Source organism: Setaria viridis, chromosome 3 (assembly GCF_005286985.2).
Source record: "Setaria viridis chromosome 3, Setaria_viridis_v4.0, whole genome shotgun sequence".
Classification (NCBI taxonomy): Eukaryota; Viridiplantae; Streptophyta; class Magnoliopsida; order Poales; family Poaceae; genus Setaria; species Setaria viridis.
The window spans coordinates 12,461,171-12,523,905 of record NC_048265.2 but is presented as its reverse complement, the minus strand read 5'-3'; the positions used below and the strand labels follow the sequence as shown (position 1 = coordinate 12,523,905).

Sequence of the window (62,735 nt, the reverse complement as noted above, 5' to 3'; positions counted from 1 at the left end):
CGATGATGCATGTCGCGGGTGGCATAAATAGATCAGGGAATGGGAGACCGGATCCCCGCCTTGTTCCGGCCACACGTTCGTCTCCTCGCGCCCTTCGACTTCGCCATCTTTTGGGGCTGCTTGCTTTTACTCGCCTGGTGGGATATCCAAGCGAAGCGCCCGACCATGGATGTGGCTGAGGTGTCGGAGTCCTGCATGCGTGATAATGAATGGGCGTGGATTGATCGAGACCATCAAAGGGCAAACCCGTCGTCGAAGAAACCAATGCGGGCCTGATTTTCGATAATACCAAAGCCTAATGAAAGCCCAGTTAAAGGCCCGACAACATAAGCCCAGCCTGATGTGCACAAGCGCTAGTTTGAGGAGGAGGAAAGGAAGAAAAAAAATTGTGTGCGGAGACCTAGGTTTCTCCTGGGGTTTGGTGACTTCGGCGGCGATCCGATGAAGGTTCTGGTCCCTATCCCTACACCGCGTCTCCTGCTTGTCTTCCTGCTCTGGCTGAAGGGGCTGACCGGTTCAGCTACCTGACCTTAGCAAGACAGCAGTTCTCGGAGCTCGTGGGTGTGTGCATATTGGTTTTCTTCCTCAAGCTCAAGCTGTTTGCGATGGCGGTAGTAGCAAGGGCCAAGCAGGGTGCTTTTGTTGTGAATGAACTCCTTCAGTGAGGAGCGCTGCTAGTCCCAATGAGTTGCTTCAGTTGGAATTGTCGCGGACTCGGCAGTGCCGCGACAATTAAGGAAGTGCCGCGACAATTAAGGAACTTCGCGAGTTGGCGAAGGATGTTGCCCCATCGATAGTCTGTGTTCTTGAGACTTAGGTGCACAAGACACGGGTGGAAGGACTGAAGCAAACTCTTAGTTTTGACAATTCCTTTGCTGTTAGTAGTTCGGGCCACAGTGGCGGATTAGGTATTTTTTGGAATAATAATATAAGTGTGACTTTGCTGCCTTACTCTCAGTACCACATTAATGCATTAGTGCAGGAAGGGGATGGTGACCCGTGGCGCTTGACTTGTGTTTACGGGGAGGCACAAACAAATGAGAGGCACAAGACGGAGGATATGTTGAAACATATCAAGTCACCATCGCACCTCCCATGGTTGTGTATTGGTGATTTCAATGAAGTGTTACATCGAACGGAACACGTGGGCGTACACGAGAGAAGCCATGCTCAAATTGTCGGATTCCGTGAGATGGTGGATGTATGCGGCCTAAATGACTTAGGTTATGAAGGTTATAGTTGGATGTATGGAAAGAACATAGCTGGGGGCTCCTGTTGCTGGGTGCGCCTGGATCGCGCTCTGGCAGCCTCGGACTGGAGCGTGCGTTTCCCTTTGGTGAAGTGCAGGCATCTGTCAACGGCTGAAGAGTACCTTGGCCTCCTAAGTGGGTTTTGGTGGATTAATGACACAAGCTTAAATGTCTAATGAACTTTCAAGTGCATAAACAAGTTTAAAAGGAATGATGAACATGTAGCACTTATGATTGACCCCTCAAAAAGGAAATGAATAGATAGAGGGCATACCATGAAGGCTAAATTTATTTTGTTTGAATTTGAGTATAGGAATGCTGCACTATTAAGAGGGATGTGTAAACATTGTCTTTATGTTGAAAAAGGTGCTCAAGATGACCTAACCAACCTATGAAAGACACCTTTGCACCTGCACATCACATGGGGATACTTAGAATGGTGCTAACTTGAGAGCTTCGGAGTATTTCGGAGATTGTTCCGGAATATTTTTGGAAGTTGCGGAGTTTTCGGTGAATATTTTGGAGGTTCCAAAATTTCTAGAAAATGTTCGGAAGATACAGAAGGTTCCGGAGAAAGTTCCGGAAAACTCCGAAACTTAACCCCCAACAGCTAGTTTATGGGTGACGGGGTATAAATACCCCCTCACCCCCTCCCATAGTTACTCTCTTGGCCTAACTTTGTGCTGAGCTGTAGAAAAGCATTCAAGTCACCCTCTTTACTCCTCTTTAGCATCTTGGTGAGATTTGGTGGGGATTTAAGGAGGGATTCAAGGGAAGGGCAAGAGAGAGTGCTAGTGAGCTGATTTCCCATCTCTTCAGCACCTTATTCTTCGTCAAGTCAGTGATTTCATTTTTGTTACTCTTGGAGCTTCGAGCTCCTAGCTGGCTAGGCATTGCTAGTGGAGCATCCTAGGTTGTGGTTGCCTACGGGAAGTTTGTATTACCCCGACGATTGAGCAAGTGACTCTAGCTTGATCTTTGTGGTTGCTAGTGGGAGGAAAGTGGCCTAGGTGTAAAAGGCCCACCCTTTGTGGGTTCCTCAACGAAGGTGTAGGCTTCAAGTGTGGAGCTGAACTCCGGTAAACAAATTCTTATGTCTCTTATGCTTACTGTTCTTAATATTGTTCATATTCAAGTATAGAACATATTTCTAGGATTTGTGCTTGATCTACTTTTCTAGAAAGTTTCTAATTGTTTTATCTTGTGCCAAGGGCTTAGAATATCTTGTTGCTTAACCTATATTAGGCGATCTACATTTGAGCAAATCTTACATAAGGTCGTAGTTCAAAGTCATATTTCTCTGGAGAATCCATAGATTTCTCCGAAAATTCCGCAAGTTGCAGAATTTCCGGAACAATCTCCGAAAACTCTTGAAGTTTCTAATAAACTTATTCGAAGTTGTGAAAAAATTTCAGGTTCGACTATTCACGCCCCCTCTAGTTGACATCCTAGTTCCTTTCAGCTGCCGCCTCGGATCATGTGCCAATCTTGCTGAGCTGGAGGTCGGAGGAGCCGCAGCCTCGAGGAAAGAAATGATTCAGGTATGAAGCTATGTGGGAATCCCATGCTGAGTTCTCTAACTCTCTGCTTGAGTCATGTCAGCAGGAGAATGAGGCAACGGCCCTGCGATAATTATAGAGCAAACTGAAGAAAGTTTTTAGCCACCTTGTGAGGTGGGACAGGAATACATTTGGGCATGTACATGAGGAGTTGCACAGGCTAAAATAAGAGCTAGAGTGGCTACAGTCTGACCCGTAGAGGCATAGAGAAAATTTTGGAACTGAACCATAGAGAAGAAATAATGTGGAGGCAACGTTCTAGAATTATGTGGCTTTCTACAGGTGACAGAAAGTCTAGGTTTTTTATATCCGAGCTAGCAGAAGGAGGAGGAGAAATAAGATCGCATGGTTGATAAAATCGGATGGACAGGTGACAAAAAATTTCTAGGAGATGAGCAATCTAGCAACTAGCTTCTACAAGGAGTTGTATACTTCTGAGGGGACCAATAATATGGAGGCAGTGTTTAGTATAGTCCTAATGAAGGTTACTACAGCAATGAACAACAGCTTACTTGTAGCCATTTTAGAGAAGGAAGTTAAATAAGCTTTGTTTAAGATATTTTTGACAAAGTCCCCGGAGACTAATGTTTTTCCGGCATACTTCTTCCATCGGCATTGGGACTTATGTGGAACTGAAGTTACGTTAATAGTGTTGAGAATTTTGAGAGGGAGGAGGACGCTACATCAATCAATGATACTTTTATTGTTCTAATCCCCAAGGTGGCAGATCCAGAGGAGTTGGGCTAATTTAGGCCTATAACTCTTTTGTAACTTTCTGTATAAGATTGCCTTGAAAGTTGTTGCAAACAGGCTGAAGCAAATGTTGCTTGAGGTTATATCAGAAGAGCAGTCTGCATTTATACCTGGACGTCTTATTACAGACAACATAATCTCAGCATATGAATGTCTGCATTTTATGAAGTGGAAAAGGTCTTGTGAATCGAGATGTTGTGCTCTGAAGTTGGATATGAGGAAAGCTTATGACTGAGTTGAGTGGGACTATCTGCAAGCGATCATGCTCCGATTGGGCTTCCACCAATGTTGGGTTGAGACAGTGATGCGCCTGGTAATTACTGTCTCTTTTTCAGTTCTTTTTAATAGTGATAGACTTGACAATTTTAAATCGTCGAGGGGTATCCGACAAGAAGATCTTATCTCTCCCTATCTGTTTCTGTTGGGAGCAGAGGGCCTTTCGTGCCTACTAAAAGCTAGGAATCAGTCGTCCGTACTTAATGGGATTAAAGTGGTGCCGTCGGCTCCGGTGGTGTCTCACTTACTCTTCGCAGATGACAGTCTGCTATTTTTCAGAGCTAATAGGGAAAGTGCAGAGGAGATCATGGAGGTACTCAACATTTATTGTTAAGCTTCTAGATAGAGGATTAATATGGACAACTCCACAATTCATTTTGCGAAGGGCTGCAGACAGTCTCTTCGTGAGGTGATCAAGGGAGTACTTGATGTCCATAATGAATTTCTGAGTGAAAAATACCTGGGCATGCTGACAGACGTGGGTGTTTCCACTACTGGGGCTTTCAAATACATTAAAAATCATGTGTGGAAACAGGTTCAGGGCTGGCTGGAGTGGTGCTTGTTGTCGGGTGGCAAGGAAAAATTGATTAAATTAGTTGCGCAGGCTATACCTACTTATTCGATGTGCTGCTTTAAGCTCCCTAGAGGTTTATGCCATCACATTAATGGTTTATTGAGGAACTTCTGGTGGGGTAGCAAGGATGGAAAAAAGAGAACGTGTTGGGTCGCTTGGGATGAGATGATCAAACCAATGTGCATGGGCAGCCTGGGCTTCAGGGGTATTGAGCTGTTTAATGTTGCGTTACTGGCGAAACAAGCATGGTGCATCCTCATGGGCGAGAGCTCGTTAACTGCGCGAATTTTAAAAGCAGTTTACTTCCCAAATGTGGATTTCTTATATGGTAATCTGGTCTTCTCCCTCTCGGATACTGCGATCCATACTTGATGGCAGGGAAGTTCTGAAGTGGGGATTAATTAGGAGGATCGGAACCGGAGAATCAACACATATATGGAATATGAATTGGATTCCGAGAGCAAATTATCTTCGCCCCATTAGGATGGACTTGACAGATCCTTCGCAGATGGTTAGCAAGCTGGTAGATCATACGACGTCCGATGTTGACACGATTCTGAATATACCCTCTGCACTCGGAAACAAGGGGATTTCTGGGCATGGCACCATGAAAAGAGGGGTTTTCTCTCAGTTCGTTCAGCTTATAGGATGTTGGTTGTAAACAAAGAATGAGCTACAACGTATCTAGAGAATCTTGCTGGGAGATTAGATTTAAGGTCTGAGGAAAATGAATGGAAGTTGCTATGGCAGGTTAAGGTACCATCAAAGATACATGTGTTCTTGTGGAGGCTTGCTCATCACTCCTTGCCGTTAGGTAATGTACTGCACCATAGGAACATGGCTACTTGAAGCACCTCTTCGATCTGTGGTATGCCTGATTCTTGGAAGCACTCATTGATAGAGTGCAATATGGCAAAATGCGTGTGGGCTCTAGAACGCCAGGAAATTACACAGCTGATGAGTGAAACTCAGGAGACTGAGCCTAGCAGATGGTTAGCGGCTATTATCAGCTTGCTAAAGCATGAGGATCTAACGAGGATGGTGGTCGAGGATTGTCGGTGCGAAATCTGGCCAGCAAGTAAATATTTGTAGTTTTGCCGTGCGTTAGATTGGATAAGGACTAGCACATAATGACACAAGATGTATACTGGTTCGGGCAACGCGCCCTACGTCCAGTCGGGGTCAGTCAGTCAACTTTATTCTTGAGCCCAGGTGCTCAAATTTTGTAGTGGGGGTACAAATAAGAGGAGGATGAGAGGGAATGCCGGAATCCAGACCTTGTTCTCGTCTCAGTGGAAGAGAGTAGTAGGAGCTCAGACGTGTGCTAAGAATGTGAGAGTGTGAAAGCGTAAGAGTGCGTAAGAGGGTGTGTGTGAATGTATGTTAGCATAGAAGTGGAGGGTCTGTTCCCTTTTATAGTACAAGGGAGTGAGTGTACGGGGTCCTGTTCTCTTTGTCAGGCCACTCCGTCGAGTAGCTTTGTGGTGGCATTGTGCAAGGCGTGCGCAGGGCATGGCGCAGTATGGTTCTGTGTACAGCCGGCTGACCCTGGCGCTTCCTCGTTATCTGTCCCACCTGCTCCCTAGGCCCACACCGAGCGGGCATCCCCGGTCGGTTTTCCCAGTCGGCCCCGACTGAGTCGGTCAGGGGGAGCGGTATGGGCACTACGATGCATCCCTAGTCGGGAGGACCCGGTTGGGAGAATTTTGTCGGGGTCGGACTGTGGCCCTACTCCCAACTGGCTCCTTTCGGTCAGGTGCTGACTAGGCTTCCTGGTCGGAGGAATTGGCTGGTGGCCGGATCGGGGCCTCGGCCTGGTTACGCGTAGCTAGGCCGGCCTAGGTGTATGTTGTTGTTGTGCCCTTCATTGGGCCAAGTGTTGTGGGAAGGTAGTCCCGTTGGGGACCTTGGGTCTATCGACCTGTCAGGAGCCCCCGAGCCCCTTTGGGGCTTTGTTGAAGCCGTGAAGAGGCTTTCAATCGGAATGTTCCATTAGGGGAAACACATGGGGGTGTTGTTTGTTTTTGTCTTGTTGGTGAAGTGGGCAGGTCGAGTAGGTTTAGGCGTTCTAGCCCCCGAGTAGGTACAGGCCCCCAGCTCTCAATGGGACGACTGACAGAGGCCGCAGGGGTGCATCAGATAGATACTGATGCCCAGCTCCCAAGGAGATGACTGTCGTGGGCTGCAGGGGCGCGCTAAGTTGCAGAGGGTGTCCAGCTCCCAAGGAGGGGACTTGCTTGTTGTCCGCCTTCCGCCGAGTTCGCGCGAGCGGACCAGTGGGTCTAGCCCCGAGCCTGCGGCCGACTGAGGAGTTGGTCGGAAGCTGAGCACTTGGGTACCCCTTTGACTAGAAGTGAGTCAAGTGGACACTGGCGCCCTTCTCTCAAGGAGGGGATCCGTTGCCAGTCTGGCTTCCGCCAAGTGTGCGCGAGCGCACCCGATGGGTGTAGCCCCCGAGCCTACAGCCAACTGGAGAGTCAGTCGGAGGTTGAGCACTTTGGTACTCTTTTCTGAGGTCGTGGACTTTGGTGTGCTCATCAGTCAGGATGAGGTGGTCCTTAGTGTGAGTTGGGATGTCTGCTCGTGTGCATTTCGACCGCGACCTGTGTCGTCGGTCATGTTCCCGAGTCAGGAACTGACGGCCGAGCCCCCGAGCCCCATCAGGTTCAGTTGGCATCGGTCAAGTTTTCATGCATCACCCCGTTCGCGCTCTCCGCGACCGGAGGGGCTGAGCTAACACCGCTTGCCTCGATGGCTTGAGTGACGCGCTCGGTGAGCTCGCTAACGGGCATGTCTGAGTGGAATCTGGGTCCATCGTTCATAACGGGGTCGGCATAACCCTCATGTGGCATTCCACTGCTCCTTAACCCGCCTCCCGGCAGATGCCCGAGCCGTTGTAGCGACTAAGTCAGGTGGCCCACTGGCCTCCCCTCGATGGAGATTCTGTGGGCATGGCTCGAGGTCAGGATCGAACAAGAAGGTCGAGATGATCCCGTTCGCTTCTTAGCGGGTCGGGCAAAGGCCGCTGGGGCTTCATCTATGTTTTTCCCCTGCCTCTGTTTGATGTGAGGTGGCCTCGAGCCCTTCGCGGGCCGACCTTCAAACCCCGGTCAGTCACAGCTCATATCGAATGAACCGCTATTGCTTTGTGACGTGACGCAAAGCAATTGGAATGCAATGATTGCATGTATGAGATGAATGTATGATGCATGAATAAATGCATGCACGCATGAGATGGATGAATGAATGAGTACTTGCATGTAGAGCTAGTAAACCGGGGGGGGGTCGGTTATGTTACCTTGGTCGGACTTTCAGGCGTCACCCCATCCGTGGTTTCCACAATTGGAGGGGCTAAGCTAGCGTTGCTTATCTCGACGGTTCAAGTGACAGGCTCGAGGCACCCTTAGCGGGTACACCCAAGTGGAATCCGTATCCGTCATTCGTGACGGGGTCGGCATGTCCTGCATGTTAGTTTTCCACTATTTTTACCTATCTCCTGTCGGATGCCCGAACCGTCCGACCGACTCAGGTGGCCTGCTGGCCTCGGTTCGATGGAGGCTCTGACGGTGGGTCCCTTCACTCCGTCCAACCAACCTGAGTGCCTATTGGCCTTGGTTCGATGGAGGCTCTGATGGTGGGTCCCTCCGCTCCCCTGCCTTGAAAGGCGAAGGGGCGCTTGCGTGTGGTTGTGCCCTGTTTTGACGGTTTTGCTATAGAAGTATGTGGGTTCTGTGGCGGAACTGTTCAAATTAACATGGCTAAAGAACACTTAAGTCTCTTAACACACGATCATGTACTTTAAACAAGTCAACTTGGTCGTCCGTCCGATTCCTTCCGATAAAACCACTTGATGCAGGATCAAGAAAGCAAGACTCGCACGAAGGCGAGTGGTTACAGAGTTTACAACAATCCATCTCAATTAAACAAGTGCATCGAAAAATTATAACATCAAGTTCAAAATTCAAACAAGGTTTGCAGAGTTTTCAAATAAAAGCAACAAATAAGCGGAAGCTAGACGTCGTTGCATGATATCATGAAGAAGCCGATCATGATATCAATGATCCTTGTCCTCGCCGTCCGAGGAGGGATCCCACTCAACCGTCCAACCTGGAGGAAGTTGGGTAGGCCAAGTGCCACTTGCAGCGAGCTCAGGGGTAACAACAACACTTGAAAAGATGTGCCACAAGCAAAACTGAGCAACTATGCTGAACAAGACTTAACCGACCGGTGGTACTAATCCACCAACACCTATACATGCAAGCTTTGTGGCTCTGGGGTTCATTTTTGCCAAAGTGACTAGTGTAGGTCCTTGTTTTCAACATTTTAGCTACAAGTTCTATCGTTGTTTTACCATTCTAAGTTAGCAACTATACTAAACCAAGCATAATTTCCAAGCAATTAATACAAGTAACAATATTAGATCATCATCATCTTTCATTCTTACTCAGTGTATCACAACGATCAAGTAACCCCAAACTGTGAGACACAGACGAATCGATTCGAATTTCTTAACCATGCATGGCGATCTAATCCCACGACATCCGCACACCATGAGTGGTCGCTTCATTTGTCAACCGTCCCCATCAATTCCCAGACCCATGTCGGGCCCACTTCCCTCGGAACAAGGCTCCATAGACTCGGCCTCTGCCATTCTATGACCGCACTTGTCATCACATGCGGCCGTAAGGGAACTCCGTTCCAGAGACAGTGGAACGATCCGCTCACATTCCGGTTCAATCAAGTACTAGGCTTCCCCATCCCATACTAGGTATGAGATTAGTACTTTAAAACACTTGATTACGAACACTATCACATCTCGACCTTAGTTCAATTTCATGTAGACAGATGGGGCAATCCACCGACCACCAAAAACAGTTCACAGAGCCCTGCCCCGCCCGTCGTCCTTAAAGTTGCAGCAAAAGAAAAGGCATTCAACTCCTATAACTCGCGAGTGACAGACAATTACTCGACTTTTACCGAGTCCTATTAAGCATTGCAACTACTCGACTAACTATACTAGTGTTCATATCAAAGGTACTAAGTTCATGCATCTACGGTTTCAATCAACTCCTGAAATGTAAATGCACAATCAAGCAATCAATTGTATTGCAAATATTTAAAGATAGGAAATCATGCTCCGGGGTTTGTCTTCACACTAGGAGTTAGCGAACTGGTCCTCGGCTTGCTTCGGTACGGGCTCGGCTCCGGCATGGCGCAGATCCGCTACGGCTTCTTCTCCTGGCGCCGGGTGCAGCTCATACGTTCCGTAAGCAAGGTTCAACTCTACACAAAATGCAAATGCATCAACTTCAAACTTCCATGCTTTCTCGTACAGGATGCAAAACAGGAATTAGTACTGAAGTGTAAATTACATTACGACCACATTCACCTAAACAAGGTTCTAAACTTTCTTTATCTTCATGAGGTAAGGTGTGTTGTGGTATAAAACCCGGGGTTGATTTTTGGTGATTGTGTACATATATACAACTTAACTTTATTAAACTTTAGAGCGGAAAGTTATTCTATTTCTGAATATTTTTTTACCTCTTCCGAAAAAGACCATTACTCTTACTTAATGTTTTTTTCTTCCATTTAATTAGGTCCATCTTCCAAATTTTATTTCAGTCTTCAAACAGTGAGGTATGATATTGCTAATTTAGCAGTAGGTTAGACATAACATTATGAGGTTACTGTAAAAAATTGGGGTGCATTGGATTAGTACAAAAATAATTAAAATTATTTCATCATCCCAAGGTGACAAGTACTTAATCATTTTTAACTCGAGTTACTCAGAGAGTCTTGCTGAAAATTTAAAAGAGTGTTACAAATAAGCAACATAGACCTTGGTGAATTTTTCAGAATTTTTAACGAAGGGCATCTGTATTCCATACATTCCTCTTATTTATCTTTCTCTAAAAAGGTAGGTGGGTTCCATGAACCTTCAGACAGGGTTTCACATTTTTCTTGTGAACTATGCGTCACCACTCATTTACTCAATGTGGTTTCACATTTTTCTCACCTCTGGATGAATGATTATGCAAAAAGACAAAAGACCCCTAGATTTCAATTATAAAACTAAAATAGTGACTTAAACATCTGTGCTAGGGTCCAAATTATTTTTATAAGCTTCCGTTCTCTAAAAAAAACACTTGAGAGTTGGATTCATCATTTTAGCATTTTTCTTTAATTTGTTATGATTTAAAAGGCCTAGGCATGAAATAAATTCTAAATACAACATTTCCACCGTGACATGTGCAAAAATTTATTTTTAACAGAAACTAGACAGTACACTGAGTTCACCAAAATTAATTTGTCATTTTTCTGAATTTTCTACGAGTTTTGGTGATTTTTCAAAGTTAAACACATTTTCTGCCGATTTAAACATTAAACCGAAAGAGTTTTGCATCCGGGCCCTACTAAACTTTTTTAAAAAAATCACAACCATGCCCTCGCAAACTTACAACCAAGTCCTCGCGCTGCCTTTCTCGGTTAAACTTACAGTCGGGCACTCAGGTTTTCTAGTATTCACGCAAAGGTCCTACAAACTTGCACAGAGACCCCTAATTCACATTTTTCAACTGCATTTGGGTCCCCGGGCACACGTGCGGCGGCGGCCGACCGAAATTCCAGCGAAGCGCCAGCGGGCATAGTGCGGAAAGAGGCCGGGAAGGCGCGGGGGCTCAGCTGCGACCGATTTGAGGTGGTTGCGGGCGGCGGGGAGGTCCGGCGGGGGCGGAACACAGCGAGCAACAGTGATGGCGTTGGGCGTCGGTGGTTCAGCACGGCTGGGATCGGGCGGAGACGAGGGGCGGGCACCTAGGCTTCAAGGGACGATGACAAGGCTGGTGGTGGCATCGGCGAGGGGCGGCACGCAGCGGAGGCGGCTCTCCGCGGAGAGCTTGGGCGGGCGTTCTGGCGGCATGAGTGGTACGGTTGCGGGGAGCGACGAAGGGGAGCACGGCTGTGCGGGCGGGGTTCTTATAGGTGGTGGACCACGCGGCTGGCCAATGGGCCTCAAGGGGGAGTGGAGCGCGCTGCCAGCGTGGATCGGCCATGGCGGCGGCCATTGGCGCCGACGGGCGGTGCGGCAGGCATGCAGGGCGAGGCTCGCGTGCACGGATGAAACGGGTCTGTCGGGGCGCTGTAGGCGAGGTTGGGCATTGCTGCGTCTTGTCCCGGGGTTCCTGTTGGCGACGGCAGTGATGGTGAAGGGTGTTCGCGGGGCGCGCGTGGAGCAGAGCAACGGCAGGGCGCGACTAGCAACCGGACGGGGCAGAGCGCCTGCAGGCGGGCAGAGGTGCAGGCTGGCCGCGGGACGCGTGCGGAGCTGCGTCCTGTCGTGGCCAGGGACGGGATGGTGGAGCGGCGATGAGGAGCGTGCTCCACGGGGCAGCCGACGAGGGTTGCGCGGCACACACGCGCTCTGCTCCACTCTGGGCGCGGGATACACGGATTTGGTGCAGGGCCGGGTTTTAGGGGACCAGTTTCTCCAAAATTTTGAACAGCACTACACCTACACCCTTTACAAAAGTTGCAGACCTATGATCCAAGTTCAAATCTTAGAAAAGGTCATTGTTCAATTTCTAAACGGATTTGGAGATAAAACACTTCAAAGTTTGGCAAAAAACTAAATGTTTCAGACTTTGCGAAATTTCAGAATTGTGCCGGGTTGACCAAACTAGCTGTGTTTGACCTCAATTTTGAAAACCTTTTGTGCAGATTTTAGCCTAGCTCCAATAATCAGAGTTGTCAATGACCTGTAGCTCTAAAATTTTTGTATAGAGTTTAGCTTGAGTTTACTTAGGAAAATTGGAGATAAACTACTGCGAAGTTGGGACTTTATCTGTTTTTCTTAAATTGGCACAGATTTGAATTTCACGTTTTTCAAGGTTTTCTGCTTAGATTAAAAAAACACCAAAAATAAAAGTTGTTAGGAAAGATGATTTCTACAACTCTTAGTTGGACAGATTTTTAAGTTCTTAAGCAAAAATTTGAGTTATGGCATAAACAGGTGTTTAGCTTGTGAGGGCAAATGTGTCTTTTTACTTGTATTCAGAGCTACCAAATGTTCTCCTATTCTCTAATGACCTTACTTAAGATTAAACATGATTTAATTAGGCTAGGTTGTTACAGGTCCCTCGCGGGCCATGCCCCGTTGCGTAGGGTCGTGTCCCGTCGGTTGCGTCCTGTCCGCCAGGGCTCCGCGCCACCTTCCCTGTTAAATAAGGGGAGGGGCGGAGGTTTTCTAGCTCGTCCTTTCATCTCCCCTTGATCACTGCCGCTTCCTCTTCCGCCCTTCCGCCAAAACTTCCTTGCGCGCTGTGGTGAGTTCCGGGAGAGAGGAGGGTCAAGGGTGAGAGTGAAAGAAGCCTTATAGATCCGTTCGTCGCCTCCTGTTGCGCGGTGTCAAATAGGAGGCCAACCATCATGACTGCGACGTGGGTCATGGAAGCTCGCTGCTCGTGGATGGACGCACGCGCAAGTCGGGAGGGCATCGCCAATCCAGATACAGTGGTGCAAGCTAGGACGGAGCCGGGTGTTGTCCTGACCGCGACTGACCCGAGCGTCAACCCGATGCTCAATGTTCCACGTGTTGGTGAGGATGTTGCCATCATTGTCCTTCAGTTAGTAGGCGCCTGGTTGGATCACGCCAGCTACTGTGTACGATCCTTCTTGTTCTTCTTGCCCTGCCGTGCGGAGGGGCCCTCGTCCTGATGCTCACGCTTGGCCATGCTCTTGTCCCGACCGTCGTCGAAGACCGCCCTAACCGCCTCCTCATCAGAGGTGTGGTTTGGGGCGATGTCGAGCAAGTCGCAAGTGGTCCAGAGCTTCACGCAGCGAGCTTGTGGATCAGGGACTTACAGGTCATCCCGGAGAGGAACGTGTTGATGACGTCTGCGTCGACAATGTCAAGGAGGGAGTTGCCTTGCCTTGAGAACCTGCGGATGTAATACTGCAGGGAGTCGTTGGGCTCCTATTTGCAACTCTTGAGGTCTCATGAGTTCCCAGGGCGGACGTAGGTCCCCTGGAAGTTCCTGAGGAAGACCTTCTTGAGGCCTGCCTAGTCATGGATGTTGTTGGGCGGTAGAAATTCGAGCATGTCCGAACAAACTCCCCTACGCAGATGGGGAGGGACTGGATGATGAAGTAGTCATCATCCGCTCCACCAGCTTGGCAGGCAAGCCGGAAGTCTTCGAGCCATACATCAGGATTTGTCTCCCCAGTGTACTTGACAATGTTGGTAGGCGGTCAGAAGCGCTGTGGGAAAGGCGCTTTTTGGATACGGCGACCAAAGGCCTGTGGTCCCGGTCCGTCTGGGCTAGGGCTCCGGTCCCCGTTCCGATCGCTTGGTCGACTACCTCGCCTAGGGTGCACTTCTTCGCGCTCCTCGTCGGACCGGTAGCGGGCCACATCGGCCACCCTCGCCACCATCTGTTCGATGTTGGCATCGTGCTATGCTAGGCATCACAGGCGGATGACACGTCGTGCGTCACGGTTTGGACCGATCCGCTCGCGCATGGGCTGACGCCGCGGCACTGGTGCCGGGTTGAGCTGCGGAGCTTCCGTAGCACTCGGCCCTACCCGACGTGCCTGTGGGGGCGAGTGGATGGAGCGGTTCGGCTGGTACAGCCCCAGCGCTTTGGTTGGGCAGGAGGCTGCGTGCCGCTGTCGCGACGCGGAGCTCTCCGCCTGCTGTCGGACAGCAGGCGGTTTCCACCAGCGCTCGAAGGTTCCGATGGATTGCCTGTCCCTAGGGTTTAGTTGACTCGTGGAGGCTGTACAGAAGCATTGCTGCGGTAGCGAGGTTCTGTCTGGCCTGCGTGAACTGCGGGAGGTCATCTCCTCTTGCCAGGATGTTGCGCTGGACCTAGCGGGCGCAGCCTCGAGCGCCGCTTGCCGGGTCGCGCGTGTGCGGCACAGAGTGATGCGCTGGGTGCGGTGGCAGAGGCGGCTGCTGGTCCTGCTACCGCTATCGTCGCTCCTCGCCGTGCGCCTGCGCTTGTGCTAGGGCCTCCGGGCGGTGGTTCAGTGGGCTGTGAGTCTCAATGGACTCTACCACCTCCGGGAGCTATTCCCAGGCGTCCGCCATGGCGCAATCCTGGGACAAAGGATGGTCAAGTGCCATCATGTCGCAATGCTGGAGCCGTCGCTCTCAAGTTCCTCGTCACAGAGGTCGTGGAAGGAGGTGGGAGCGTAGTCCACCATTCCCATGAACTCGCACAGGTGGAGAGATGATGTCACGACCCTCCAAAGCCCCCATGTGTATGCGTCCACCGGGGATGCAAGGCCGAAGGGGAGCCAGGCACGCAGCGAATGCGGCGTGGACAGCAGAGCTCCTTAGGAGAGCTAACGGAAAGTGTTAGCTAGTGAATATATGATAGTATCCACGTCATTAACCATGGGGCTCATGCCCAACACAGACTCTATGTGGAGCGCAAACGCCTCCACATCGAGATCGTCGAGCGGCTTGCGGATGACGATGCGAACCACCTTTCCCGAGGATGCCGGGGAATCGTCTCCTCATGGAGGCGGAGTACGCCGAGCTGATCGGCGACGAAGTCCAGACTTCCGAAGTGGAAGGCCTGGAATTGGGCGAAGACGGGTGGAACCCACGTCCCATCGAAGGTGGGAGCGGGAAACTCCAATGAACCGAAGTGAATCGTATCGCTGGCACCCATCATGTTGAAGGTAGTGGTGAGGTAGGCCATCCGATGACCTGCAAAATGTGAATGCAACGGTGTCTTCCCCATGGATGGCGCCAACTGTCGGTGCAAAATTTGGCTGATAAGTAAATATTTATAGTTTTGCCTTGCATTAGATCGGATATGGCCTAGCACACAATGACACAGGATGTATACTGGTTCAGGCAACGCGCCCTACATCCAGTCGGGGTCAGTCGGTCGACTTTATTCTTAAGCCTGGTGCTCAAAGTTTGCAGTGAGGGTAGAAATGAAAGGAGGATGAGAGGGGGTGCCTGAGTCCTGGCCTTATTCTCATCTCAGTGGAAGAGAGTGGAAGGAGCTCAGATGTGCGCTAAGTGTCTAAGAGTGTCAAAGCGTAAGAGTGCGTAAGAGGGTGTGTGTGAACGTATGTTAACATAGAAGTGGAGGGTCCATCCCCTTTTATAGTACAAGGGAATGGCCTTACAAGTTGGAGAGGATAAGAGAATGAGTGTATGGGTGCTGCCTAGTCTTGTCGAGACCCATGTCATCGGGTACGGTATGGCCTCCATCCTGAGTCCCTATTCTCCTCGTCAGATCACTCCGTCGTAGCGAGTAGGTTTATGGTAGCATTGTGCAAGGCGTGCGCAGGGCGTGGCGCGATACGGTTCTGCGTACGGCCGGCTGACCCATGCGCTTCCTCGTTATCCGTCCCACCTGCTTCCTGGACCCACACTGAGCGGGCGTCCCCGATCAGTTGTCCAAGTCGGCCCCGACCGAGTCGGTCGGGGGGAGCGGCATGAGCGGTACGGTGCATCCCCAATTGGGAGGACTTGGTCGGGAGAACCCGGTCGGGAGAACTCAGTTGGGGTCGGACTGTGGCCCCACCCCCCGACTAGCTCCTTCCAGTTGGGGTGCCGACTAGGCTTCCTGGTCGAAGGAATCGGCCGGTGGCCGGATCGGGGCCTCGGCCTAGCTATGCATAGCTGGGCTGGCCCAGGTGTATGTTGTTGTTGTGCCCTTCATTGGGCCAAGTGTTGTGGGAAGGCAGTCCCGTTGGGGGACACCGGGTCTATGGAACCGTCAAGGATAGTGGTTACTCTTTGGGCCATCTAGTATGCTCGTAGGAAGGCGACCCACGAGAGCTCTTTTCAGAATCCTTTATCTACTCACTACTTTGTGAATAATTTTATAGCTGACCTGGAGATGATCAAGATAGTGCAGGCGGCGTCGGTGAGACGTACCCAAGGTGTCCCTCCTCGGTGGATCCCTCCACCATCGGGCCTTGTTAAAATCAATCTCGATGTAGCCACTTCGAAAAATTCAAGCAAGGCAGTGGCGGCTGCCATTGCTAGGGATGCTGAAGGAAACTTTCTAGGAGCGTCTGTGCTGGTGATTCGTGGACACTCACATGCAGAGATCGTCGAGGCCATTGCCTGCAGGGAAGGCCTGGCGTTGGTGAATGAACTCATAGTTCAACACTTCAGGCTAGCCTCGGACAATATTAATGTTATCAAAGGAATCAAGGAGGGAGAAATGGCTACTCATGGCCATATCATCAGGAAGATAAAGGCTACAGCAGTGCAGTTTTGCACTGCTGATTTTGTTCATGAAAACAGATGCTCCAATGTGGATGCTCACACCATCGCAAGAAGTGCGATTTATGCTGAGTTTGGCAGGCAAGTTTGGCTCTTAAATCTGCCTCAAGACGTTTGTAACTCTTATAACTCTGTTGATGAATAAAGACCTATACCCCTAAAAAAGGAAGAAAAAAATTGTGCGGAATTGTCTGTGCAAACGGTTCTAGTCGCCTTGATCTTCTACGCCACGAGGAGCATTCAACAACTAAATCACCATCAAGCACTGACCTGCCCTGCACCTAGGCCTGGTAAAGGGTACATGCCTAGCCTTAAAAGGCCTTCCCCAAGAATGGGCAGGATCAGATTGGGCCATGTCCCTAAAAGGGTTGATCTATGAACGTGGCCCATAATCGATCCTTGGGTCAATTGCAAGGGCTGAGCTCACGGATCATAGGAAAGGTGTTGACGCCAGATTTTCACACATATGAAATCAGCGTCAAGAAGGGAAGGAATCAGGTGATGCGGCGAAGCGCGGAGGACACGATTGGGAATCGGCCGATTGGTGCTACAGTTGAGGATCGGCCGATTGGTGCTGCAGTATTTCGGCGGATGGAGTTGGTGGAAATTGGCTGATTGGGAGGCTGGAGTCATTGGGCCAATATGGGCCTAAAATGAACTATGAAGATAAAGAGGAGATCGGCCCATAGGAGCGCGATGATCAACTCCGATACGAATCATACTTGTAAATATTTATTTTCATTTAAAATTAGAGATAGAGTCCTAGTCGGTTGAGAGGTTGGTTGTAACAGGCTATAAATAGCCGCCTTCATAGATCTGTAATCATCATCAAATCAATACAACAACATACTATTTCCTCGTACTTTACTTTCGAGCAGGCGACTTCGCCAATACTTTTCTTCTTTTCACGAGTTCGTACGGGTTGGCGGGGCTGCATCAACTTGATCTCCGGCCGATTCTGTAAGTTCCGCTTATCGAGTAATATCTAAGATTTAACTTCGGGCGTATCGCTGTCGTTTCGTTTAGATTTATTCACTAGTTATCGATATTCACTAGAGTTCTAGGTTTTGCCTATTGTTCTAGTTTTATCACCAGTTATCCAGCTTGGAATTAGAACTTTTGGCTTTCTTGTATTTTGTTACTTAATTTACCGCTTTCCACATAGCCGATTCAGATCTATTCCTAGTGTTGCTACTGTAGCGTTGTTTAGATTACTCTAGCAGTTTTCTTTATCAACGTTGCCTGGTAATCGGCTGTGTTATAGCCGATTTCTTTATTACAGCAAATCGGCCGATTCGCTGATAAGCTTTCTCGAGATCGGAACCCTAGCCGATCGCAACCTCTGGGATTTGACACGTTTCTTTCCTTGCCAATCAACAGGTTAGATTGGCTGGCACGCCGCGCGAACCGCACCAGGGCGATCACCTGAACAGGAGTTAAGCAGATTCTCCCGGGTCGTGTGTCCAACGCTAGCGACTCGATCAGCCGATTTCTAGCGCCAACAAAAGGGCTCTCCTCCACTGGTTGCTTTTTCACGACCTCTCCATGCTCGTGTGGCGGTGGAGCAAGAACTCCAGATCACGCCGTCTGGACTCGCCTCTCCGCTGCCGGAGGATCACATGCCTCTCCAGGCTCCGGAGGCTCGGCTGGGGTGGGTGGAGCCCACGCAGGATCCAGGCGGGTGGCGGGACGGGCGACCGGGGAGCCGCCGCGAGGTGCTCGCTTGGGGGTGGCGGCGGGGCTGGCCCCCGGCGGGCTCCGGCAGGGCGTGCGGCAAGGTGTTTTTCCGTAAAGTTGATGATCCTCATTGGACAAACTTGATAAACTATTGTCAACCATCTTTTAGAGTTGTTGGTCGTCAAAGTGTACACACAGATTGTGTTTTGTTTTATGAAGAGGAGAAGTTGTAGCTGATGGACAAGTTCAAAAAGGTGAAGTCCCATGTTAGTCTTACAGCCGATCTATGGTCTTCGAACGAGAACATAGGCTATCTAGGTGTTACAACATATTTCATCAATGAGGAGTTTGAACTGCATAAGAAAATTTTAGCATTCAAGAAGATTTTTTTTCCCACATACATCATATGCAGTACAGGATGGAATTACCTCATGCCTGATGGAGTGGGAGTTGATTGAACAGTTGTTTACCTTGACATTAGATAATGCCAGTGTGAATACTAGAGCATTAAAGGACATTCGTGATGCTTTAGGTGTTGGGATGTTCTTCAAAGGTGAACACCTTCATGTCAAGTGTGCTGCCCATGTGCTCAACATTATGGTTCAGGCTGGTGTGAAGGTAATTTCAAATGCAATTGGGAGAGGGGGGACACTATAAAAGTTGTTACATCCACACCATCCCGCATGCAAATTTTCAACACAATTGTACAGAATTCAGGACTGATTCTGGATGTTCCGCACCATTGGAATGCTACGTATGATATGTTGCATGATGCTTTGAAATATAAGGTGGCTCTAAACAGATATGTGGTAGAGCAACATCACCAAGTTACAAGTGAAGATGAATGGGCAAAAGCTGAAGCCCTTCATGGTTTTTTGCATCAGTTTAGTGAGGCAACCAAAGCATTCTCCGTAGACAGGCATCCTACAGCCCACATTTTCTTGAAGATGTTGCTAGCAATCTGAGATGTTTTGCTCGATGAGGCGTGGAATTCAAATGAGTTCCTTAATAAAATAGCTAATGCCATGCATGCAAAGTTTGAAAAGCATTGGACAAAGCCTAATCTTGCTCTTCTAATAGCTGTTGTTCTTGATCCAAGTATGAAAACTAACTTCATCAAGTTCTATTTCTATACCATTGGTGAAAATGTTGAGGTGAAAATGAGGGAGCTAAATCGGTATTTGAAGACATATTACCTAGAGTATGAAAAGATTGTCAGGAGCAACATTGTGCTTGTGTTCAATATATCAGATAATGAGCAGAGCACAAGTGAGTCCGGCGAGTCTGGTAGCACTTCTTTAGGACAAGTTTCTGGTAAAAGACGGGTAGAGCTTGCATTCGCTCAGTTTGCATCACAAAGCTCGGCGGCCTGTCAAGAACGGTCAGAGATGGATATTTACCTGAAGGACCCTATAGTCCTTGTGAGGTCAGATGAGCACTTCAATGTTCTTTCATGGTGGAAGAAGAATGCTGATGCTTATCCAATCTTGTCCTTGATGGCTAGAGACTTTCTTTCTATTCCTGTTAGCACAGTATCCTCAGAATCAGCCTTTAGTGCAGCTGGAAGGATTCTTGGGAAAAATAGGATATCTCTCTCACCTGAAACGCTTGAAGCATTGATCTGTGCAAAAGATTGACTAATTGGATTTGATGAAGAAAAAGAAGGTAAACCAATGACCGGTTATAGAATGTTTGATTCAGACGAGGAAGATGAAGATCATGAATAAAGGTAAATGGGTCTTACACTTGGCTGTTGTATTTGGCTAATTGTATTTCAGTTTAATCAATTTATATAACGTTAGCATGTAATTGGCTGATTGTATTTTAGTTTACGATGGTTTAAAGTTTTAGTGATTGTAGTTTTTCTTCTGGTCAAGAACAGGATCAACATCCAACATGTCAAATAGTATAGGCTGTTGTGGTGAAATTTATTGATGGTCCACTTGAACATTTAGTGCAACATCTTTCTTAGGCCTGCAATATTTATTGTACCAGTTGACATGATAGATTACTAGTTGACATGATAGATTACCATATGAAATCTGAACTGTGATATGTTTCACCAGCGTTCAAAATCTGAATTTTTGTCTTTGAAGGTGAAGAATCTGAAGGAGGTGAAATGTGTGTGCCAAAAGGAGAAGAGGAAGGCGGAGCGCGTCAGGACAGGAAGGAGGTGGTTCACGGTCGGATGCTGAGAAATTTGCCGCCTCCTATTAGGAAGACGCAGGGATGAATTGATCTTCACTGATCCATAGTAGAAGCTACACTATATATATTTGTTCTTATTTTTTGTCCCGTGTAATTTTGTTTCAGGCTTTGTGTTTACACTTGCGTTCTTGTTCCATCTGCATTAGTACACCGGTTTGTGTGGATTCAGCAGCCTGTGTAGTTCTGCCTTTGTGACAACTGATGATAGCCTACAGTGTCAAGCATTAATTTCCAAACAATGCGAGAAGACAAAGATACAGAGAAGCCCACGGCTAATTAGAGTCTCTTTGCTTGCTTGCTCTTTTTGCTTGCTTGTTTGTACTAATTAGAGGCCACGAATCGTTATGCTTCAGTGCAAATCCTATTGGCCCGTGAGCAAATATAGGATCATGGTTGGATCAATGTGCTGTTTCTTAAAATTGGATAAAGCACTAGTAATAAATATAAATATAAGTAATAAATATAAGAGTTGGATAAGAATTGACCTAACTATTTTGATTAGAGGGCTGAAGCAAGGTTGGAGCGGATTTCGAACCATTACCAGCCGTACCCGCACCCCAACCTAACATACGGGCAGAAGGACTAGATACAGAGGCGCCCGTCCCTCGGCCATGGAATGGAAACACCGAACCTGCCTGCAGTTCCCATCGTTTCTCGTAGCTCCGACCCGCGATCGCAGCCTTCTCCCACGTCGCGTCGACACGGAATGGAAACCTGAGCGCTCCCTAGCACATCTGATGTCAACCGTGAAACCTCCTCTTACCTTTTCCCTCCTGACGTCTCCGTTTTCGCTCGTTCCCATCCTCTGCGCTTTATTCCCATTCCCCGAGAGGCCAAAAGATGTGGAGGCACGAGGCATTATCGTCGAGCTAGCTGAATCCCGCGATGGCTACGTGCGCCGCACAAAGGTGGGGAGGGAGGATGGGCCGGCCGAGGCTTTGGAACCATTTGATGGCAGCCGTGTACGCTCGGCGCACCGGAACGTGGCGCGCCTAAGCCCGGACCAGTCTCGTCGCTGATTGGATCGGATCGGATCAGATCAGATGGTCCAAACCACGTGCTGCTCACGGTCGATCCGGCGGCCGTCGTATCCGTGCTAACATGCTACAGCAGTCTGTAGGACGACTCGTTTGAGAATTGAGAGGCGTGGAGTGCGTCACGTAGCAACCTTACTGAATCCGTTTCGGGATAGCCTGATAACGGGATAAGGATAAGGCGACATCCGGATCCGCGCGCACGTACGAATGAGATCGCCACGAGCGCCGCGCCGACCGATCCACACATACGCGACATGCCACATGGTGACAGGACGCATTCTGCCGCCATCCCCGGCCGTTCCCACGCACCCAGTCCCTGGCTCTCGGCGCTCGGCCGCCGCGGCTCGGAAACCTAACCCCGAGGACGCCAGGAAGCCACGGCCAGAGCCAGGTTGCCAAACGCGGCGAGCGCGGCCGCGGTCTTCGTCCGCAGTACCGCGATTAGTTTCGTTCGTTGGTCGTTTTCCAGCGGCGGTATTATGGAAGAGCCCGAAGTCGTTGCGTCCAGTATGCCTGACTGGGTGCTTTCTCGCTTCGCTCGTTCAGTTCGGTGTGAACCACGCGCGCCAGTCAGCAGGTGGAACCGTGTGGTCTCCGGTCTTTAACTATGGCTCGATCGCTCACTCCTACGACCTCGGCTACGTACCAGTAGTTGCCAGCGAACCGGTCGCAAGCCCTCCGACCCGTGCGTCCCCACGAGCCCAGGCGATCGATCGATCACGCCCTCGGCCTCAGCTAGTCCACGTCTCCTGCACCGACGGCTAAACCGGTGAAAACAACGGGACCCAGTTAGGAACCGACCGGCCGGCCGGACGGGCACAGGTCCAAATCCTAACGCATCCATCGCCATCACTGGCAGGATTTGAATTCCGAGTCTGCTCGATCCGGACCCGGTCGGTCACGTCACGTCACGCCGGCAAAAAGGGACTGAAACGACGCTCCCGACAGTACCAAGTACTCCGTACATGGTTTTCGTGCTGATCCACAACGCTTGGCTCGGAACCGCCGTGACGACATGGACAATGGCCAGGAGGATTTGGCGTCCTGGTGCCCGCCATAACCTCGATCAGACACGCAAAGCGCGGCGATTAATGCTGAGGATTAGGACACTCGCTCAACCGGATCGAGGCGAGGGAACAAGAGGCGAGAAAGGCCGAGGGAGCGATGATAGTTGATGAGGGTAGTAGTAGTCGTCGACAGGCACGTTTGGGCAGCGCCAGCGTGACATCGTGCTCGGCAACGACCAACGACCGCCGTGCCTGCGAGCACGGGGAAGAAAGCCTGTCCGTGGACTCGCTGGCCGTGGCCGCGGGCCGGACCTCGTGGCCGTGTCCCCGGAAACGGCGCTGTCGCAAGGCTCACGCGGCCGGGCTTTGATTATTCATTTCCCCTTTCTGGCCTCTCCGGCTCCCTGGCCTACGTGCCCGGCCGCGGCGCGGCGTGGCAGGCTCGCCGGGCTTCGCACGGGACACGCACTTGGCGCGTAGCTGCGCCCGGCGACGCGTGTCCGGTTTTCCAGAAGTGGAACATGCATGCCTCGTCTCGTGCTTTCCCCCCGTCTATAATCCCTTTACTTATACATTCCTTTGGAGTATATATAAGGGGGAGTGGTGTACAGTAGGCGAGAATACTGTTCTGGTAATTTTCAACGAGAATACTGTTCTCTTTTGAGTAGGAGTGTAGCACTGGTACTGTATTCGCAAGACAGCGAAAATGTAGGTGGCCACGTCCCGTCCGAGCTCGCAGGGAATGTTACTTTGCGGGTACCACGCCGTCACCGCGCCGGACCCACGCGCCAGGGCCCAGATGCCACCTCTCTTCCCCAGTCAGTTCGATTCGAACCAAACCGGGACCCATGCCATGCTCCCGACCCCGCAAAGTCGCAAACTGAGATGAGGATAAGATCAAGCAAGGGAGATCAGACCGGGGCGCGGAACAGATTCCGGGGCCCAAAGCCATGTGTGGCAGCGCCGGAGTGGACAGCCAGGCTTTATTAGCGCAAACACCCATGGACCGTGGGGTCCCGCCCGGCTCGTGTCAGCGTCGATGGCATCGCCTCGCGCGCTGGACGACCCGATTCGTGCCGTGTAGCCGCGCCGCGCCGGCGGCGGCAACGGCCGAACGGCGGCGATGCGAGGGGACGACGGACAGAACGGCTGCAAACCGCGCGCGTTATCGTGCTTTTTTCTTTCCTTTTGTTTGCTTGCGTTTCCCCGCAGCGAATTGCGCACGTTACTTGTGGCAGCGTTGGTCAAAGGACCCCGTACCGCGTCTGAATTGTTGAAAGCGAGCGGGGAGCGGAGCGGGGCAGGCAGGGCGCGTTATCCCGTCGGGCGCGGCTCGGGTCGGGTCGGTGTGGCCGTGCCGGGGCGGGGAGGGCCTGTATATATACTCGCCACAGCACCGGCGCAGCGGAGGGCCGAGGCCAGTGGGCAAACCCCCCGGGAGAGATCAGCAGAGAGGTAAAGGGAAACGAAACGCAAACGGCTGAATCAGAGCAGCGTTTCTTCCGGCCGGGCCGTTTCCTTTGGGTTTGGGTGGGCAAGGGCAGCTAATAACTAGCGAGGTGAGAGCGTGGTCAGGTCAGGTGAGGTTTGCCGACAGCGAGCGACATGAGCTTCAGGCTTGGGGGCGCGGTGGGGCGCGAGGAGGGGGACGAGGAGCTGTTCGAGACGGCGTCGTACGTCTCCGGCGGCGAGGAGTCCGACGCCGACGAGGGGGACCACTTCCCTGACAGCGGCGCTGCTGGGCAGGGCGACCAGGACCACCAGCGCTTGTTCGTGCCGCAGCCGCTCCGGAGGATGAACTCGGACAGCATCTACGACATGGCGTCCATGATGTCGCAGCTCCCAGCCAAGTAAGTGACGCTACTAGCTCTCCCCCGGGCGGTGATGAACTCGGACTCGATTCCTCCTCGGAAGGGTTAATTAAGGATTTCTTGGGCTGACCGCGCATGAACTTGCTATGGTGCAGGAAGGGCCTGTCGCGGTACTACGAGGGCAAGTCCCAGTCGTTCGCGTGCATGTCGGAGGTGCGCTGCCTGGAGGACCTGCGCAAGAAGGACAACCCCTACCAGCAGAAGATCAAGTCCTGCAAGAGCTACGTCGCGCTGGGAGGGATGGCAAAGAAGCCCTCCTCAGGCTCCTGCGCCAACCTCAGCCTCGCGGCCGCCAGCGGGTTCAGGACGACGCCGATTCAGAACGGATACCATCAGTAGGCGGGGGCGCTGCAGACCGCACCCGCAGGAATGTTTTTGTTCTTGATGAGGGTCTCTGGAAGTTTTTCTTTTTTGTTTGTTTTCCCTTTCTTTTCTCCCTTCTCTTCCCGCTTCATCTGCGGGGATTTTTATTCACGGGCGCATTAGTCCGTCAGAGTTTTACGAGGTGTTCAACTGTTTCTTGCTCCGCTATCACTAGAGGAACCTTGACCGTTTCGTACTTGCTGTTCGGAAGGGAAAAACACTCTTCTATGTGTACTGTAAATACGGAGCACAACAGTGCCAGGGAGGGAATCATCGACCATTTTACTTCTTTAGTTCATGTGTATCTTGTTTTTCGAAAAGTTATGTGTGGATGTTTCAATCTAAGCATCTTTTAGAGGCCCACTTGATGGTGATATACCGAGCTTTTCGGCTCTATATTGTCACAGCAGAAGCCCCTGCTGGTGGATCCATCGACAAAATGGCAAAACATCAAACAAACTAAATTCAATTTGTACCTTAGTGGCGAACATGCGCCAGGCATTCCATCAAAACATGCAAACCTTTTTATTCCAGGAAAACACTAGGTACATTACAACCTACAATAAGGCAAGCACTCAAATATCTCGTTCGCCGCATAACAAAAACAGTTCTCTCCCGAAGAACAAAGCTCCCTCAACATACAGTTCTCTCCCGCCGCAGGCTTTGCAAACTCATGCCGCTAATTACACTCTGCCGATGTACAACGTGCAAAAAGGGATCGCAGAAACCATTGTAGAAAATCTACCTAGCAGGCCCGAACCTCAGTCAAACGACTCGGTGGTGGTTCGCAGTTGCTTGTAAGCTTCAAGGATCCAAGGAAGCAGGAGAGCTTCCTCATGATCGGCTTCTGGCGGACCACTACTTCCACTTCAACATCACCCTTGCCGGCACCGGTGAAGGTCTCGTAGCCCTCGAGATCTGCTTCAGTTACGAAGACCAAGTCATTGCACCCGGTGGGGCTTGCTGGCCTGGGCAGCAAACTTCGACACCGAGGTAAAACAAAATGCTCGCTGTCAAACTCGGTGGTGGCGTAGCCATAAACTTCCGGGTCTGCGACAGATGCTTCACAGGATTCTTCATCAGATGTTACTGAGAAATCTTCATCTGTGCTCCGTATGGAAAGGCACCTGCTGGTCAGCATGCTAGACTGTTCGCTGGATTCCTCATAAGAAAGTGCTGAGCAGGTTGGGTTCGAGCTCTGAATCGCAAGGCATCTGGCATTGAGTGTGCTAAACGTTTTAACAGCCTGCATTAAAAAAAGTACGACAATTCAGCAACCATGGGTGGGAAATCTGGAGACTGAGTAACCACTAGCATAGATGCAGTAGAAAATAGCTGAGGTCAGATTGCATACCTCCCATTGAGCTGGCGCTAAAAGCACTCTGGGCCTCACAGATCGTGCATGATCCAAAGCTGTTTCAGGAGTCATATTCCTGTACTTTATCTGCATGTAATACATATAGTAAGTTTTATATTAATGCACAGAAACAAGGCATCTAAAGCCTAAGCGGATCAGTTTGTCCTACCAAAAAGCACAAAACTATAGTGGTGCTTCGTCCCCTTCCGGCCTTACAGTGGACATAGGTGCTACCACCTTGCATTTCATTCCCTGGAAAAAAGAGTACATATCATTAGCCCTGGCTGCCAGACTTCCGCACAGATCTTCATAGAAGATTTACTACTATATTGTTGCTAAAGCCGTGGAGCATTAGCATTGTGGTACAATGTTTCTAAGTATCTATTCATATTGGACCTAGCATGCTCAATGACGCAGAATCTCAGAGATCCATTACTATTTCCTACTGTGAATCAGTATGGTTTTTTTGACTTCTTGTTATTTGATCAAGTCAAATGGATTTGCTTTTGAGGATTATCACCAGACATCAGTACTCGGACAGCAAGGAAAGTCAAATAGGAGTGTATTAATAGAAATATTTAGAACCACTGCCAACGATAATGATGGTCAGCACAATTTAATAAGCTATCTTTCCTGCTCCTTAACTGATTAAAGAACCACCATTTTCTAACTGCACCATACGGATTAGCTCACAACATATCACATCTGACATACACCATGACAAGCGATATCAGATATCCATACTCCCTCCATTCTTGAATGCTTGATGTTGGTTAGTTCGATTTTGAACTAACCAACATCAAACACATAAGAACAGAGATAGTATAATCTCAACCTAACAGATGTAATGATTTACTTTGAAGTTGACATAATGTAAAATTACATATAAAAATAATATGAAAGCATGCTTCCCCTAAATTCTAGCAAACCACTACCACCTACTTCCTGATCTGAATTGAGCACCACAAAATTAGCATCCTAAAGCTGAGTTGGCATCTAGCAAGACATGGCATCACATAAAAGTACTTAAAACCCTCAAAGGCAAATAGAAATTGAAATCATGTTTGGCATCATGGTTCAGAAAAGACATAATACTTACGATGGATAAAATCCACTGCTCGACAAATATGCTCAAGCGAGGGGGCGAACAGGTAGTCCCTTGTGGGAATTTCAAGATGATTGATACCGTGAGACTGAAAAACAGAATTATATAATTATCTAGATCAGAAGAAATTATTATAAAACTTGCGATATATGGTGATGTACAGAACAATATCTTGCTATCTCCCTACTTCATGTCTACCAGTGCCAATTTGTCCAGGTGATTTTGCTGATTGCACAATGCATAACAAGGCAATGAAATGACATATATCATTAGATAGTCTGGCACCTTATATTTTGCAGACACATAGATGATAATGAAATATCTGCTATTTCTACAATGAGTTCAGCTTGAGCTACATATTTCCAACATAAGTGTGGTATTATCAAGGCATAGATACTTAGGTTGGAATATAGACTATAGTTCTCTCAGTCAAGTGACAACAATTATAAGTTCAGATAGAATTTATTTATTTCTTCAGCTAGAAGATGAGGTAAAGGAACATTTACCTGGTATAGGGATGTTCGAACCAGAGTTTCATAGGGTTCATTCAGTGTGACAACTCCTCTAACTCCAAGTTGCTTCAGGCGTGGAACATCGCTAGGGAACGGAACAGCACCTAGCAAAACATACTGAAGATAGAAACGGTAAGAACACCAGGTTACGATATCTATTGCAAATTAAAAATGAATGGCTACTGTTTTTCCATCACCAATTGAACTGATCAGCTCCAACGGCTGGACATATATGATACATTATTGCATTTAAAAATTGTTGCCCAATAAAAGCATGACATTGCAATTGCGATGCAAAACAGAGAAATATAACCGTACAGATAACAAGAAGTGCTCCTCAAATTTCTCGTGATGGAGAAACTTGATTTACTATTGGTGGAATACTCGAATTCAGCCTATCTGAATTAAGCTCATAATCCCTACATGCATTCTATGAAAACAGCAACACATACATAGTGCCCAGCAATACCAATAACACAAAGGCATACTGCACAGATCGAACACTGAACCAGAGCAAGCCAGAAAAGCCTGCCCAGTGGGAGAATAGTGGCACAATTCAGATATATGTTTGTATGATTCTAGTATCGATCCTTATTAGAATAAGTGTTTACAATACTAATCAGATTCCGCATATGTTTGATGAATCAAGGCCTGGAAGCCTGCCCTGGAGGAGCAGCAACTGAAAAAAACAACAACAACACAGCAATATAGCTGTCCCCAATTTTTATCAAGCTCCTAATCGCGTCCAAAACACAAACGCAATTTTCCAGAACACGAGAACACTGACGCAATTTCCAGAACACGAGAACACTGACGCAATTTCCAGAACACGAGAACACTAACGCAATTCCAGAAGATGGAGATGGAGACGGGCGGAAGATGCGCACCTGGTCGACGCTATCCCACCAGCGGAACTCGGGCTCGAACCGGTTGCGGACGACGTTGTAGAGCAGCGTGGGGTAGAACAGGAACCTCGCGCCGGCGCCGACGAGCGCGCGCTTGGCCTTCAACCGCACAACCGCGACCACCTCGCCGCCGCCCCTCGCCTCCTCCTCCCGCTCGTCGTCCTCCACCTCCAGCCCATCACGGAGCTCCCGAATCCTCATGCCCGCCCGCCCGCCCGCACGGATCGGAGCCCCAACCCGACCGGCAAACCCTAGGAGCCGACGCGCTTCGCGGTGTCCTCCCGCGCTCCTCGATTTCAGGGGAGCGGAATGGAGAGGGAGGGAGGGATTTGTGGATCGGGAGGGGTGATTAACCTACTGGCTTCGAGACGCCAAAATGGGACGGGAAGGAAGCGGGGCGGCTCAACAAAACCCAGGACGGACGATGACGGCGACGGGGAACAGGTGGCGTGTTTGGTTGCGACAAATCTGCTTTCCCCTAGGTTTAGCGCTGATCAGCGGATGAGTCAGTAATTGGCTGAGGTGTATTTTGCGGATTGGTCCTTGGATGGTTGGATAATCACCAGGGTTCATATTTAGGTCCTCCACTGTATTATACTACGCATTTGGGAAATTGGGTGCTACATGAAATCAAATGCTTAGACACCTGAAGTGCTAAGCAAACTATCATTTAGTCGTACTTTGTTATGTTGGTATTTTCTCATTTTCTAGCGTGCCATGCTAAATAACATTCGAAAATATTCACAACACAAGATAGCATGTTGGGTTTCCTGGAAATTTGTTGCTAGTAAGTTTTTGTTAGCTTATTGTAGACAAGAACCAAAGCTATGGTAACGTATGAAGATCATTGTGCCCAGGCCCCCAGTCTTTGTGTCCAAATTATTGACGGCTATAGCGTGCTTTCGCAACATGATGGCCGGAAAAATGCGCGCACATAGAACAACATTAACGTCATAGACAAGGCTGCGAATGCAAAATCGACTAATGACCGAGCCAACCAAGCACGGACCTCTAGTTTTCTTTTGCTTTTATTCAGGCGGACGTCACCTCGATGGCAACCAGCCTAATCACCGAATGAGCAAATGCAGGTCGCTTTCCGCGCGCAGCTTCCACAGATCAGTCATCACAGCGATCCAGAATTCCAGATGCCAAGCCGGCAAGCCCCGCCACATATTCCGGTTCGCGAAGAGCGGCGCTACGCTCCCGAGCCGTTAGCCGGCGTCCGATCCTGACTCGGGACCTCCTCAGCCTCCGCACGGACCGGACCCACGTCGAGACCGCTTGTGGCTTTCAGAAACCGCGTCGCCGTGACCGCGCCCGCGGCGGCGTGGCCTCGTGAGCAACTCCCGTATCCGTAGGATGAGGGATGCTAAACTCGAAGGTTACGTCGGATTAAATATGAGCTAATTATAAAATTAATTGCACAGATGAAGTTTAATTCGTGAGACGAACTTTTTCTAGAAATATGAACGAATGGAAGTTTAATTTATTAAAGCTAATTAATCCATCATTAGTAAATGGTTACTGTATCACCACATTGTCAAATCATAGACTAATTAGATTTAATAGATTCGTCTCGCGAATTAGACTCCATTTGTACAATTAGTTTTGTAATTAGACTATATTTAATACTCCTAATTAGTATCCAAACATTCGATATGACATGTACTAAAGTTTAGCAACACCCCTTGACTCTCCATTTGACTCTTTTTGAAAAAAAATTCCTCTTTTATATTAAGTTGCTCCCTCCAACAGACTATCCATTCCCCACTCTCCAAATCCTAATAGTTAGTTTCCTCTCTAAAAATTTACACTCTCCATCCACTCAGCAGCCTCTCCATTTCACACTACAACAGACTCTTCATTTCGCACTCTCCATTTTGCATATTTGACAAGTCCAACCCGCTTACTAAGTTTGAAGAGTGTGAGAGAGTATTTAGTAAGTTGGATAGGATGACCATCTAAATAACAACTCCGTTGGATCGTGATTTTTCAGCACACTTTCCAAATTTCGAAGAAGATGGCAAGGCTGTTGCCCAGCTCCCCGCCGAATTGAGGGAACCACGCATGTGTGTGTGTCTGGACTCTGCCACTCGCGGGTGGGCGCCGCGCCGCGAGTTCGTGTCAGGCGTGTCGGCCGTTTGAATTTTGCTGTGGGCTGGGCCAAAATTCGTTTTAAGCTGAGAGAGCACCCCGAACGAACGATCTCTGCAGCAGCAGAGAGAGAGAGAGAGAGGAGCCCAGCAGGAGCGACACAAAACGCGGCCCTCTGGCGCCGTGATACGCAATTGTGAAGCCAGCGCTGCGGCGCTGCCTCATGAAACTTGAAAGCGAGGACCTACTGTAAAGCAACAAACTTGATTGCAAAATTATCGGGCACAGTGAAAACATGTAAAACACCCAGAGCGGCTTTTTCAATCAAGTACTCTCTCCGTTCCAAATTATAAGTCATTCCAACTTTCTTGGAGAGTCAAACATTTTTATGTTTGACCAAAATTATAGAGAAAATTACAAAAGTTTATGGCACCGAATAGATATACTATGAAAATATATTTAATGAAGAAACCAATGGTACCTATTTGATATCATGAATGTTAGCACTTTATTGTATAAATTTGGTCAAACTTGAGATGATTTGACTCTCCAAGAAAGTTGGAATGACTTATAATTTGGAACGGAGGGAGTATGATGCAACTCGATCCTCGCAACATAAAAAAAATTATCTGCTTCGAAGAAAGAATTTGCATTTTGACTGCTATAACTATGTGTTGTGCTCAGGAAATGGTGTTGAGTCTGTGGAACACCTCTTCTATGTCCTCTCTCTCTCGGAAACGTGGGTAAGTTCTGAATCTCGATGTCCAAGCAGACTTGCAGCCTGTTCAATTACTGAAATTGCTCAGGCAACGGATTAATAAGCTTTCTTTCATGGAACTTTTCATTCTACTATCCTGGGAGCATCAGTGCCACTCGAAATAATGCAATTTTCAAGGAAAGACCAATATTAGTTGATATATGCAAAGGTACCTTCAAATTTGAGTTTGCCACTTTGCCATGTCATCCATCGAGCAAAGAGAAAATATTTTGCTCAGAGTGGGTAGAAGCTCTTTTGTAACTTCGACACCCCCCCCCCTCCCCCTTTTTTTTCTTTTGCTGTACCTCTTTTGTTTCTAATATTAATACATAATCAGTAGCAGTCATGACCCCTCCTGTTCCATAAAAAATCTGATCTGATTCCCCTATGAAATGATTTCATTTCTGCTCCTATTTGTCTTACGACTACTTGAACCAAACACTATCTTAATCTAATGACGTGTGTACGAAAAGTCCCATACACATGATACATAGCAGTCTTAGTCAATGCACACTTAGATATGATGTTGGATTATTTCTCCCCCACAAAAAGGAATTTCTGGCCTGCAATTTCCAGAGCGAAGAAGAGTCTGAAGTCAACTATCTGTGGGCCCACTGCCATCCAAATCAGCACTAATCACACACAGCTACTGACCTTATGCTGGTCCCTTCAAGAGTTAGCCAACGATCGGATGGCTATCGAAGGGCCCACTTACGAGGAACTGGTTTGTGTATGTTTTCCCAGGGGGCATCGACGACCTACGCTATGTCAATTGTCAATGGGCTTGCAGAATTGTAGCGGATAGAATGTGCTGACGTGGTTGATTTTCTTTTTGGCAGTGCTGATGCAATCAATGTGCTTGGCAATTTTTTTTTCTTTGATAACAGAAACCTACGGATAGGAAATAGGGATTCAGTATATATGTATAGATGTTGGGTACTTTGCTTGTGCAATGAAGCATTCGATCATTTCAATGGCAGCAACGCTGTGTTTGTTGCTGCTTATTTTCCTCCTGCTCATCGTCACTGTCGGCTGTCGCCACCGGGGTACTCCAAGCTCACGCAGCCCAACAGCATCAGTATGCTGAACAGCTCCATGATTTACAACATTTTCAGATCCTACTGCTTGCAAATTCTCCTACATATGGTACGTAACAACTTCTTCAATATCCAGTTTGTTTAGAAATTAGAATGATTTTTTTTAAAAAAAACTGAGAATCTATAGCAGTTTCCACTGATGTCATGCAGGGTTTAGGTGCCGGTGTTTATCCTCACACTATCACTACCATACAACCATTCTAAAAAAGCTGGTTGTCCACTAGGACAAGCTTTGTACTGACTACTGCATAAAAATGTGCTGAATAGATTAAATTTTCTGTAGTCCTGATGCGATTAATAATGTGCTAAACAACTGGTATATTTTCGGTCCTTATGATAGAGGTATCTGGGAGAAATGTTACTTGTTCACCATCTAGACTAGGATTTGCTATCTATAAAGGGTACCTGTACCTAGTAGTACATAGATTTCAAAGCACAGACAGCGTGTTTGGCTCCTTGCTTGTGAAATTGAACAGTCACAATGCCGAAAAGAATGGTGGCACCGTCGTGGTTGCTGCTTATCGGCCTCGCTGCCGCTGCCACCGCCGGGGTACTTCAAGCTCGCGCACAGCCCGACAGCATTGGTATGCTCAACATCCCTCGATGATTTCACAGTTAACGTTTCATATGGCATGCACAGATTGCATAGGAATCAGAACATAGCTCTATGTGCGCCCATCCATGCAAGATTGAAGGAGAGGTGTTTTTGCGGTTGCAGGTTTCATCAGCATAGACTGTGGCCTGCCGGGGACGGCGAACTCCGTGGACGACGACACCAAGCTGTCATACGCCCCGGACGCCGCCTTCACCGAGGCCGGCACGAACCACAACATCTCTGTCGAGTACATCAAGCCGACGCTCTCCAAGCGCTACCTCAACGTGCGAAGCTTCCCCGACGGGACGCGCAACTGCTACATGCTCCAGTCCCTCGTGGCCGGGCTCAAGTACAATCTCCGCGCTGAGTTCATGTACGGCAACTACGACGGCCTCAACAGGCCGCCCATCTTCGACCTCTACGCCGGCGTCAACTTCTGGAGCAGGGTGAACGTCTCGACCCTGGACGTGGTGGGGAGGCTGGAGGTCGTCGTCGTCGTGCCGGACGATTACGTGCACGTACGTTTGCCTGGTGAACACCGGTTCGGGAACGCCGTTCATCTCCGCGCTGGAGCTGAGGCCGCTCAAGAGCTCGCTCTACCTGCAAGTGAACGCGACGCAGGGTCTGGTCCTGCTCTCCCGGCGCAACTTCGGGGCGACGGATGATTCGAACATTGTCAGGTGAGCAAAAGATCCCAGTCCATCACCTGTTTTTTTTTTAATTCATGCACGCTAATCAATCCGATAAAAAGGCGCGAAATTCTTGAGCTCGAAAATAATTGGTTGGCTAGGTACCCTGACGATCCACACGACAGGATATGGCTCCCTTTTGTCAACACCGCCAAGTGGGAGGAGATATCGACGAACAACAAAGTGAGGAACCTAGACGAAGACAAATTTGAGGTGCCACTGCTAGAGAAAGCCCCTCTACCTAACCCCCTTTAGTACCGGTTGTGCAACCAGTATTGCTACTTCGGTACTAAAGGGGGTGATCAAATAATCGAGGTATTAAAAAATAAAAAAATGAAATCTCGCCGCCCCCACCCTCCCCGCCCCCTGCCGGCCCCCGCCAGCCCCCAGCCTCCCAGGCCCTCGCCCTGCCACCGGCCCCCACCGCCCCCGCCCTGCCACCGGCCCCCGCCGACTCCCGTCGCCCGTCGCCGCCTCACCTCGCCCCGTCGCTGCTCCTCACTGCCAGTGAGGGCGAGTGGAGGGGGAGGGGAGGCAGAGGAGGAGAGGAAGGGGGTGCTGAGAGAGAGAGGAGAGAGGGAGAGAGAGAGATAGGAGGGGGGAGGCGGATGGATAAGAAGCAGCCGGGAGCGGGTAGCGGAGGGGGGATGGATAAGGCAGCGGATGGGAGCTCTTTATTACAGGGTGGGAGCTCCACCCAGTACTAAAAGTCACCCATTAGTACCGGGTGGTGCCTTAGGGTCTTTAGTACCGGGTGGAGAGCCCCCAACTAGTACTAAGGCCTGTTCGTTTTCACTGGATTGGTCTGGAATGAGACCCAATCCGGGTGGATTGAAATGGCCGGGAATGGAGTCAGGCATGGTTTGTATTCGCTGTTCGGTTAGATTTGGCCTGGCCCAGTTTGGTTTTCCCCCTCCACTCATAGCCCGGAATCATTCCCCACCTCCTCCCCTCCGGAACGGATCCTGGCCACTCGCTCGACTCGGTCTACTCTCGATCCTCCCTCTTGTTCAGCCTCCCGTCCCCGCCGGATCCGCGCCGCCGTCCCCGCCGTCTCCGACCGCCTCCGCGGGGCCCAGGAGGCCTTCGTGGTCGCCGAGGTGGCCGGCACCGCTGACATGGAGGCGTTCCTGGAGGAGCTCAAGGGCGTCACGCTCGAGGCCAACCGCCTCCGTCGGGGCGTTCTTTCGAAGCTCGTTGCCACCGCCGGGGGTTACCAGGCAACGCTCTACCTCGAGGCGCTATCGCGCTTCGTGCTATCCATGCACGACCCCGAGGTGCTCCGCCGCTTTGACCAGTGCCACCCCTTGCCCGGTAGCTAGTCCCCCGACTTGCTCCCAAGGTCCGTGCCGTTTCTTTCTCTGTTGCTTCATTTCTTTCGTTCGTGCAAATTCTTGGTTTCTGTATTGGACACACATGGCGTTCCTATTGGTTCTGATATTCTTGTTGGTGGTCAGATTAATCTATGTTACAAGTAACTAGAGAAACAGTAGGATCAGTACATCTGGAGTGATGCGTGAGTCTGATTTCAGAGTCAGAGTGCTATTGGCTATTTACTTACTGCTTGTGCCTGTTGATCATGCAGGCATCTTTGAGAAGCACGAGATGGGGTAGCAAGTGCTGGGCAACGAGGACCAAACCAAGAAGACAAAGTATAAAATTGTATGATACTCTTGTCCCAGTTAGATACAATTGGGTACAGATACAATGGCTGCTTCCCAACATGCAATTTTTCATATCTGATGCTCATGAGAGCTCATGTTCTTCTTCACTTGTGTTTTGGCAGTGGCCAGTTGGGTGGTAGGTGGTGGTGAGCGACTCGAAAACGTTTGCAGCAGCGTCCTGTGGGCAGCTGCGCCTCGTGGATCCGACTTGGACTCCAATTTCCCCCCAAGGAACCATGTCGCCAGCAGTGACGCCTCAGTATTAACCCTCCTGAGAATTGACTTGATACCAAATCTTTCATGACCTGTTTGTTATGACCTGTTCGTTTTGAGTGGATTGGTAGGATTAAATCCGGCCAAATTGAGCGACACAAGTGGAATCACTCAAACCGGGTCTGGAAGTAATCCTGGTCGGAAGCCAATCCGGCTGAAATGAACGAGGCCTAAAGGGGATCACGGGGGACTCCTGAGATACTATCTGTTAGATCCAGTATTAATGTGAGTATTAGTATCGGGTAAAAAACCAACCGATACTAAGGGTTAGGACCAATGCCTAGTTTTTCGTAGAACTCTTTTACGGTGCACAATACTACGCTATACTATTGTTCGAAAAGGACTCGTATGTAAGGATCCGACGGTTGAGATTAATTGTATACTACTAAAACCTTAAGCTGTAGTATAGGTAGTATGCATGAGTAGTATGGGTAGTATAAGGGTATTATTGGAAATATGTAAAATGACATTGTTGTAATAGATCAAATCAAATCTTTGTTAATTATAATCTTATTTCTTTTTATTCCTCCTCATTTCCAATTGGTCGCAGGTTGCGACTGGGGCTCCTCATTTCCAATCGGTCACAGGCTCCTCTAGGGCTGCAATGGGGCGGCGGCGCCAACTCCCTAGCGGCGGTCAATGGAGACTCTGGCGGTCGGTGACGACTATGCGGCGGGCGGCGGCGACTCCGCAGTTCAGGAGATGTGCGCCGCGCTGCTGCTCCACGGTACCTAGGGTTGAAATGGGGCGGCGGCGGTGACTCTGCGGTGGAGATTCCAATGGTCAGCGGCGACTCCGCGGTTTAGGAGATGCGCGCCGCGTTGCTGCTCCACGGCGGCGCGGGCTTCGACGCCCGGAGGTCGGTCGGCGCCGCGGCGAAGCGCGCAGCCCGGCTCGAGGAGGCTGCCGGCGCGCAGTGTGCGCCACCCGTGGCAATTCCTTCGTTGGGTTTGCCGTCGGCGACCGGCTGGTCAACCACGGATTCAAATTCGTGAGGTATGTAAAATTGGCCAGATAGATTGGGATGTTGCCAGAGAGGTTATTGTAGGAGAGATCCGGTGTTTCCATGCTCGCTAACTTGCCATAAGAATTTGGAATCAAATCTTGAATCGAGTTGTGTGATAAATTGAGGTGGGTTAGCATCTGTAGTTGTCCGAATGAATCTGGAAGGTCACCGAGTAGCTGGTTGGTAGAGAGATATATCTTGTTTATTGTGTTCAAGCTTCCTATATCATCTTTGAGAGTACCGATCAAGTGATTGTTTGAGATATCAAGTTCGATAAGGTTGTGAAGATTAAATAAACTCTGTGGTATGGTTGAAGACAACTGGTTATGGGACATAGAAATGCGTTGTTATTTAGGGAAAACAAAAGTTAAACTACCTTGAGGAATATGATATTGCCAATGAGTTCCTATTAACATCTAAACTAGTGATCTCCACGTAGAAATGAAATGAACTTGATTGGTTTGGAATACTCGATCATCATAGATAATGAAGTAAACACGGAAAAAATGGAATGTAATCTATTTTTCATTGTCTTCCATCGTGTATGTCTCCTCGGCATCGGTAGCTTTGTATCCTGGACTTCCTTTCACTTTGTTCCACGCATAGTTAACCAATGTGACAGCTAGCTTGAGCCTGAAATTAGTCATATCCTTCTGCACATAACAAATACAAATGCCTGTTAGCTGTAGTGTAAGATGGGCATATATTGGGTTGCTAAATTTGTGTTGTTCAACTTACCTGTGTGAATAAGGAAGATAATTTGTTTCCGGTCCAAAGCTCCATGAATTTCACCGTGAATAGTCCACACGATGTACCGCGAGATTATTTGGTATTTACACAAGTTAGGAAGTACTAATTATGGGAACCCGAATATATTGACAAGTGTTGATGTGCTTGTACTTGTCAATCTGGATTGTCCTTTTGATGCATTCAATGACTGGCCATTCTTTGACTTGGGTGTCCTTCCACCTATGTTCTTTGATCAATTGTAGGTCTGCAAGGCGTTTCATACGGTTCTGCAACCCTTGCAACTGAGTTCAATACAATCATCAGTGGTTGAGGTAATCATGTATAATTTGTTATTAAGTAGTCGGTACCAGATTATTAGTGTCTCACCAGTTGATGTAGTTGTGGCCGGCGAGTGGCAGTCCCCTTGGAGTCAAGTACCTGAATGACACCCTTACGACCATTGATGACCACCAAATACCAATGACAATCTTTAATGTTGATTGGAAAGAAGACCTGAAAAACTTGTTTTGTTAGATGTTTGCCTGCGCCAAATCAACCTTATATAGTTGTAATAGGATGCAAGTTGTACCATGTCATTGTTGAGATAAGTTAATGTCTGATATAAATGGAAGTTGCCTTCTTCTTTATTTCGTAATGAAGCGATGGTATCCCCACATATCATGTTGGCATTGTAAGTTGTCTCTAGATAGGCATATCCATCTTCCCTTTTGTTGATACTAGGTTGTGCTTTTAGTAATCGGATGTAAGCATTCATAACCTTTACTTGCAAGTTAAACATCTTTAGATTGTAATGTTGAAATAGAATATTTTTATGTAGAGATATACTAACCGAATCATTCAGGAACATTTCACTATTGAGAAGGCACTCTAGATCCTTCCTTGTTGCTGTGTAAATACCAATATCAACCAAAACTTTATCCTGTGATGTTGAATTGATGTACTGGACAGTGGACAACTCATCTGCATTGATCAAATACTCTGCGGATAATAGTTAGATGACTAATATTATCTATGTATTGTTAAAGAAATTCGCATGGAGTAGTACCATTTGACGTGCTATCAGTTGATAGTGGTTCATCAGGCATCACAACATCTGGGATCTCTTCTTTTTCCTTGTTCTTGTTGGGTCAATGATGTTTTGTGCCAATACTGTACTCATATTGGATGTTTGTTTGTTGGATGGGTTTTTTTTTGATGATTCGATGGATTCCTCGCTGTAGCTTTGTGCTTTGGTTGTGCCTTATCCTCCTTTATGTTGATTTCAGGCTTGCCTATATGTGTGCCCGTCGCCTCTAGCACGACATTTGTAGGTTGTCCCACTTCCCTTGATTCCTACAAGTTCGGAACGGCTGCAAATGATGGTAGTCGAGCTCGAAACTGAATGAAGGTATTGTGGCGGAACCACCTCGGATTAGCTTGATTAAGCAGGGTTAAGCCGCCTAACATGCGACACTCCTGCCTAAACCGAGTTAATACGAAGTGCCGTCGGATTTCCTCCGATTTAACCACTTAAACAGGATCGAGTTTAGCAAACCCACACGAAGGTGAGTGGTTACAGAGAAAACAATAAGTCCACTGAGTTGAAAAAGTTTTACCCAAATAATTCGGCCACAAAATCCAACATCAGAGTTTTACAAGATTCCGAGAAAACAGCCGAGAAAACTAGCGGAAGACTTCGTCGGGGTCGGATGTCCGTGCGAGGCCAGCCAGAACATCACTGAGTCCTCTCCTCGCCGTCCGAGGAGGGGTCCCACTCGACCGTCCAGCCTGGCGGGAGCTGGGGCGGCCAAGCACCAACCAGAGAGGGGTCGAAAGCAGCAACCTCACCTGAAAACAGAAGCCACAACAAGGCTGAGCTACTAAGCTCAACAAGACTTAACCGATAGGAGTGAGGGCTACTCCTCCTTCTAGACATGCAAGCTGTTTGGCTGAGGGGTTTGTTTGCCAAAAGCACTAAGTAAAAACCCTATTTCCAGGTTTTAGCTCAGGTTCTAAGTTCCATTACCAGTCTAGGTTGTGCAACCTATTCTAAGCAATCATAGAACCGAACAAGATGTATAGATATATCAACAAACATGTCATCCTTAGGTTCCTCATTTACTCAGGGTGACATAGCGATCAAGCAATCTCAAGCTGTGAGAGGCAGACAAATCGATTCGAGTTCTTTAACCATGCATGGTGAACCTAGCCTCACGACATCCGCGCACCCGGAGGTCGCTTCCTGTGTCGGCCTTCCCCATCAATCCCCTAAACCGTGTCGGGCCCATTTCCTTTGGTGCAAGGCTCCACAGACCCAGCCTCTGCCGTTCTGTGACCACGCTTGCCACCACGTGCGACAACCAGCAGGGGAAACTCCGTTTCAAGAACAATGGGGCGACCGCTCACGTCTAGGTTCAATCCGGTACTAGGCTTCCTCATCCCATACTAAGTATGAGACTAGTACTTGCAAACACTTGATCACGAACACCACCACTGTGGGGCCTTAGCAAGATTTCATAGACAGACGGGGCGACCATCCAACCACCAAAGAGTTACCCAAACCTGCCCCGTCCATCGTCCTTATAGTTATAACAGGAGAGTAAACATGTAACTCCTATAACTCGCGGGGTGTGCTGTTCTTACCTCCTTGGTGGAACAGGAAACCTGGGAAACGCTTGTTCAGATATTCGTCTGTTTCCCATGTTGCTTCATCTTCAGTGTGGTTTATCCAGAGGATCTTGTACATCTTTACCACTTGGCGTCGGGTGTGCCTTTCCTTTTGGTCAAGAACTCGATCTGGGTACTCGGCGTAGGTCAGGTCGGGCTCTATTTGAAGCTGTCCTTGCTCTAAGATCTCTGCTGGAACTCAGACACACTTCTTTTAGTTGAGACACATGAAAAACATCATGTATGGCAGACAACTGTTCTGGGAGTTGGATCCGGTAAGCAACGGGTCCACATATCTCCACAATCTCATAAGGGCCAACATAGCGGGGAGCTAACTTGCCTTTGATTCCAAACCGTTGCACTCCTTTGGTTGGGGAAACTCGAAGGTACACATGATCACCAAGGTCGAACTGCAGGGGTCTTCTCCGCTGGTCGGAGTAGCTCTTCTGTCGAGATTGGGCGGCCTTGAGATGTGCTTGAATTACCTTCACTTGCTCTTCGGCTTCTGCCACTAAGTCAGGGCCATAGACCTGTCTCTCCCCTGGTTGGGACCAGTTCAAGGGTGTCCTGCATCTCCGGCCGTACAGGGCCTCAAACGGTGCCATCTTCAAACTGGCCTGATAGCTGTTATTGTAGGAGAATTCTGCTAAGGGCAGACACTTGTCCCAGTTTTTATTATAGTGGATAACACAGGCTCTTAACATGTCTTCAAGAATCTGGTTGACTCTCTCGGTTTGGCCATCGGTCTGAGGATGATACGTCGAGCTTCGGATGAGCTTGGTGCCCATAGATGCTTGTAGTTGCTCCCAAAAACGTGCCACAAACTGAACTCCTCGATCGGAGACGATGGTCTTGGGTACACCATGTAGGGAAACTATACGGTCGAGGTACAACTCTGCATATCGCTTGACTGTGTAGGTGGTGCGAACAGGAAGGAAATGTGCCGTCTTGGTCAGACGGTCCACTATAACCCAGATGGAATCACACCGTTGAGTTTGTAAGGGGTAATCCAACTATGAAGTCCATGCTGATGTCTTCCCATTTCCAAGAGGGAATAGGTAGCGGCTGCAAGGTTCCTGCTACCTTCAAATGACTGGCCTTGACACGTTGGCAGGTGTCACATTCTGAAACATAACGAGCTATCTATGGTTTCATTCCACTCCACCAAAAGGTTTGACGAAGATCATGGTACATCCTATTGCTGCCAGGATGGATTGAGAACTTGGAGAGATGAGCTTCATCTAGGATTTGCCTCCTCAATTCGGGGTCGGCGGGTACAACTAGTCGGTTTCCATAATACACACCTCCCGTTTTGTCCTGACGGAATTGCTTATATCCTTCATCATTTCCTGATATCTTACTGATGATCCGTTTTATTTCTTCATCCTTAACTTGTGCTGACCGAATTTGGTCCTCCAAAACTGAGTCAAGGATGATGTGACTAAGGGTTCCATGAGGAATAACCTCCAAACTTAGTTTTCCCATCTCGTGACACAGGGTTTTGGTGAAAGCTGTTGACAACAAGCAGTTGCAATGGGGTTTGCGACTGAGGGCATCGGCTACTACATTTGCCTTGCCAGGGTGATAGTGTACTTCCAACTCATAATCCTTTATCAACTCCAGCCATCTTCTCTGACGCATGTTGAGGTCGGCTTGAGTGAAGATGTACTTAGGCTCTTGTGGTCGGTGTATACGTTGCAGTGAGCTCCCATTAGGTAGTGCCTCCATATCTTCAAGGCATGTATTACTGCTGCTAACTCAAGGTCATGTGTCGGGTAGCTTAGCTCATGAGGTCGTAACGCACGTGAGGCATAGGCAATGACTCGGCTGTCTTGCATAAGAACACATCCGAGTCCAGCGCCAGAGGCGTCACAGTATACGTCATACGGCCTAGAGGGGTCGGGCTGAGCCAACACTGGGGCGGTGGTCAGCAAGTGCTTCAGGGTCTTGAAGGCCTCTTCACACTTGGTGTCCCACACAAATTTGACCTCCTTCTTCAGCAACTCGGTCATCGGCTTAGCTATCTTGGAGAAATCCGGTATGAAACGCCGATAGTAACCTGCAAGTCCAAGGAAACTCCTGATCTAGTGTACGGAGGTAGGAGACTTCCATTCCATGACTTTCTGCACTTTACTGGGATCCACGGCGATACCGTCTCTGGAGATAGTGTGTCCCAGAAACTTGACACTATCTAACCAAAACTCACACTTGGAGAACTTTGCATAGAGCTGGTGATCTCTCAGCCGTTGGAGAACTATATGAAGATGGTGGGCATGCTCTTCCTCGTCCCTCGAGTACACTAGGATATCATCAATGAACACCACTACAAACTTATCTAGCTCGGGCATAAACACCGAGTTCATAAGGTACATGAAATAAGCGGGTGCATTGGTGAGTCCAAAGGACATGACTAGGTACTCGTACAGTCCATATCTGGTAGAGAAGGCTGTCTTGGGTATGTCGCAGGGTCGAATCTTTATTTGGTGATAACCAGAACGAAGATCGATCTTGGAGAACACTTTTGCTCCGGCTAGCTGATCGAACAAGACGTCAATGCGTGGCAACGGGTACTTGTTCTTGACCGTCACAGCGTTGAGGGGTCGGTAATCCACACACATGTGTAGACTGCCGTCTTTCTTCTTTACAAACAGGGCGGGGCAACCCCAAGATGATGTACTGGGTCGAATGAAGCCCTTTTCCAACAGATCATGCAACTGGGTCTTCAATACGGCTAACTCAGCGGGTGGCATCCGATAGGGTCTCTTAGATATCGGGGTTGTGCCAGGAATCAACTCTATGGAAAACTCCACTTCTCTGTTAGGGGGCATACCCGGCAAATCTTCTGGGAACACATCAGGGTACTCACAGATAACAGGGAGGTCTTCTAGACGGGCTCCCAAGAGAGGGTAGGCACAAGGAGTCAAAGACTCAGGATGGGTCAAGGATAGGGTAGAACTGCCATGGGAGGGTGAGCTGATGTAAAGAGATCGGGCTGATGTATCTAGAACAACATGATGTCGGGCCATCCAGTCCATACCAAGGATGACATCTATGCCTTCTAGGTCAAGGATGATAAGGTTTTCCTTGAAGAGGGTGGGGCCTAGCTGGAGAGGTACAAGAATAACGACCTGATCCGTCGTTATCCTTCTTCCAGGAGTGGCGATCACATAGGGTTCCTTAGTGTGACCGACACTTAGCCCACATCTTTCCCTTGCTTCCGATAAAGCTATGAGAGGCTCCCGAATCAAACAACACAACAACAGCTTGATTTAAAACAAGGAAAGTACCCGTCATTACTGACGCACCTTCGGGGAGTTCGGTCAAGCTGGTGTAGTTGAGTCGGCCTTGTCGGACTTGCACCTTGGGCCTCCTTCCTCTGGCTGCCATGGGGTTCTGACCTTGCTGCTGATTCTTGTTCCTGGGGCAGTCCTTTGCAAAATGTCCTTCATTGCCGCAGGTAAAACAACGATTACTGGCTGCCGGGCGAGGTGGCGTTGGCAGGGTCGGCCGGGGCACTTGCGGCTGGAAGCCTGGAAAATGAGGCATTGTTGCATGCGGGGGTCGGGCGATCCATTTCCCTGACTGCTGGGGTCGGCCAGGGGCTTGTGGAGGGATCATCCGGAACCTTCGAGTCGGTGGACTCGGGAATGCCACAGAGGCTTTCCTCTTCTGGTCGGCCTTGAGGGCTTGCATGCAGTCCTCCTGAGAGATGGCCAGGTTGACCAACTCGTTGTAGGTGTCCACCCTGATGGGGTTCAACCTTTCCCTGAGCTCCAAGCTCAGTCCTCGGTGGAATCTGTCCCGCTTCTTCTCGTCTGTGTCCGCATGATAGCCAGCGTAACGGCATAGGTCATTGAAAGATTGGGCGTAATGCAGCACATCCCGAGTTCCTTGGGTGAGGGCCAGAAACTCGTTGAGCTTAGGCTCCAGGAGACCTTCTGGAATGTGATGCGCTTTGAACTCCGTCTTGAACTCGTTCCAACTGACCACGTGGCCAGCCGGCAGCATGGCATGGTAGTGGTCCCACCAAAGCCGTGCGGAGCCACGCAGCTGCTGGGCTGCAAACCGAGCCTTGTTGTGATCGGGGCATGGAGCGGTGAGGAGCTCGAACTTGGATTCGATCGTACGAACCCATGCGTCAGCATCGAGCGGTTCTTGTGTCTTTTGGAACATCGGGGGCTGCGTCCCCAGGAAGTCCTCATACCGCGCGATATGCGGCTGCTGCTGAGCTCTTCCACCCTGTGGCGGTTGCTGTTGTCCTTGCACCAGATGCCTTAGCAACTCAGTTTGAGTTGCTAGGATTGCCTCCAATGGCGATGGGGGCGGGGGCGGGGGAAGATCCTGTCGCTGATCACTACCACTGGGCATAGATCCAGACCTAGTGCGGTGCGCCATCTACAAGAGTTAACGCCCCATTAATTTCATAACCTTAGGTGTACTCCAACAAATGGAACGTATAACTTAAATCCTTTAATGCGACTCTTGCCAATGGTGTAACACACGTCCTCACAAGGAAAACACATTTTTCTCATTCTCAGTGTAGATAACCTCTACCTTGACCTGGTACTCACTCCAGGCGAACAGGTCATATCCAACTCCTATGTTCCACTTAAACTAAGGGGTCGGATTGGGCGGTCCCTTCGAGAGAACAGGGGTCGGCAGCGATCCCTACTGAAAAAAAAGGTCGGACGGGACGGAAACCGCCTCAAAGGGTCGGCGCACTCGGTTTCGCAAGCTGGGGTCGGCCCAAGAGCAGGTTCTCTGAACACAGCATGTGGCGCAACTTACTCGACCTATCATCCACACCATACAAGATGAGAAAGCTATGCACCGGGGTTAACTTTACACACAACGGTGTTTCAACACAAGGGGCACTCAACTCGAGGCTAACCTATTACAACTTTTCCAAAATCTAGGCTGCCGAGGAGTACAACAAAAAGATGGTTCCCGGAGAACTTTTAAGCTACCAATGGACACTATGAGTCGGAGAAGGGGCGCCATCTTCTTCTATGTCCATGCTGGACGCTCCCTCATCTTCCTCAGGGTCCTCCTGAGCTTCGAGCTGCATGTTGAGGGCATGCATATCCTCGAGCTTGGCTTGGTGCTCCTCCAGGTGGGCATTGGCAACTGCTAACTCCATTTCCACCTCCATCTTCTCCTCCGAGAGCTCTATCATGCCGTCCACGAGGTCGGCGACTTCTCCTTCTAGCTCGGAGATCCGATCTTGCATATCGTGGATCTGGATACCACGCTGGATCAGCTGGTAGGTTTGGCCTACCATGTCTCTTCTTGCTGCCTGGAGGTGACCGTGGGTATCTGCTGCCGTCCAGGCGAAGAGGGTCATGGCTCTCCCTTGAAGCTCTATCAACCGGTAGAGAGCGGCCATGCACCGGATGTTGGTGGAGATGGTGACCATGGCGCAGGTGGTGGCCAACACCTCGATGTTCCCGACGCGGTCAAGCCAGGCCGGGTCCAGCCGGTTCCTGACGGGGAAGAGACCGATCGGGTCTAGCGTGATCTCCACGGGATGCAGCTGACAAAACTGGGTGAGCAACTGAAGGGCGGCGGACTCCCATGTATCTTCCGGAGAAAGACCATAGGCTATTATGCCAAGAGAGGGCCAGTCGGGCCGTGTAAGGGGAGGTGGTACCAACGCTTGCACCTGGCACGTCTGAATGCCCTGTTCCAGATATAACCGCCCGGCATACAAGGGCGGAGACTGATACCCAAACCACTTCAGCGTATCCCACAGAATCGCGGGAAACCCCTCGAAATGCAGGCACGTTGACTGGAAGGTACCGTTCGCTCCAAAAACCACATGTCCAGGGACAACCATCTGGAACCAAGAAAAACCGAAACCACGTGAGATAACTCCAAGGATCAGGGGTCGGATAGAAAAGCAGGCGGGTTTCACCGAGAGCAACTAAGAGAAACTAGAAATCCTTAGATCAAAAGAACTCTTGCGGACAGGGTTGCTGCTGAGAAAAGGGACCGTACAACCTTGTTAGATATGACGCATGCACGGCCTACCTCACTCCTAACCAAAAACAACTGCCCGAACCTTGGGTCTTACGCGGTCAGCGCCGGTGACAAGGCAACAATACGTCTCTCCCTATAATAACTAGTCGGTTCTAGCAACGTCTCTTAACGAGCGCGGTTAGCAACCTGCAGGAAAACACCACACACGAACCTTCCATGCCAGCACTCACGAAAGCGTTCCCAAACATTACCGCTCATTATAGGAACGACACCCATGCGTTTAAGGCTGCATGGACAGCACTCAACCGTGGAAATAGGCTCCCTTTGAATGGATCCGTATAACCCTTCGCATACTCGTGATGCGGAATCGGCACACGTATGACAAACGTGGCGAAACAACCGTGCTGATAGGTTTGTTGGAATCGAACCGTACCAACCTTCGTATGGACACATACGGAACCTGCGCACGTGTAACAGACGTGAGCGAAAACAACCGCGAAGATAGGGTCCTTTGAATGGAGCTCCCTATCAACCCTCGCATGCTCGCGATGCGGAACTCGGCACACGTATGATAGACGTGGCGAAGTGCTGGAAGGGTTAGCAAAATAACCAAATACTTATTAGTCACCTAAAACAACCCCAAAATCCCCTAGGGCCTCTCGCACTAAGTCATCCTTAACGATCGTACGAGATTTTTTTTTGAAAGCTTCTTGCAACTTTTACCCTTTCAAGAAATGTGTAGGGCTTGTTGGGTTCTCTGAAATGCTAAACACGGCTCTGATACCAGCTGTGGCGGAACCATCTCGGATTAGCTTGATTAAGCAGGGTTAAGCCACCTAACATGCGACACTCCTGCCTAAACCGAGTTAATACGAAGTGCCGTCGGATTTCCTCCGATTTAACCATTTAAACAGGATCGAGTTTAGCAAACCCACACGAAGGTGAGTGGTTACAGAGAAAACAACAAGTCCACTGAGTTGAACAAGTTTTACCCAAATAATTTGGCCACAAAATCCAACATCAGAGTTTTACAAGATTCCGAGAAAACAGCCGAGAAAACTAGCGGAAGACTTCGTCGGGGTCGGATGTCCGGGTGAGGCCAGCCAGAACATCACTGAGTCCTCTCCTCGCCGTCCGAGGAGGTGTCCCACTCGACCGTCCAGCCTGGCGGGAGCTGGGGCGGCCAAGCACCAACCAGAGAGGGGTCGGAAGCAGCAACCTCACCTGAAAACAGAAGCTACAACAAGGCTGAGCTACTAAGCTCAACAAGACTTAACCGATAGGAGTGAGGGCTACTCCTCCTTCTAGACATGCAAGCTGTTTGGCTGAGGGGTTTGTTTGCCAAAAGCACTAAGTAAAAACCCTATTTCCAGGTTTTAGCTCAGGTTCTAAGTTCCATTACCAGTCTAGGTTGTGCAACCTATTCTAAGCAATCATAGAACCGAACAAGATGTATAGATATATCAACAAACATGTCATCCTTAGGTTCCTCATTTACTCAGGGTGACATAGCGATCAAGCAATCTCAAGCTGTGAGAGGCAGACGAATCGATTCGAGTTCTTTAACCATGCATGGTGAACCTAGCCTCACGACATCCACGCACCCGGAGGTCGCTTCCTGTGTCGGCCTTCCCCATCAATCCCCTAAACCGTGTCGGGCCCATTTCCTTTGGTGCAAGGCTCCACAGACCCAGCCTTTGCCATTCTGTGACCACGCTTGCCACCACGTGCGACAACCAGCAGGGGAAACTCCGTTTCAAGAACAATGGGGCGACCGCTCACGTCTAGGTTCAATCCGGTACTAGGCTTCCTCATCCCATACTAAGTATGAGACTAGTACTTGCAAACACTTGATCACGAACACCACCACTGTGGGGCCTTAGCAAGATTTCATAGACAGACGGGGTGACCATCCAACCACCAAAGAGTTACCCAAACCTGCCCCGTCCATCGTCCTTATAGTTATAACAGGAGAGTAAACATGTAACTCCTATAACTCGCGAGTGACAGGAAATCACTCGACTTTTACCGTCTCCTAATTTAAGCAGTGCAACTACTCGGTCCAACAGCTAGTGCTCAGATCATTGGGATAACTAAGTCATGCATCTAGGGTTTCACACAACTCCTATACGTAAATGCACAAGCATGTTATAGAAGGCATGTGCAAGTCTGGTAAAACACATAGGACTTTCATGCAACCGGGGCTTGCCTTCAAGCAAGGAGGACGGGAACTGCTCGACTTCGGGGGCGACTTCGGCTTCGGAGGACAGGAGCTCGGCTACAGCTTCTTCTTCTGGCGCCGGGTGAAGCTCGTAGAAACCGTCGGCGAGGTGCAGCTCTACACGAATGCAATGCAAGGGTTAGCTTAGACAGTTATTTCACAGCAACATTGGCTCGCCTGAGCCCAGAAACTTGCAACAAAGAGCAGGAGGATATGGTGGTTCGAGAGCTGATGATGATCAAGAGGTAAGGGTAGGAAAGGAATTAGTGATCTGATCCTTGAACTAGAGGATGTGATAACTGGGGTCCTTGGACGCAAGCGCTGAAGGGTTCCCAAGTTTTATACATACACCCTCGAGTTGAAGAAAAAGATCACAGCCAAGCCCTCGGGCAAGGCGGATAAGGGTCGGCGGAACAGACAGGGTCGGACGAGGCGGAACTGGGGTCGGGTGGATAGGAGGGGTCGGGCGAGGCGGACTGGGGTCAGCAACTCACCTTCTTCCTGAAAGGAAAGCGTGGGATCGGGAAGAAGCGAACTTGGGCGGAGGGACTAAGGCTTCGAGCAATGGCTAAGACTGGCAATGCTCCGGCGGCGGCGCTGCTTATTGCGGATCACAAGAGAGCTTGTATGCAGCACCGAGGAGCAAGCTGTTGGTGACTTGGAGCAAACTGAGGGAGAACTGAGAGAAGAACTCCTCAAGAACTGGGCGGGCGGCGCTAGGAGCTTGAGCAGGGAGCTAGAGGAGGCTGAAGGCAACAAGAGCGGAGGGAAACTCCGGCGACGGGGGCATTCCTTTTATAGCTGCTGGAGCAGAAGAAAGGAAACGGCGCGGAGAGAGAGAAGGTAAGCGGCGCGAAGGCCGGGGAGAGGCAATGGAGTGCTCTGCCGGGGCGGCGATTGAGCAAAGAGGGCGGTGGTGCAGAACTCCGGGGGTGACGCAAGCGATCATTGCGTTCTGCCATCAGGGCGGCGTAGAGGCGGGTAGACTGGTGGTTGAGATTTGGCGGAAAGCGGGCGTCGCCGTGCGGGAGGTTTGATAGAAGCGACCGGCTTAACGGCGCTGGAATCGAGGGCGCACAGGTGAGAAGACAGACGGACGCGGCGCGGGGGAGAGCGCGGAACAACAGATTGTTGGGCGGCTTCTGACGGAGCGGGGAAAGGAACTATCGCGGCCGCGGTCGGGATTGGCGGTGGAGGAATCGTCGTGTAGCGGCGACCGGGCGGCGCAACTGTGGCTGAAGGGACGGAAAAGACGGGCGACATCGGGCTCTGGGGCCGGGATCTGGTGGCGTGATGATGGGCGCGGGAGGCGAGGCTCTGCAGAAAGGGGTGCAGAGGGCTTCCGCTGCTATTGGGGAAAAGGGGCGGGTGAAACCACTCGGTTGCTTGCCAGAGACAAACTGAGCGGCAGGCGTCGGAGAAGACGAGCCACGCGGCAGGAAGACTCTGAGGTGGCCATGCAACTCGAGTGCGGCTGTCGCGGGGGATCTGGTAAAGATCTCGCGGGTCCATCGGTGGATAGATCGGACGGGTGAGGAAGATCAGCAGAATCCGACGGTGGGCTGAGCTCGCCGGGGTCGGGAGAGGAACGAAGCGGGAAGGGGTCGGATCTCAGGGGTTGGGACCAGGCGGAAAACTGAGCATTTAGGTGCGGGCAAGCGAGACAGCTGACTAAAGCTAAGGGCTGCGATCACGACTAACTGGAAGGCTTAGGGATCGGTCGTTACAGGTATGCCAAATAATATGGTAACAGACTTACACGTTGTTCTTGTATTACATCATCGAACCGCTTATTAAGTGCATTGAACTTGTCATCAATTTGATTTGATAGTAACCTGTTGCTGATGCCTGATTTTGACACGTGTTTGGAATCAGCGTCAAAGGAGGAGAAAGGGGGGCCGATGCAGCGAATAGAAGCTACAGTATTTCGGCCGACTGGCAAAAAGGAGTCGGTAGAGGTTGGCCGATTGGGGGCCAGAGCGGCTTGGCCAGTATGGGCCTAAGGTGGGTCAGGAAGAAGATCAGTTGAAGAAATAGATTGGCCTTTTGGAAGATAATAACCAACTCCGATACAAGTTGTGTTTGTAAATATTTGTTATTGTTTAAAATTAGAGATAGATCCTAATCGGTTAAGAAATTAGTTATAATAGGGTATAAATAGCTGCCTTGAGAGGCTTGTAAACAACAACATCAATCAATACAACAAATCTACTTTTTCCTTGTACTTTACTTTTCAAGTCGGCGACTTCGTCAAAACCTTTTTCTTTTCACGAGTTCGTACGGGTTGGTAGGGCTGCATCGACACGATCTCCGGTCGATTTGTAAGTTCCGCTTATCGAGTAATATCTAAGCTTTAACTTCGGGCGCATCGCTGTTGTTTCATTTAAATTTATTCACCAATTATTGATATTAACTAGAATTATAGGTTTTATCTATTGTTCTAGTTTTATCATCAGTTATCTAGCTTGAAATTCGAACTGTCGGCTTCATTATTATCATTCTTATTTATTATCATATAGCCGATTAGATCTGTTTCAAGTATTGTTTCGTAGCGTTGTTTAAGTTGCTCTAGTAGTTTCTTTACAATTGCTACACAATCATCGACTGCTCTATAGCCGGTCATTTACACACTAAATTGGCCGATTCGTTGATACGCTTTTCAAGACATATCGGAACCTTAGCCGATCGGAACCCCTGGAATTTAATACTTTTCTTTCCTTGTCAATCAACAGGTCAGATTGATTGGCACGCCGCACGAACTGCACCAGGGCAATAACCCGAACAGGAGTTAAGCAGATTCTCCCGGGTCGTGTGTCCGACGCTGAGGATCGTCGGGCGATTTTCAGTGCCAACACCTGTACTGATTGGTAATGGGCACTTGAAGTTCCTGCATAATTTTGTGATTGCTATAAGCTTGTCCCTTGTCCGATTGTTCTGATGTTGTGTGGCATTGGGGGATTGAGCATGAGTTGTTATGCTTACATCTTCTAATGTCATTGACAATCTGATATAAAATAGAAAGAAGGATTTTGTTAGTAGTTGCTGGGGTTTCTATAAAGTAATGAGATGGTTACTGATGTCCGATATACTTTTACCTTTCCTTCCCCAAAATGATGGTTGCGTGCTAGTTTGCATCGTGCTTTGGCTCTCTTTTTCGTCCCAATATTGCATAAGTGGTTTGTCCCCTCCAGGCTGTTCTAATGTAGAGTACATATGAGACATAGACACCTTCTCCCAGTACCAGACCTGTAGTTAAAAAAATTATAGTTGTGTTTGCTGTGAATATAAACATAGTGTCATGAATCTTTGTTCAATATATGCAATGTACATGCCTGCAAAAGAACTAGATTCCCTTTAAGATTAGCTGGCTTTACCTCCCTGTATTCCCGTAGGCTTCTAATCAAGAAATTAAGAACCAAGCTACTCGAGTTCATGGCCTGTACCCCATTGTTTTCCTGGGATGAATGAATCTGATTAAAAAATTTGGACAAATATAAATTTTTCCATGTCACGTCGTATTGATAAACTGATCACAAACTGTATTGTTGCAGGCAAGATTGAACTTAATGGATAGGATGACGTAGGTGTAATTGGATCAAGTCGCGCAGGTGGGGCATGCTCCTTGTGTTGTGCGTCAGGTGTATGGTTCTGCTCCATGTTGAGGAGATGGAGGCGTGAGACAAATTCCCAGATAGGGGGTATTTATTCATATAGGAATTTGTACTGTATGGATATCTGGATATCCCCTACCAATTTGAATCTGTTATCTTTACGTGTGAATTCTGTCTTGGAGATGATGGATAGAGTTAGTATTCAAATTGAATATTTTATTGCACGTATGAATTCTCTATCTGTTACCTGTACGTGTGAATTCTGCATGTTCGGCCGGGCCAAGCCCAACGTCGTCGTCCCGCTCGTCTTTGTCGTCGTCGTCGTCACTGGATCTTTCCTTCTAGTTTCCAATGTTTCAGTTGCACAAATAATCCAGACATATGTCATCAGAATTCAGGACACCAAAGCCATAAAAAGAAACAGAATGAATCTTCCTGGCAAACACAAATCTGAACTTCAAACCAAAACTGAACTGCACATATATTGGACGAATATTAACAAGAGCACACATGTTGATCTTTGTCACAACAGAATAATCTCAATGATACAGGTGCAAACACTGTGGAAGCGGCTACTCTCACGATTCTTGCTTGTTTCAGGAGTATGTCGTGCCGGAGGAGTACGTGCAGACGATGAGAGAATCGATGCTGAAGAAGTGCCTGGTCTCGTCATCCTCTTTGTGTTCGAGCAAGTGCTTCTCTTGCACAAGTCCATGCTGTACGAACCCACGATGGACAAAAAGTTGCTGTTAAGGTTGAGTTTAAAGAGGCATTGCAGTCTGTCCTGAATAAATTATACCAGTAGAAGTTGAACTAACCTTGTTTTCTTTCTCACAATGTATCTTTTTAAACTTGATCTCCAGGTTCAGCACGATCACCTGACAGATACCAGTGTTGTAGATATAGCTACTGTGGATTTGTTAGTGAATGCTCTGCACTATATTTTCCCTACAATGTATCTTTTGCTTTTTCTTGTTTGATTTTTAGCAATGACAGTGTGCTTCAATCAGTCGAAAGATACATTTTTTCAGACAGCCAACTTCGAATTCAGTCAAATTTTCATCCCTCCTGCTCTCTTCTTCCTGCAAAAGTGGTTTTCATACAACAAAATGGGGATTATAGTGCATGTCATACTTTCTTTTTGATGAAAAACTGCAGGGTAGTTCCCAAACATTTCTTCATTTGCAAAAGCAACAGTTTGTTCAAAACTGGTAAATGGGATACATGATCATCTAATCAGTAATAAATATATGTTTTCCCACTTCCAGTCTGAAAACAGTTGAAAAATTCAAGAGCTGGAAAGCATCCCATTGGCACCAAATAAATTACAAATGAATTTGATAAAGACCAGTCCATAGGCAAAAACGCAGCGGTTGTATCCAGCCATTCAGTTTTCAACCATAGGTAAACCAGCAACTCGGAAGAGCACTTCCTGCAAATGCAAACTCAGCAGTTAACCACAGTGCAACAACAATGCCTGGATCACAAGTCAAATTGGATTCAAGCTAACCTGGTCCACTGTTTCACAAGCAAACTGGTCCACTGGTGCATGTGTTTGAAACTGAAAGCTCTCACAGAAGCAAAAGAAAGGAAAACACAATAAATTTATCTGTAGCTGTGCGCGCAACCTGAATGAGACACAGTGATCAGAAGCAGATGCAGGAAAATCTATAACAAACATGGTTAGTTATACAATAATAAAGACATCCCTGTCATGACTCATGTGCTACTTATAACTATATTCGTGGCATAAATACAAAATTTAACTATCTAACCTGCACATTTTCAAACAGTTCCCCAGAATTCATGGCTTGCCTTCCACCTCTTGTTGGATCGCGGAGCACCTTTTGAAACAATCTTCACCGGATCGAGTACTTTGGTGCCACCAGGCTGGTTGGCTGCTGAGAAATGAGCCGGCAATGGCCCAAATGGCGTCTCCTCTTCCATCCCTTGCTCATGCGTGTCTTCTTTCAAAATATCATCAAGTAACTTCATTACCCTCTCCGTCTCACCTTGGCTCCTAGAAACTTTGAATAAAGCACGATTGCCCTTTGAGCGAAAGAAATGGTAACGATCCATTTGTTCTGTCCAAACATGCATGTTGGTACGCATCTCCGTTGGGAAAGCACTCTTCGCATTCATAGTCCACCTCAGGTAAACACAACAAGGAGGGATGCTCTCTATACGAGAATACTTCATGACGCAGAAAGTATGCGCACATGGAATTCCTTCCCACTCTAGCTTCCGGCAATGGCATCTAGCATCAATCAACGATGACCCAAAGGTACAAGTCACGTGAAAACAACGCTTGTTGTTGCCTTGAAATGAAACCTCATACCTCAAACACCCATTCTGCAATGTCACCTCTGTCACCGACCAATTACTTGATTTTTTAATCTGGAAGCTCACTTTCTAGAAAATATTTGGTGTGAAGATCTGCGCAGCACTTTTCTCAAGAACATCAACAGAAATCTTAGTGAACGGGATAGAACATAGCGCCTTTGCATCAAGCTCAATCTCATTCTGACAAATGCGTGATAGGCAGAACTCGTAATGCTCCATTAAATCAACCAAGGACATCTTTTGGTCTAAATGGTTGTGAAGAGTTTAGACTCTTGCTCCTCTGATTGCTTTGCAGGCTCAAGAAATGTCTCCCTCTTGTGAATGTGGCAGCCCACTTCCTTCTAAGTTCATACATCCTATTTACCCATAGGTTATCTTCTTTGATATTATGGGTACCTCTAAACTCTCTCCAAAGCCTATCAAATTCACCCTCCATTGCATGGTATATGAACTTCTTGAAATCCTTGAGCTTCGAACCACGGAACTGTTTCATCATGTTCTGCTCTATGTGCCAACTACACAATCTGTGATCTGCATCAGGCATGACAATCTCAATAGCTCTCATCATCACTGCGTCCCCATCAGTGATTAAGGATTTTGGATGCTTCTGGTGCATCGCTTCCAGTAAAGCCTCGAGGAGCCACACATATGACAAGATAGTTTCATTCGATAAAATACCGCAGCCAAAGACAACTGTGCTTCAATGATGGTTAACTCCTATAAAAGGGACAAATGGAAGATTGTACCGGTTCACTCGGTAAGTGCTGTTGAATACAATGATGTCTCCAAAAACACCATAGTCTATCTGCGACTGTGCATCCGACCAAAATAGGTTCTTCAACCTGCCTTGTGTATCCACACTAAATGTGAAAAAGAACTCTGGATCTTTCTCTTGCATCTGACACATATGATTCAACACAAATTCTGCGTCGCTTCCTTCAACCTTTCCCTTCTTTTACCTTGAAAAAAAATTGTACAAGTCCTGCGAAAGAAATCCAGTCTCGCCTGGACCACTGTGGCTGGCCTCCATTACATCCCTGATCTAAAATGGACGCAGCCCACCTAGTCCCATCTCGATTGCCTCCGCTTTCTGAGGATCATTAAGCCCTCGATGAGACCGCAAAACAAAAACATGCTCTGGTTTTGCAAGGGCATGTTTATGGACATCCATAAAGTCCTTCACATACCAGATGGCAATACTTTCAATCCACTCCACATCAAGCCTAGCTGTGCATCCATAATGGGTGAGGGCACGCGGCTGTCTTTTTTGATCCATCCTTTCAAAGTACTTAACAGATCTATATCCTTCACAGGAGCACATGAGTCTTCTCCATATCACCTCTTTGGTGCCTGTCTTGTACCTAACTCTATCCTTTCTGATACTAAATCCTTTATGGTATGCATAATCATTGTAAAACTCATAGAAATCTTCCTCCCTCGTAAAAATCTGATCTACAATACACTTATATTCTTTAGTTTCCTCCAGGCTAACATACCCTTCTGCCTCCATTACGGTAACCTGCAACAAAAAATATTACACGTATCACAACCATTTCAAAGAAAACCTTCGTATCAACATAGGACGGAACTGAAGTTCTTCATCCCAACCTAACTAACAAAGCTTACCACATCTGCAATTGCAGGTTAATATTAAAATAATCAGCAGCAATTAGCTAAGCAATACACCGCGTGACCTAACCAATGCTGGAAATGATGGCCTTTGTGGTGGTAACCCTCAACTGAAATTGCCACCCTACTCTAACCACTCCAGGAATAAGCCATTGCAAAAACTTGCCATAATAGTTGCCATATGCAGTGGTTGTGTTTTTGTTGCATTAGAATTTGCACTGTCTTCATTATACAGAAAGAATAAAAAATAAAAGCAAACCAACAGAGCTCAGTCATTGGTGAACAACACATGAGGGTATCATGCTGAATTGGCCCACGCAACTAATGGTTTTTCATCTGATAACCTCATTGGGGCTGGGAGCTTTAGTCCAGTTGTGGTTCCATTTGCTACAGCTCTCTATTCTCTTCTAATAAAAGTTTACAGTGCTAGGTTTTATGTAAGTTAAAACTTTGTTACTATTTCTCTCGCTTAAATAAGTACAAGTTCAATGAAACTCAATTTTCTAGAGTAGGTCAGAAAATAGCTGAAACTTGTAAATTCCTAATAAGGGAAAAATAAATAAGCTATTTCACACTTATTTGTAAATAAATATAACAAAGAGTTTTATAGTTGCATAAATGAATACTGCAAGAAACATGTTATTACATACTCAAATTCTTGGAAAGGTCACTTTCTTACAAAATAAGACCTCCTGGAACTGTAGATGTGGGATTGGGCAAGGAGGTCTCCACCCAGGGTGATGTCTATAGCTACGGCATACTGTTACTGGAGATGTGGGAGGTGGGGGAGTGGCGGCGCGTGGGGAGAAGGGCGTGGCAGCGTGCGGGCGGTGCTGGCGAGGCGGCGGTGGCGGTGGCTGAGTGGTGGCGGCGCGGCGTGCGGGCGGGGGCGGGGCGGCGTGCCGGCGGTGGGAAACTGGCGGCGCGTGGGGAAAGGGTGCGGGTGGTGGCGGCGCGGCGTGCGGGCGGGGGCGGGGCGGTGTGCCAGTGGCGGGAGACTGGCAGCGCATAGGGAATGGGCTCGCGGGGGACTGGCGTGTGAGGAAAATGACTAGCAGAAAAAAAATTCTCCAAATAATATATGCCGCGCTAATTACAATTTTACCCATGCTAAAAAAGGACTTATACTCTATACTACCACCTGCTAGTATTGTGCATCGTAAAAAACCTCTTCCCGTAATGGCGCCGTCCGAGGTGATGCAGACGGCGATCACTCCGCGCAACGGATCCAACAGCATCGAGTTCTACTGGTTCTCCGAGCCGCAGCCCGGGGACCCGACGGTGGGGTACATCGCCATCTTCCACTTCTCCGAGCTGTGCGACAGCAACACATCACCCTCAACGAGGACATGTGGTTTTGGCACAATTACAGGCCACCGTACCTCCTCTCGGACTGCATCTACAACACCGAGCCCTTGGGCCGCTTCGCGCGGTACAACTTCTCCATCGACGCCACTGCCAACTCGACGCTACCGCCGATCATCAACGCCGGCGAGGTTTTTTTCGTCATCTCCACCAGCAATGTCGGCACGGACTCCTCGGACGGTACGTACATGTAGACAAACATATATGATGAGCATGCATATGAGCTTATGACTAAGCAAACAATGGGTATGTGTTAATGAAAACTGCGGTGCAATTAACAGTTTCTGCAATCGCGGCGATCAAGGCCAAGTATCAGGTGCAGAAGAAACTGGGCGGGTGACCCCTGCGTTCCCAAAAATCTTACGTGGGATGGGTTGACATGCAGCTACGCCAGTTCCAATAATCCTTCGAGAATCACCAGCATGTAAGTACCGAATCACAAATCACAAATAATTGACATCTTATATTAGACACGAATAGACGAAGCTACTTTTTCCATAATAAATTCATAATTTATTTTCTTTATGAAACTACTTTTAATTTCAAAATAAAATATGCTAGGATTAATTTTTATATAAGAAAAAGTCTACTTTGCTCTCTCAAATAATTTAGTTTGTGCATCTATCCCTCAAACAAAATTGAGGAAAACTGAATTGTTTATAAGAGAGTAAACGGACTTGTTGCAATGTTCATCCATACCACCAAGCTAGTCAATGATATGTAGGATCTGGACCTATATGTTATTACCATGAATTAATGGTATTGTTGAAAATGCCTCAGATGGCGTTTCTTTATACGATGAAAATATTCCAAAATAAAAGTTACCCTATTTGGTGTTTATCTTTAACAACTAATTCTTTTCTATCCATTTATTCTTTATAAATCTAATAAACTTATGATATTATGAAATTACCTTCTAGGATGTATCCACATATATAGTTATCATTTGTTCAAACTAAATATAAAGGTACTCTCTCCATTTGAAATTATAATGCATATTTCATTTTGTTAGGACACGACTTTAACTAGTAATTACTCTATTAATATTACACTTGATATGAAAGTGTAATCATAAGAGAGTAGTTTTGAATGTTAATCTAAATGATTAGCTGAGTGTCACAAAAAATATATATTAATAGAGAATAGTTGGTCAAAGGCTTGTGTTAACAAAACAAAATATGCCTTATAATTTTCAAATTGAGGGAGTACATATAGTAAAAAAGAAGTCTGAAAATATTATTTTGACTGGATCCTCTTTGAGACTTCATGTATTGGCGCCAGGAAGGAGTAGTTAGTATCTTAAAAAAAAAGGGATAAAGAAAAGTATAGTCAAACTGATTTTTCAGGACATTTTGCAGAAACACGTCCTTTAGTGGTCTTCATGGCGATATGTAGTCTTCTTTCGCAAAGCTCAAGGCCATCCAATATTTGTAAGTATAGAGTTCTTGATCATTTTCAACCTTGAAATAGCTTATGAAACAAAATCAGTAAAAAAAATATTTACATTGCCATATTTATATATGATGCAGGGACCTATCATACAACAATCTGTCCGGCTCCATTCCTGATGCCCTTTCACAATTGTCATCACTATTAGTTCTGTAAGTTGCTAAAAATATTTTTCGCCTGACCCACCCCCATGTCGACTGACACCAGTAGCATTTCGTTTCTTCCAGAGATTTAACAAGCAACCAGCTGAGTGGATCAATTCCCGCTGGACTTGTCAAAAGAATTCAAGATGGCTCCCTAACTCTACGGTGGATTATTATATGAATCTATTTTTGTTTTGCGAAGTATATTGACACTTTGATTCAAACAGTTTTAATATCAACACTTTATTGAAACAGTTTTCATTTTATTCATGTTTGTAGATATGGCAATAACCCAAACCTTTGCACCAACGCCGATTCATGTAAGCCGCAAAAGGGGAAGAGCAAACTTGCCATCTACATTGCTGTCCCTCTAGTTCTGGTTGTGGTGATGGTATCAGTGGTAGCACTGCTCTTTCTCTTCATGAGACGCAAAAAGCAAGGTGACATGCATCAAACTGTCTACGCCCTTGCAATTTCGCCACATCATGAACAAATACTAATGTTTGTTGTTGTTGCATATCCCATTCAGGATCAACGTCGATGAACAATACCGTGAGGCCTCAAAACAAGCCGCCGATGAGCTATGCACCAGCGCCACTGCCACCAGGTGCACGCAGAGCCCGTTGCACCTCGAGAACCGTAGATTCTCGTACAAGAGCTGGAGATTATCACAAATAACTTCCAGCGCGTGCTCGGCCGAGGAGGGTTCGGGAAAGTCTATGATGGTTCTTGGAGGATGGCACTCGGGTGGCTGTTAAGCTGCGGTCTCAGTCTTCCGAACAGGGTGTCAAAGAGTTTCTGTAGAATTCTTCAGAATTTGAATCAAGATTTTTTTTTTGCAAAGATACTGCGGAATTTGATCACTCAGGCCGATGATTTGTTCAGGCTCAGATCTTAACACGGATTCATCACAAGAATCTTGTTTCCATGATCGGTTAAGGTAAGGATGGGCAATACATGGCACTTGTCTATGAGTACATGTCAGAAGGCACCCTACGAGAGCAGATTGCAGGTATGTCATATGCGAGCTGTTAAGAGTTCAGCTTGCACAGTACACCCTGATACTTCAAACTGACAAGTTTTTAGTGTTGTTCATCTATATGGTGATAGGGTCATTTATGAAGTGCCTATGTAGATATGAGTATCTCGTTTTATCTATTCGTTTGCAGGAAATGGCCGCAGCGGAAAGCGCTTAACCTGGAGGCAGAGGCTTCGAATTGCTTTGGACTCAGCTCAAGGTATTATGTCCCCCAACTATTAATTTTTAGTTTTATGTCTTTAACTCACTAAGCGGCTCACCTCAGGTCGTCGTCCAAATATTTTCCAAGTGGCATCCATGTCTTGATTTTGCCACTTTATTGTTCCTATCACTACCAGGCCTCACATTTGAAACTCATGTTCATGGTCTTTTCTCAATTGTTTTATTGCCCGTGTGAATGAACAAACAAAAAATTAGTAATACAATTTACAACTCTACTATGCCTCACATGCCATCCAATGAATGAAAAAAATAAAAAAATTAGGGGACACACATAGCATCTCCTAACATCATCTTTCATCATTCTCTCTCTAGCAGTGACGAGCCAGTAGGGGGCTGGCACGGCCATGGCCTCCTCATGGTTCTGTTTTTTACCTGCAAAACCTTGTAGATCAAGAAGAATTTAACCCTATGTTCTAGTGTTTGCTCCCTGATTTAAATTAGGTGCCCCCCCTCCCCCGATGCTTCTCTGTAGTCCATTAGCGTTCACATCAACAACCAAAACGATTTGATCTCAGTTTTTTGATATCGGGTGAACCACCTTAGCAAGTTCAGAGACATGGTAGTGTAAATCAATAGTTTGAAAATCTATATGACATATGGTTTACATTACTCTTCATTGATTTAATTTGTAGGGCAATTGATAGTGGAGTTTTAGTTTTTGCCTAAAATATGAACATTAATATACTTGTAGGGTTGGAGTATCTACACAAGGGGTGCAACCCACCTCTCATTCATAGGGATGTGAAGGCAACTAACATCCTTCTAAACGCGGAACTGGAGGCCAAGATTGATGACTTCAGCTTGTCCAAGGTTTTCAATCATGATGACGAAACTCAGTTATCCATGAATACTCTTGTTGGTGCACCCGGATGCGTCGATCCAGAGTACGTCAATCATGTGCCCATTGCCAAATTTTTCATTGCGCTCTACATCTGAGCTATACATGCATGCAACCTAAACTCAGTTACGCGCGAAGCCCTACTGACCTCACAAGTTTTAAACCGAGAAGCAAAATTTAGTTATCCTCGAACGTCGTTAGCAGGGCTCGAAATTAACCTCGCAAGTTTTAAACCGAGAAGCAAAACTCAGTTACCCTCGAACGTCGTTAGCAGGGCTCGAAATTAACCTCGCAAGTTACATGTTGGCAGTAAAGAAAACGGAACTCCTTTAACCTTGCACGTTCTATAGAGACACCTCTAATAGTAAAACTCATACTCTTGCATCACTTTTGCTACTAGAAGGACCCGAGGCTAGTGATTGACAACAGTAATGGCTAAACTCCAACTGAGCCAACCCTTGAGTGTTAGGAGTCGGTTCCGGGCACCAAGCTTTTACCTTTTTACTTTTTACTTAGGAACATGCTTGGAGAAGAACTATGCGAGGTTATGAACTCTCAACAAGGCTCAACGAAGCAGGTGCCTCGAGGCTGGACGTTCATCTCGGATGGCGGATGGAGCCTCGAAGCTAGATGATCAACTTAAAGTAAAGACGAAGTCCCGAGGTTAGAGGGCGGAAGGCGTGAGAAACGTGACCACGTGGAAGAGTTCAATTTGTATATGTTTCCTCCAATGACCTTTCTGTACGACATATCCTAGGAATGTAGTGGTTGAGAAAGGACATTTTCAGAATGCAAAGTAGCTCATGGGTCACTATAAAAGGGAAGCCCTACCCATTGTAAAGGGAGATTAGGTTTTTCCAATTTCAAGTATTATTCTCATTATAGCTTAAATCTGTTTGGTGTCAAATTCCTTTGAGACCAATATGAGCTATACATGCATGTAACCTAAACTTTCAGGTATCAAGCAACTATGCAACCAACAACCAAGAGTGATGTTTACATCTTTGGTGTCGTGCTGTTGGAGCTGGTCACGGGGAGGCAGGCCACCCAATCCGACCCGGAGCCCACCAGCATCATTCAATGGGTGCGGCGGCGCTTGGCTCAAGGCAACATTGAGGATGTTGTTGACACGCGAATGCGTGGAGAGTATGATGTCAACAGTGTGTGGAAGGTCGCGGATTTCGCACTTAAGTGTACCATGCAGGCGCCAATGCAACAACCTACAATGACCGATGTAGTGGCACAGTTGCAAGAATGCCTCGAGCTCGGGGAGGGGTACCACACTAGAGGTGGTAGAAGGGGAAGCTTCTACAGCATAGTAGCAGCGACCTCGACTTGAGCTATAATGTGTACGCTGCTGATAGCCAGTCAACTCACATGAGCCAGATCAGCACCGCATTTAAGATGGGTCATAATTTTGGAAAGATGTCAAGAATGGGCGGAGGTCCTATTGCGCGATAAGGCTCTTTTTGGATGTTACAGTGATGTTATTACACCCAAATTAAAGCAAGTTTGAGTGTATACAAAGGTCAACATTATAAGTGTGTGCAAATTTGCCTTTAGAAAGGATTGTATGCTGTTATTATTTATTTATTATGAGAATGTCTATTTA

General features: G+C 48.0%; 3 protein-coding genes and 1 pseudogene across 3 annotated transcripts in view; 2 read left to right on the top strand and 2 right to left on the bottom strand.

Moving 5' to 3' along the window:
• LOC117850490 (profilin-1) overlaps window positions 1-85 on the bottom strand; it is a 2,663-nt gene extending 2,578 nt beyond the window's left edge. Inside the window, exon 1 of the mRNA XM_034732315.2 lies at window positions 1-85. This exon is cut by the window's left edge and continues 287 nt beyond it. Within this exon, the coding sequence (XP_034588206.1) occupies window positions 1-25 (25 nt within the window). The 5' untranslated portion in view covers window positions 26-85.
• A 23,881-nt stretch (window positions 86-23,966) lies between these two features.
• LOC117849903 (protein OXIDATIVE STRESS 3 LIKE 1) lies at window positions 23,967-25,127 on the top strand. Its single transcript, XM_034731638.2, has 2 exons — window positions 23,967-24,450; window positions 24,567-25,127. Exons 1-2 carry the CDS (start codon window positions 24,206-24,208, stop codon window positions 24,808-24,810), a joined length of 489 nt encoding a protein of 162 aa, XP_034587529.1. The 5' UTR covers window positions 23,967-24,205; the 3' UTR covers window positions 24,811-25,127.
• A 208-nt stretch (window positions 25,128-25,335) lies between these two features.
• Window positions 25,336-29,180, bottom strand: LOC117849902 (uncharacterized). The gene is made up of 6 exons (XM_034731637.2): window positions 28,696-29,180; window positions 27,803-27,925; window positions 27,291-27,384; window positions 26,361-26,443; window positions 26,189-26,278; window positions 25,336-26,080 (listed from the first exon to the last, which is right to left on the bottom strand). Exons 1-6 carry the CDS (start codon window positions 28,912-28,914, stop codon window positions 25,580-25,582), a joined length of 1,110 nt encoding a protein of 369 aa, XP_034587528.1. The 5' UTR covers window positions 28,915-29,180; the 3' UTR covers window positions 25,336-25,579.
• Window positions 29,181-32,223: 3,043 nt separating this feature from the next.
• LOC117849049 (putative leucine-rich repeat receptor-like protein kinase At2g19210) lies at window positions 32,224-62,462 on the top strand (annotated as a pseudogene).
• The last annotated feature ends 273 nt before the right edge of the window (window positions 62,463-62,735 follow it).

What these genes read in the sequence shown, in the direction of transcription:
- LOC117849903 (XM_034731638.2), top strand. Translation starts at nt 24,206, where the DNA reads ATGAGCTTCAGGCTTGGGGGCGCGGTGGGGCGCGAGGAGGGGGACGAG. An exon ending in ATGTCGCAGCTCCCAGCCAA is followed by an intron (nt 24,451 to 24,566) that starts GTAAGTGACGCT and finishes GCTATGGTGCAG; the next exon opens with GAAGGGCCTGTCGCGGTACT.
- LOC117849902 (XM_034731637.2), bottom strand. Translation starts at nt 28,914, where the DNA reads ATGAGGATTCGGGAGCTCCGTGATGGGCTGGAGGTGGAGGACGACGAG. An exon ending in GGTGGGATAGCGTCGACCAG is followed by an intron (nt 27,926 to 28,695) that starts GTGCGCATCTTC and finishes TTCTATCTTCAG; the next exon opens with TATGTTTTGCTAGGTGCTGT. An exon ending in AGCAGTGGATTTTATCCATC is followed by an intron (nt 26,444 to 27,290) that starts GTAAGTATTATG and finishes TCTTTTTTCCAG; the next exon opens with GGAATGAAATGCAAGGTGGT.